The 72,089-nt window shown below is 37.2% G+C and overlaps 3 protein-coding genes across 15 annotated transcripts in view; 2 read left to right on the forward strand and 1 right to left on the reverse strand.

Annotated features, from left to right (window-relative positions):
* Positions 1 to 31,455: 31,455 nt before the first annotated feature.
* Positions 31,456 to 36,773, forward strand: LOC104245735 (putative recombination initiation defects 3). The gene is made up of 11 exons (XM_009801400.2): positions 31,456 to 31,686; positions 32,245 to 32,461; positions 33,347 to 33,491; positions 33,624 to 33,758; positions 33,954 to 34,006; positions 34,088 to 34,282; positions 34,380 to 34,445; positions 34,551 to 34,597; positions 35,201 to 35,345; positions 35,609 to 35,690; positions 36,303 to 36,773. Exons 1-11 carry the CDS (start codon positions 31,622 to 31,624, stop codon positions 36,407 to 36,409), a joined length of 1,257 nt encoding a protein of 418 aa, XP_009799702.1. The 5' UTR covers positions 31,456 to 31,621; the 3' UTR covers positions 36,410 to 36,773.
* Positions 36,774 to 62,465: 25,692 nt separating this feature from the next.
* Positions 62,466 to 69,025, forward strand: LOC104245709 (uncharacterized). 3 transcript variants are annotated; one of them, XM_009801365.2, is made up of 8 exons: positions 62,466 to 63,351; positions 63,483 to 63,712; positions 64,239 to 64,460; positions 64,595 to 64,659; positions 64,815 to 66,438; positions 66,548 to 66,732; positions 67,581 to 67,767; positions 67,860 to 69,025. In XM_009801365.2, the coding sequence occupies exons 3-8, from the start codon at positions 64,310 to 64,312 to the stop codon at positions 68,501 to 68,503; spliced, it is 2,856 nt and encodes a 951-aa protein (XP_009799667.1). In that variant the 5' UTR covers positions 62,466 to 63,351; positions 63,483 to 63,712; positions 64,239 to 64,309; the 3' UTR covers positions 68,504 to 69,025. The 3 variants fall into 3 exon arrangements, with proteins under 3 accessions (XP_009799667.1, XP_070026195.1, XP_009799681.1); XM_070170094.1 differs by lacking the exon at positions 62,466 to 63,351 and having other exon boundaries at positions 63,358 to 63,712; XM_009801379.2 differs by lacking the exons at positions 62,466 to 63,351; positions 63,483 to 63,712 and adding an exon at positions 63,901 to 64,037.
* Positions 69,026 to 69,277: 252 nt separating this feature from the next.
* LOC104245651 (uncharacterized protein PB1E7.01c) overlaps positions 69,278 to 72,089 on the reverse strand; it is a 4,537-nt gene continuing 1,725 nt past the window's right edge. For 3 of the 11 annotated variants that reach the window (XM_070170124.1, XM_070170114.1, XM_070170135.1), the window contains 5 exons: positions 70,879 to 70,957; positions 70,701 to 70,781; positions 70,522 to 70,609; positions 69,986 to 70,065; positions 69,278 to 69,917 (listed from right to left, as the gene is read on the reverse strand). In XM_070170124.1, coding sequence (XP_070026225.1) covers positions 69,659 to 69,917; positions 69,986 to 70,065; positions 70,522 to 70,599 — 417 coding nt within the window. In that variant the 5' untranslated portion in view covers positions 70,600 to 70,609; positions 70,701 to 70,781; positions 70,879 to 70,957 and the 3' untranslated portion in view covers positions 69,278 to 69,658. Of the gene's footprint in view, positions 69,918 to 69,985; positions 70,066 to 70,521; positions 70,610 to 70,700; positions 70,782 to 70,878; positions 71,091 to 72,089 lie in introns of all 11 variants that reach the window. The other 8 variants (XM_070170120.1, XM_009801354.2, XM_070170132.1 and 5 more) reach the window with 4 other exon arrangements.

The following is a 72,089-nucleotide window of genomic DNA, read 5'->3' on the forward strand; positions in this document are numbered from 1 at the left end:
TGATGTCATGGAAAAATTCTTGGTTGACTTCATTAATATTTCTAATAGTCTAGTCAACAATTTGGTCCGTGTTCGAGTTTCCGGTGCCGATTCGAGGTTTCGGTTTGCAATTTCGGTATTTCGGTCCAAGGATTGTGGCTTTGGTTAGCCCAATTGATTTACAATTTTCGGCTTGGTTCATCAATAAAAGGTCCATTTCTCAATTTCCGTTCTTATTTTATTGTGTTATGATAGCTCGATGCGCGTGTTGATTGATTTGTGATTCCACGTTGTTTGAGTAGCATGTCTTAGTTTTCATTTAAATTGTTTTAATTAGTTTTTATTTCGATTGTGATGCATGTAGTCTTGGGTTCTTGAATAAATGTTTTTAATTGGGTAGATAAAAAAAATTGGAGTTGTTTTTTTCGCAAGGAATAAGCATGGGCCATAAGGTGGATTTTGGACCATAGAGAATCCGGCCAAATAATAGATCACGTTGGCTAGCCTATTTGCCCCAATAATATCTTGTTCATAAATTTGGCCTTATAACAATCTCAAAGATTAGGAAAATAATTCGAATGTGTAGCTTGCTTTAGGCGTGCTAGTTAATATTTTACCTCCCTAAACTCGGGTGCGTATTTATGTGATCCAAATCTAATTCTCAACAATGTTAGATAAAATATGTCGGGGACCGCGGGTAAATTTATGTGACGTGGTTCAAGACGTGTTTTAAATAACGTGGAAATCTTCCTAAAAAAATAATTAATAAAAGCGGTTATAAAGATAAAATTGCACCATAGGCTAAAACATGTACTAAAATCAAGTAAATAGGCCAATTTAACAGCTGAGCGACCATGCTAGAACCACGGAACTCGGGAATGCCTAACACCTTCTCCCCGGTTAATAAAATTCCTTACCCGGATTTCTGTGTTCGCGGACTATAATACAAAGTCAATCTTTTCCTCGATTCGGGATTTGAACTGGTGACTTGGGACACCATAAAATTATCCCAAGTGGCAACTCTGAATTTTAATTGAAATAAATCCCGTTTCGATTGTCACTTTAATTGGAAAAAACTCTCTTATACTCCCTTCTCAGAGGGTGTAGTAAAAAGGAGGTGTGACAGCTCTGGCGAACCCTCGCGTTCACGAAGAGTCAGCTGAGGGAGGTGGAAATTTAGCCTTCGCATTCGCGAGGCAGGTTATGCGTTCGCGAAAGGCTGCGAGATTGCATCGCGTTCGCGTGCGTGTAGTCGCGTTCGCATAGAAGGAATTGAGAGTCTAAGCTTTAGTGGAATTAACCCATCGCGTTCGCGATGGATGGAACGCGTACGCGAAGGTTCGTCTGGGTAAATCATCGTGTTCGCAAGGGTCATGTCCCATTGCGTAAGAGGATTTTTGGTCAAAGTTATTTTGTATTTCGCGAACACGAGGTGTTGACCGCGTTCGCGAAGAAGGAAATTAGGTCTGGGTAGAAGGTTTAAAAGGTCGTCTTATCCGCGAGGATTGGGTTAATTCTTCCATTGTTGGTCATTTTTGGTGTTTTTCTGAAGGGGATTGAAGAGGGACTCAAGGGGAATCACTTGGAGGTAAGATTCTTGGACTTAAAACTCGATTATTATGCTAATTCCACCTAGTAAATCATGGGAATTAAGCCTAAAATTGAAGAATTAGGGCTTGAGATTTAGAGATTTAAAATGCGGATTTGAGGGGCCATTTGGACTCCGATTTTAGTGTTCTTGGTATGTATGAACTCGTGGGGAGATAAGGAATCTATTGATGTAAAAATTATTGAATTTCGAGACGTGGGCCCGGGGGTCGGGTTTTGGTAATTTCGGGATTTGTGTCATATTTGATTGTTTTCGCTTGGGCTTCGTTCCCTTAGCATATTTTGACATCCTCGTTCTGATTATGGATAGATTTGATGCGCGTGGAGGTCGATTCGAGGGGCAAAGGCATAGCGAGTTAGAGATTTGACCTGTTCGAGGTGAGTAATGATTGTAAATGATATTCTAAGGGTTTGAAACCCAGGATTTGCACATCGTAGTGCTATATTAAGGTGAGACACTTGCTTAATGACGAGTGTGGGGTCGTGCACTATTGGGGATTGTGACTTGGTCCGTCCCGATTAATGTTTTTACCGCATATTTGCGTGAAATCTATTTGTTATCATCATTATTTGGGCTAAATGCCATATTTGGGCCTTGTGCCAACTATTTGAACCTTTCAGGGATTTTTATTGATATTTTCTCACTGTTTTGACTTTATACTTGAACTCAGTCATGTTATTTTCCACCGTTTTTATACTCAATCATGTTTACTCAGTTTTAATTACTTAAATGATGTTTGGGCTGAGAAATACTGTTTTACTATTACCCGAGTGGCTCGTGAGGATTTTTGACTGAGTAAGGCCGAGAGCCTATGTTGTGAGGAAAGAATTGATACTGATTATGAGGCCGAGAGCCTGAGATATGTACACCACAATGTGGCTTGATTTACATGAGGCCGAGAGCCTAGTTTTGATTCCACAAGATGACTTGTTATTGCGCTTGGTCCATAAGGGGCCCCTCCAGGAGTCTGCACACCCTCAGTGAGCGTGGATACCCATTGTGATGTGAGATTGAGCCCAAGGGGCTAGTATTGTTCTATGTGATTGCCCGAGGGGCTGGTACTGTTCTGAGATGTTGTCTGAGAGGCGGATTTGTTGGTATTGTGCCCGAGGGGCGATCCTTTATGTGTTTACCTTTCATATTTGATTGGCAATTATTGAAAAAGGCTTTTTCATGAAACTAAATTTGAGTTAAAGGATTTTACCTATCTCTCACTGATTTATTGTTTTAAATGGTTTTACTGCTTCATTATAGAATGACTTGTGCCTTACGTATTTTCTCGCTTTCAGTCTTTATTTACATTTGTTACTCACTGAGTTGAAGTACTCACTTTACTCCCTGCACCCTGTGTGTAGATTCAGGTGTAGCTGGTCCCGCTCCCGAGTGCTGATAACTCCAGCTTTAGGTGGATTCGAGGAGTCTTTAGGTAGTTGTTAGCGTTTGCAGCCCGGAGCTCTTCCCTATCTCTTTTGCTTTATATCCTTAGTTCAGTACTAAAATCTGTAGTTAATTTTGGGGTCTTCAGTGTTGTTAGATGCTCGTGACTTGTGACCCCTCAGTTAGGGCTGTGTTGGGTTGTACTTCCGCATTTTATCGATATTACCTGCTACTTAGTATTGTTAAATCATGTTTCAACTATTTCTTAATGCTTAACTGTTAATAATTGGGAAAGGGGAAGTGTCGGCTGGCCTTATCTTCACGAGAGGCGCCATCACGACCAGGTCCGGGTTTAGGGTCGTGACAAGTTAGTATCAAAGCCTAGGTTACATAGGTCTCACGAGTCATGAGCAGGTTTAGTAGAGTCTCGCAGATCGGTACAGAGACATCTGTATTTATCCTCGAGAGGCTGCAGAACCTTTAGGAAAAATTTCACATTCTTGAATCCTTATCGTGCGTCCTTGATTCAGCTTGAAAAGTAACTCTTTGAATTCCTTCCATGTGTTCATATGAGCATATGAGCGCTCGGTATCAATATGCATCGACGGCTTGTGATTCCCTGATCGAGGGGTGAGATGTGATCTCTGTGCGTTGATGTTGGGCCAGTCTGGAGGACTCGAGGCCGGATTTTTGCATATAGCTTGAGCCTTGAGCTGTTGATTTTGTGAGCGCGTGTCTCTGGATCCATATGTTCTGTTGTGTCTCTATTAAAGGAGGTGATGATTGGATAGCTACGTGATGAGTGTGATGTGACTGTGAGATGTATTCATGTGATTTTAAAGCGACGAGAAGGGTCTGTTGGAGGATAGAAGGACCATTAGATGCTCAATTTTTATCTTGATTTGAGATATAGCCCTGAATTATGAGTGTGTGAAGAATCTTTTCATGTTTTCTAGTTGGGAGTGAAGTAAATTTCATATTGCGGTATGAGTTCAGACTCAGGAAGATTAAGTGACTGCGTAATGTTTATGACGGTGGAAGGTATAAAGAAATGCCAATTTGAGGCAAAGCAGGTGGGTTATCTCCTGCGGAGTGTTTTGAGGTTGTGTGATCCCTATGTTATCTATTAGAAGATCTCATTTATAAGTGAAATATATGTGTTGAAATTTAAATTTGGGTCGCTTAAGAGAGTGTGTTTAACTATTACAAGAGTGAATGCGAGACTTGCAGGAGATTTAAAGTACCAGATGGTCTGTGTTTCACAAGCTTATGAAGCATTGAGTTTAATCTCACTATGGTATTATGGCAGCAATAAAGTATATGTGTTATGAGTTATTGTGTATGTTTTGGTCTATGGCTTCGAGCCAAGTGGGGGAGTCCACTACTAATTAGTCGATTGCACGGTTATGTGCTATGTTGGTTCCAGTTTGAGGTGTGCGGGTGAATCAGTTATCGGCTTCAGTGCCAATTCCTTCACTACCACCCGCCCAGCCAGCTAGGGGTGGTGGTCAATCAGCTAGGGGTCGCCCCAGAGGGGGAGGTCGATCAGGTGGTGGTCAAGCCCGTTTCTATGCACTTCCGGGCAGACCCGATGCTATTGCTTCAGATATTGTTATTACAAGTATTGTTTCAGTCTGCCATAGTGATGCATCTATATTATTTGATCCCGGTTCCACCTTTTTTTATGTGTCATCATACTTTGCTTGTTATTTGGGTACGCCCGTGAGTTTCTTACTTCACCTGTTCATGTATCTACCCCGGTAGGCGATACTGTTGTTGTAGACTGTGTGTATCGGTCATGTGTGGTGACTATTGGGGGTCTGGAGACCTGTGTGGATCTTTTATTATTGTGTATGGTGGATTCCAATGTCATTTTGGGCATGGATTGGCTATCTCCATGTCGTGCTATTCTGGACTATCTTGCTAAGACAATTATATTGGCTATACCGAGTGTGCCACAGATTGAGTGGCGAGGTGTGACTGATTATGTTCCCAGTAGAGTGATTTCGTTCTTGAAAGCCCAGCGTATGGTTGGGAAGGGTTGTCTTTCGTATCTAGCATTTGTGAGGGATGTCGGTGCTGAGACTCCTAGTATTGATTCCATTCTAGTTATGAGGGATTTTCCCGATATGTTTCTTGCAAACCTGTCGGGCATGCCACCGAACATGGATATTGATTTTGGTATTGACCTGGTGTTGGGCACTCAGCCCATTTCTATTCTGTCGTATCGTATGACACCAGCGGAGTTGAAGGAGTTGAAGGAGCAGCTTCAGGAACTCCTAGATAAGGGGTTCATTCGGCCTAGTGTGTCACCTTGGGGTGCGCCGGTTTTGTTTGTGAAGAAGAAGGATGACACAATGAGGATGTGCATTGATTATAGGCAATTGAACAAGGTAACCATTAAGAACAAGTATCTTTTGCCTCGCATTGATGATTTATTCGACCAGCTTCAGGGAGCGAGAGTGTTCTCCAAGATTGATCCCCGTTCAGGTTATCACCAGTTGAAGATCAGGGACTCAGATATTTTTAAGACAGCTTTTAGGACCTGATATGGTCATTATAAGTTCTTGGTGTGTCTTTTGGGTTGACCAATGCCCTAGTAGCGTTCATGCATTTGATAAACAGTGTGTTCCGGCCTTATCTTGACTCGTTTGTCATAGTCTACATTGATAATATTCTGGTATATTCACGTAATCAGGAGGAGCACGCAGAACATTTGAGAGTGGTGTTGCAGAGATTGAGGGAGGAGAAGCTTTATGCAAAATTCTCCAAGTGTGAGTTTTGGCTCAGTTCAATGGCTTTCTTGGGGCACGTGTGTCCAACAAAGGTATTCAGGTTGATCCAAAAAAGATAGAGGCGGTTCATAGTTGGCCCAAACCGTCAGCTACAGAGATTCACAATTTTCTTGGTTTGGCGGGTTATTATCGCCATTTTGTTCAGGGATTCTCATATATCGCATTACCCTTGACCAAGTTGACTAAGAAGGGTGCTTTATTTGTATGGTCGGACGAGTGTAAGGAGAGCTTTCAGGAGCTCAACACAGCCTTGACCACGACTCTAGTGTTGGTTTTGCCATCAGCTTCAGGTTCATATATCGTGTATTATGATGCTTCGAGAGTTGGGATTGGTTGTGTATTGATGTAGAAGGGTAGAGTTATTGCTTATGTTTCTCGTTAGTTGAAGCCCCATGAGAAGAACTACCCCATTCATGATCAGGAGTTGGCTGCCATAGTTCACGCATTGAAGATTTGGAGGCATTACCTGTAAGGCGTATTTTGTGAGGTGTTCACTGATCATCGCAGGCTTCAAAATTTGTTCAAATAAAAGGATCTTAATTTGAAGCAGCGGAGATGGTTGGAGTTGCTTAAGGATTATGATATCACTATATTGTACCATCCGGGAAAGGCCAATATGGTGGCCGTTGCTTTGAATCGAAAGGTAGTGAGTATGGGGATTTTGGCATATATTCTAGTTGAGGAGAGACCTCTTGCAGTTGATGTTCAGGCCTTGGCCAATCGGTTCGTGAGGTTAGATATTTCGAAGCCCAGTTAGGTATTGGCTTGTGTGGTTTCTCGGTCTTCCTTATATGATCGCATCAGAGAGCGCCAGTATGATGATCCGCATTTGCTTGTCCTTAAGGACAGAGTTCAGTATGATGATTCTAGAGATGTGACCATTGGTGATGATGAGGTGTTGAGGATACATGGCCAGATTTGTGTGCCCAATGTGGATGGGCTTTGAGAGTTGATTCTGGAGGAGGCCCATAGCTCGCGGTATTCCATTCATCTGGGTGCCGCGAAGATGTATCAGGATCTGAGGCAACACTATTGGTGGCAGAGAATGAAGAAAGACATTATGGGAGTTGTAGCTCGGTGTCTCAATTATCAACAGGTAAAATATGATCATCAGAGATCGGGTGGCTTGCTACAATAGATAGATATTCCCGAGTGGAAGCAGGAAAGGATCACTATGGACTTTGTTGTTGGACTTCCACAGACTTTTAGGAAGTTCGATGCTATTTGGGTGATTGTGGATCGGCTGACCAAGTCCGCACTTCATTCCTGTATGTACTACCTATTCTTCAAAACGGTTGGCAGAGATCTATATCCAAGAGATTGTTTGTTTACATGGTGTCCCAGTTTCCATCATTTCAGATAGGGCACTCAGCTTACTTCGCAGTTTTGGAGGTCTGTGCAGCGAGAGTTAGGTACTCAGGTTGAGTTGAGCACAACTTTTCACCCTCAGACGAACGGGCAGTCCGAGCGCACTATTTAGATATTGGAGGACATATTGCGTGCTTGTGTCATTGATTTCAGAGGGTCATGGAATCAGTTTCTACCGCTTCCAGAGTTTGCTTATAACAACAGCTACTAGTCAAGTATTCAGATGGCTCCATATGAGGCTTTGTATGGGAGGCGGTGTAGGTCTCCAGTTGGTTGGTTCGAGCCCAGTGAGGCTAGGCTATTGGGGACAGACTTGGTGCAGGATGCTTTAGAAAAGGTTAAGGTGATTTAGGAGAGGCTTCGTACAGCACAGTCGAGGCAAATGAGTTATGCTTACAGGAAGGTTCAATATGTGTCCTACATGGTTGGTGAGAAGGTTTTGTTGAAGGTTTCGCCCATGAAGGGTGTTATGAGATTTGGGAAGAAAGGGAAATTGAGTCCGCAGTTCATTGGAACTTTTGAGGTGCTTCAGAGGATTGGGGAGGTGGCTTATGAGCTTGCTTTGCCACCCAGCTTGTCGAGTGTGTATCCGGTATTTCATGTTTCTATGCTCCAAAAGTATATTGGGGACCCGTCTCATGTTCTAGATTTCAGCACAATTCAGTTAGATGATGATTTGACTTATGATGTGGAGCTAATAGCTATTTTGGGTCGTCAGGTTCGAAAGTTGAGGTTAAAGGATATAGCTTCAGTGAAAATGGAGTGGAGAGGTCAGCCTGTGGAGGAGGCTACCTGGGAGACCGAGCGGGAGATGCGGAGCAGATATCCTCACCTATTTGAGTCTTCAGGTATGTTTCTTAACTCGTTCGAGGACGAACGTTTGTTTAAGTTGGGAAGGATGTGACGACCCGACCAGTCATCTCATGAGTTACCGCTCAATTTCCCATATTTCTATTTCTTTAAGCTTTTTTTATCTGTGTTATGTGGTATCGGGTTGGTCGGATCGAATCCGGAATGATTTTGGTAAGGTTTGAGACACTTAGTCTCTTTTGAGGAAGCTTAAGTTGGAAAAAGTCAATCGGATGTTGACTTATATATTAGAAGGCTCGGATGTGAGTTTCAATGGTTTGGATAGCTTCGGGAGGTGATTTATGACTTAGGAGCGTGATCGGAATGAGTTTTGGAGGTTCAGAGTAGATTTAGGCTTGAATTGGCGAAGTTAATATTTTGGCGATTTTCGGTTGGTAGGCGAGATTTTGATATAGGGGTCGGAATGGAATTCCGAGAGTTGCAGTAGCTCCGTTGGGTCATTTGGGATGGGTGCGCAAAATTTCAGATCATTGGAACGTGGTTAGGTTGGGTTTTTTTGATCAAAAGCGGAATTCGGAAGATTTTAGAAAAGTTTGGCTTGAATCCGATGTGTTTTAGGTGATTTAATGTTGTTTGAGGAGTTCTGATGATTGGAATAAGTTTGAATAAGGTATTAGGATGTGTTTGTGCCTTTGGTTGAGGTCCCGGGGGCCTCGGGTGAGTTTCGGGTGGTCAATCGGATCATTTTGAAGTTGAGAAAGTTGCAGAAATTGCAGATTCAGCAGTTGCAGGTATTTACTCTTTGCGTTCGCAAATGGACCCTCGTGTTCGCGAAGAGTCAGCTGAGGGAGGTGGAAATTTAGCCTTCGCATTCGTGAGGCAAGTTACGCGTTCATGAAAGGCTGTGAGATTGTGCATCACGTTCGTGGGCATGTAGTCGCGTTCGCATAGAAGGAATTAAGAGGCTGAGTTTCAGTGGAATTAATTCATCGTGTTCGCAATGGATGGAACGTGTTCGCGAAGGTTCGTCTGGGTAAATCACCGCGTTCGTGAGGGTCGTGTCGCATTCGCGTAAGAGGATTTTTGGTCAAAGTTATTTTGTGCTTTACGAACGCGAGGTGTTGACCGCGTTCGCGAAGAAGGAAATTAGCCTAGGCAGAAGGTTTAAAAGGTCGTCTTGTCCGCGAGGATTGGGTTATTTCTTCCATTGTTGGTCGTTTTTGGAGCTTTTTTGAAGGGGATTTAAGAGGGATTCAAGGGGATTATTTATGCTAATTCCACCTAGTAAATCATGAAAATTAAGCCTAAAATTGAAGAATTAGGGCTTGAGATTTAGAGACTTAAAATGAAAATTTGAGGAGTCATTTGGACTCCGATTTCAGTGTTCTTGGAATGTATAAACTTGTGGGAAGATAAGAAATCTATTGATGTAAAAATTATTGAATTTCGATACGTGGGCCCGGGGGCCGAGTTTTGGTAATTTCGGGATTTGTGTCATATTTTGATTGTTTTCGCTTGGGCTTCGTTCTCTTAGCATATTTTGACATCCTTGTTCTGATTTTGGATAGATTCGACGCGCGTGGAGGCCGATTCGAGGGGCAAAGGCATCGCGAGTTAGATATTTGACCGGTTCAAGGTGAGTAATGATTGTAAATGATGTTCTGAGGGTTTGAAACCCCGGATTTGTACATCGTAGTGCTATATTGAGGTGAGGCACACGCTTGATGACGAGCGTGGGGTCGTGCACTATTGGGGATTGTGACTTGGTTCGTCCCGATTAATGTTTTACCGCATATTTGCCTGAAATCTATTTGTTATCATCATTATTTGGGTTGAATGCCATATTTGGGCCTTGTGCCAATTATTTGAACCCTTCGGGAATTTTTATTGATATTTCCTCACTGTTTTGACTTTATACTTGAACTCAGTCATGTTATTTTCCATCGTTTTCATACTCAGCCATATTTACTCAATTTTAATTACTTAAATGATATTTTAAATGATTTTTGGGCTAACAACACTGTTTTACTATTGCCCGGGTGGCTCGTGAGGATTTTTGACTGAGTAAGGCCGAAGGCCTATGTTGTGAGGAAATATTTGATACTGATTATGAGGCCGAGGGCCTGAGATATGTACGCCACGAGGTGGCTTGATTGATATGAGGCCGAGAGCCTAGTTTTGATTCCACGAGATGACTTGTTATTGCGCTTAGGCTGTAAGGGGCCCCTCCAGGAGTCTGCACACCCCCAGTGAGCGCGGGTACCCATTGTGATGTGAGATTGAGCCCAAGGGGCTGGTATTGTTCTATGTGATTGCCCCATGGGCTGGTACTATTCTGAGATGTTGCCCGAGGGGCGGATTTGTTGATACTGTGCCCGAGGGGCGAGCCTTTATGTGTTTACTTTTCATATTTGACTGTCAATTACCTGCTTAATTATTGAAAAAGGCTTTTTCATGAAACTACATTTGAGTTAAAGGATTTTACCTATCTCTCACCGATTTACTGCTTCATTATAGAATGTTTTGTGCCTTACGTGTTTTCTCGCTTTCAATCCTTATTTACATTTGTTACTCACTAAGTTGGAGTACTCACTTTACTCCCTGCACCCTATGTGCAGATTCAGGCATAGCTGGTCCCGCTCCCGAGTGCTGATCACTCCAGCTTCAGGCGGATTCGAGGAGTCTTTAGGTAGTTGTTGGCGTTCGCAGCCCGGAGCTCCTCCTTATATCTTTTCCTTTATGTTCTTAGTTCAATACTAAACTTTGTATTTACTTTTGGGGTCTTTAGTGTTGTTAGATGATCGTGACTTATGACACCTCGGTTAGGGCTGTGTTGGGTTGTACTTCCGTATTTTATCGATATTACCTGCTACTTAGTATTATTAAATCATATTTCGACTATTTCTTAATGCTTAACTGTTAATAATTGGTAAAAGGGGAAGTGTCTGTTGGCCTTGTATTCACGAGAGGCACCATCACGACCGGGTTTGGGTTTAGGGTCGTGATAGTACAACTGTTCTCGAAATAGAAGAGACAACAAAAAAAACTAAAGCGGAAAAAATGGGGACTTCAGGCTCTGCGAATGCCAGCAAATCTACCTTGGTCTCCCTAGACTGAAGGCATCTGTCTCAAGCTACTCACAAGGTCCGACACCGAAATCTGTACAAAAAGTGCAGCGTGCAGTATCAGTACAACCAACCCTATGTACTGGTAAGTGTCGAGCCTAACCTCGACGAAGTAGTGACGAGGCTAGGACACGACAACCATATAAACCTGTGCAGTTAAATCATATACGAACAGAATAATAATAACAGAAAATAACAGATAAAGATGGGAAGGGAAACATGCTGCGGGGAATATCGAATTCTAACAGTAATCCAATAGAGATGTATAATGAACATCATATTTTTATCAATAAGAATAATGAAACTGTAACACGTGCACAACATCACCCTTCATGCTTTTACTCTCGTCATCACCATAAGAAACAACAGAAACGGCACGACATTACCCTTCGTGCTTTAACTCTCAAATCATAGCACAACATCACCCTTCGTTAACACTCACAATATCGGCACGACATCACCCTTCGTGCATTAGTAATCACTCACAATATCATGTACGGCATCACCCTTCGTGTTTTACACTCTTCCTTACCCAAACAATAGAAACAATACATCCCAGCAAGGGAATTAACAATAGAAACAATAACATTCCGGCAAGGAAATCAGTTGTAACCAATCTCATTGAACAATTAAATTTACGAAGTAATTTTCAACTTGAGCTAATAATCAACAATGATCAAATACTCATCAATATCATAAAACTTGCTCAACATAGAGAAACATCTTTTTAAGAATGAACAGTACGTGATAAAAGACATAAACAGTCATAATATAGTATTCACTTGCATGCTCGACACCAACGTATAGATACTCGTCACCACACCTATACATCATACTCAACACTAACACGTAGCAAATAAGACCATAACACCTATTCCCTTAAGCTAAGGTTAGACCAAACACTTACATTAATTCCACGGACAAAATCAAACATCAATTACCGCTTTGCCTCTCGGTTCCTCTTCCAATCCGCTTGTATCTAGTCATAATTTACTTAATAATATCAATAAATGCTAAATAAACCAATTCTAATGCATGAATATAGATTTTTCAATATTCTCCTCAAAAGTCAAAATTCGACCCTGGGCCCGCTTGGTCAAAACTCAGAGTTCGAACCAAAACCCGATTACCCATTCACCCACGAACTCAAATATGCAATTGGTTTTGAAATTCAACCTCAATTTGAGGTCCAAATCCCCAAAATTTAAAATTCCTAATTTCTACCCAAGAACACCCAATTTCCCATGAAAAACCCTAGATTTTGAAGTGAAATCATGTAAAAAGATGAATTAGATTGAAGACGATGAGTTAGAAATCACTTACCTATGATTTGAAAAAGTTTGGGTCTTTAAAAAATCGCCTAGGGATGTTTAGGGTTTTATTATTTTTTAAAAGTAGTAAAATAATGAAAAGTCCTATATATATATATATATATATATGTGTGTGTGTGTGTGTGTGTGTGTGTGTGTGTGTGTGTGCGTGTGTGTGTGTATGTTGGTGTGTGTGTGTGCGCGCGCGCGTGTGTGTACGCCTCAAGTCCCTGCCACCGCTGTCAGCAAAAAAATGGGTGCTGCAGCGGAATCTAGTCCCTTCCCACCGATGTCAGCGGAATTTCCAGCGCTGCCGCGAAACCTGGTTCAGAGACTTGCGATTCTGCAACTTTTCAGGTCCAGGTATTTTTCTAAGTCTCAAAACACTTCGTGGCCTACCCAAAACTCACACGAGCCCTCGGTGCTTCAAACCAAACATGCACGCAAGTCTAAAAACATCATATGGATTTGCTCGTGCGATCAAATCACAAAAATACCACCTAAAACTACGAATTTAACCTCAAAACTCATGATTTTTCTCAATAACACTTCAAATTCACTGTTTTCTCAAACATATATCTGAATCACATCAAATGAACTCTGATTTCCACCAAATTTCACATATAGTACTTAAACATTATAACAAACCTGTACTAGGCTCAGAACCAAAAATACGGGCCCGATACTAATGAGTTCAAACATTAATTCATTTTCTTTATTTCCTTAAAAAAATCCAACATAACAATTTTCTTCAAAAATTGATTTCTAAAGCTAGGAACCTCGGAGTTCAATTCTGGGCATACGCCCAAGTCCCATATTTTACTGCGGACCTCCTGGGATCGTCAGAATGCGGGTCCGAGTCCGTTCTCTCAAAATATTGACCAAAGTCAACTAAAAATCAAATATTAACTCTAAGAAATTATTAATTCATATATTTCCACATAAAAGCTTTCCGGATTCGTGCCCGGACTGCGCACGCAAATTGGGGTGAACAAAATTAAATGTTTCTAAGGCTAATGAGTCTGGAATGATGTCTTAAATCATAAGATGACCCTTTAGGTCATCACAATCTCCACCTCTAAAACAAATGTTCGTCCTCGAACGGACATAGAAAAGTACCTGAGTCGGTAAAAAAGTGGGGATATCGGCTCTACATATCAGACTCAGACTCCTAGGTAGCTGCATCAACAGGATGACCTCTCCACTGCGCACAAACCGAAGGGAACCAACTGACGAACCTGCCGGTCTAGAATAGCTATCGGCTCCTCCTCATAGGTCAAGTCCAACTGGACAATGCTGAAGTCTAACACGTGTGATGGATCGCCGTGATACTTCCGAAGCATGGACACATGAAACACTGGATGCACTGCTAATAAACTTGGTAGCAACGCAAGTCTATAAGCCACTTCTCCCACTCGATCAAGAATCTTAAAAGGCCCGATGAACCTAGGGCTTAGCTTGCCCTTCTTTCCAAATCTCATCACGTCCTTTATGGGCGACACTCGAAGCAATACTCTCTCTCCGACCATGAATGCCACATTACGAACCTTACGGTCGGCATAACTCTTTTGCCTGGACTGAGCTGTACGAAGCCTATCCTGAATGATCTTAACCTTGTCCAAGGTATCCTGTACTAAATCTGTACCCAACAACCGAGCCTCCCCCGGCTCCAACCACCCAACTGGCGATTGACATCGTCTACCATATAATACCTCATAGGGAGCCATCTGGATGCTCGACTGATAGCTGTTATTGTAGGAAAACTCCATTAATGGCAAGAACTGATTCCAAGAACCTTCAAAGTCAATAACACAGGCGCGGAGCATGTCCTCCAAAATCTGAATAGTATGCTCGGACTGTCCGTCCGTCTAAGGATGAAATGTTGTGCTCAACTCGACCCGTGTACCCAACTCACACTGAACTGCCCTAAAAAATACGAGGTAAACTGCGCGCCCCGATCAGAAATGATAGACACGGGCACACCATGGAGACGAACGATCTCCTGGATATAGATCTCAGCTAACCGCTCTGAAGAATAGGAAACTGCCACAGGAATGAAATGTTTAATCAGCCTATCAACAATAACCTATACCGCATCGAACTTCCTCTGAGTCCGTGGGATTCCAACAACGAAGCCCATAGTGATACGCTCCCACTTCCACTCAGGGATCTCAATCTTCTGAAGCAAACCACCAAGTCTCTAATGCTCTTGACAATTCAAACACCGAGCTATATATGTAACAATATCCTTCTTCATCCTCATTCACCAATAATGTTGCCGCAAATCCTGATACATCTTAGCGGCTCCCAAATGAATAGAATACCAGGAACTATGGTTCTCCTCTAGAATCAACTCACGAAGTCCATCCACATAGGCATATAAACTCGACCATGCATCCTCAAAACTCCATGATCTCCAACTGTAACCTGCTTGGCACCACCGTGTCGCACTGTGTCCCTAAGGACTAGCAAATGAGGATCATCATACTGTCGATCCCTGATACGCTCAAATAGTGAAGACCGAGCGACTGTACAAGCTAAAACATGATTGGGCTCAGAAACATCCAACCTTACGAACTGATTGGCTAAAGCCTGAACATCCAAAGCAAGCAGTCTCTCACCAATTAGAATATATGCAAGGCTACCCATACTAGCCGACTTCCTACTCAAAGCATCAGCCACCACATTGGCCTTCCTCGGATGATACAAGATGGTGATATCATAGTCTTTCAACAGCTCCAACCACCTCCCCTACCTCAAATTTAGCTCATTCTGCTTGAACAAATACTGTAGACTCTTCTGATCTGTGAACACCTCATATGACACACCATATAAATAGTGCCTCCAAATCTTCAGCGCGTGAACAATGGCTGCTAGCTCCAGATCATGAACTAGATAATTCTTTTCATGGATCTTCAACTTCCGTGAAGTATATGCGATAACCTTGCATTCTGCATCAACACCGCACCAAGTCCAATACGAGATGCGTCACAATATACTATATATGGCCCTGAACCTATGGGCAATACCAACACCGGTGTCGTAGTCAAAGTTGTCTTGAGATTTTGAAAGCTCACCTCACACTCGTCCGACCACCTAAACTGGGCACCATTTTGGGTCAACCTAGTCATCGGGGCTGCTATAGATGAAAACCCCTCCACAAACCTACGGTAATAACCCTCCAAACCCAAGAAACTTCGGATCTCTATAGCTGATGTGGGTCTAGGTCAGTCCTTGACTGCCTCTATCTTCTTCCGATCCAACTGGATACCCTCTACTGATACAACGTGACCCAAGAATGTAACTAAACTCAACCATAACTCACATTTCGAAAGCTTAGCATATAACTGGTTGTCCCTCAGATTCTAGAGAACGACTCGAAGATGCTGCTCATGATCCTCTCGGCTGTAGGAGTAGATCAAGATATCATCAATGAAAACAATCACGAAGGAATCCAGGTAGGGCTTGAACACTCGGTTCATCAAATCCATAAATGTTGTTGGGGCATTTGTCAACCCAAATGATATCACTAGGAACTCATAATGCCCATATCGAGTCCGAAAAATTGTCTTAGGGACATCGGATGCCATAATCCTCAATTGATGGTAGCTAGATCTTAAAGCAATCTTGGAAAACACTTTGGCACCCTAAAGCTGATCAAATAAATCATCAATCCTTGGCAATGGATACTTGTTCTTGATGGTGACTTTATTCAATTGCCAATAATCTATACACATCCTCATTGATCCATCCTTCTTCTTAACAAACAATACCGGCACACCCCAGGGCAAGACACTAGGTCTAATAAAGCCCTCATCAAGAAAATCCTGCAACTGCTCCTTCAATTCCTTCAACTTTGGCGGGGCCATGCGATACAATGGTATAGAAATGGGCTGAGTGCCCGGAGCCAAATCAATGCAAAATTCAATATCCCTGTCAAATGGCATCCACGACAGGTCTGCAGGAAATACCTCTAAAAACTCCCAAATAACTGGCACAGAATCCATAGAAGGAAGCTCAGCACTAGAATCACGAACATAAGCCAAACACCCCTTCTCGACCATACACCGAGCCTTCATATAAGAGATAATCCTGCTGGTAGAATGACCAGGAGTCCCTCTCCACTCCAATCGAGGAAACTACCCCGGTAAGGCTAAGGTCACGATCTTGGCGTGACGGTCCAATATGGTATGATAAGGTGACAACCAATCCATCCCCAAAATGACATCAAAATCGACCATATCAAGAAGAAGAAGATCTACACGGGACTCAAGACCCCCAATAATAACTACACACGAGCGATATACGCGATTTACAATAGTAGAATCACCCATGGTATAGACACATATACAGGAGCACTCAAAGAATAACGAGGCACAACCAAATACGTAGCAAAATAAGAGGACATATAGGAGTATGTATACCCTGGATCAAATAGAGCTGAAGCACTTCTACTACAAACTAAAACCGTACATGTGATAATAATATCGAATGCGTCAGCCTCAGGCCTGGATGGGAAAGTATAACACCAAGGCTGTGCCCCACCACTCTGAACTACATCCCTAGGATGGCCTCCTACTGGCTGGCCTCCACCTATAGCGTCCTGACCTCCACCTCTAACACCTCAACCTCCACCTCTAGCTACCTGACCCCTACCTCTAGTTGGCCGAGCGGGCGGTAAAACACATGGTGCCGGAACCATAGCGCGAGAACCCTGATACTGAGAGCTGCTCGATGCTCGAGGGCAAAATCTAGCAATGTGACTCGGATCACCACACGTATAACAAGACCTCGGTTGCTGGGACTGCTGACTCTAGAACTGACCCTGAAGACCAGAGTAACCACCCTGAAAACTTTGGAGCAGAGGTACACTAAGAGGATCTGGTGTGCACTGTAGGGTAGTTGGTCAGAATACTACATATGAGAACCACGACCACCTAGAGCACTGTGAGAATTCTGAAGTGCTGAATGAAATGGCCTGTGAGTATGGCCCCTACCAAAAGAATCTCTACCTCCAGACGAGGCACCACTGAACCTGCCAGAATGACGAGGCCTCTTGTCAAACCCCTGACCACTCCCATGTAATAGAACTATCTCAACTTGCCTGGCCATATTGGATGCATCCTGGAAAGAAATCTCACTCCCTGTCTCCTTAGCCATTTGCAATCTGATAGGCTGATCTAGTCCCTCAATAAACCTCCCCACTCTCTCTCTCTCTCTCTCTCTGTCGGTGGGGAGTATAAGGAGAGCATGAAGAGCCAAGTCAATAACTCTGTTCTCGTACTAAGTGACGATCATAGAACCCTGCTAAAGACGCTCAAACTGCCTCCGGTAGTCCTCCCTCTGAGTGATAGGAAGAAACTTCTCCAGAAATAGCTAAAAGAACTGGTCCCAAGTCAAAGCAGGCGACCCAGCTGGTCCAGCCAAACAATAATCCCTCCACCAATTCTTGGCGGAACCTGACAAACGAAAAGCAGCAAAGTCGACCCCATTGGTCTTCACTATCCCCATGTTCTGTAGAACCTTATGATAGCTTCCCAAATAGTCCTGGGGATCCTATGAATATGTACCGCAATAGGTAGTAGTGAAAAGCTTAGTGATCCTCTATTACCTGTCTGAGCTACAACACCTGGTGAAACTAACCCAACTAGCTGAGCTGCTGGAGTCTGAAATTAGGGAGTCATCTGCTCTAGAGTGCGAGTAGCAGGAGTCTGTGCTCCTTCCCTGGCCTGAGAGACGGCTGGTGCTATAGGAAGTATGCTTGCCTGAGTGATACTCTCCATAAGACCCACTAGACGGACCAGAGCATCTTGGAGTATCGGGGTAGCGATGAACCCCTCTAGAACCTGAGCTTGCTCTGCTGGAACGGTCTGGGCTGGAACCTCATCATCAAACTCTACCTGAGGCTCCGCTGCTGGTGCTGCTGCTCTAGACTGAGTCCTGCCTCGGCCTCTAACACGGCCTCGGCCTCGTCCTCGTCCTCTGCCCCTCGTAGGAGTTGCCACTAGGGGCTCGGGCCGCTGATTAACAGATGAAGAGGCATGTGTTCTCGCCATCTGCGAAAGAGCATAGTAGGAGTTCAATTAGCATTGAGAAGTCAAATCGCATGACAGAGATGAATAGACGTGAAATTATTCCTAAACTCTGTAGCCTCTGGGGATAAGCACAGACGTCTCTGTACCGATCCCTCAGACTCTACCTAGCTTGTTCGTGAATTGTGAAACTTAAGCAACCTAGTTCTCTGATACAAACTTGTCACGACCTGGATTTCTCACCTTCAGAAATCGTGATAGCGCCCTCTCGTGAAAGCTAGGCAAGCCGACAATTACAGTTTTACCACCATTTTTATTATCAAACAGGAACATATATTAGTAAACAAAATAATTAAGAAATGCGGAAATGATATAACAGTGCCACAACTTAAGTACATAACTACCCCATAGATCTGGTGTCACAATCCACGAATGACTAAGATTTACTACAAATATAAATCTGAAAGAAGTACAACTATTCTCGAAATAAGAGCGACAACAGAGTCTAGTATCAGGGTAAGGGGGACTTCATGCTCTGTGAATGCCAGTAGATCTACCTTGGTCTCCCTAGACTGAAGGCAACTACCTCAAGCTACTCACAAGATCCAACATCGAAATCTGCACAAAAAGTACAGAATGCAGTATCAGTACAACCAACCCCATGTACTGGTAAGTGTCGAGCCTAAACTCGACGAAGTAGTGATGAGGCTAGGACACGATAACCATATAAAACTGTGCATTTAAATCATATACGAACAGAACAATAATAACAGGAAATAACATATAAAGATGGGAAGGGGAACATGCTGCGTGGAATATCGAATTTTAATAGTAATCCAACAGAGAAGCATAATGAACACCATATTTGTATCAACAGGAATAATGAAATAGTAACACGTGCACGACATCATCCTTCGTGCTTTTACTCCCGTCCTCACCATAAGAAATAACAAAAATGGCACGGCATCACCCTTCGTGCTTTAACTCTCCAATCATGGCACGACATTACCCTTCGTGCATTAACACTCACAAATCGACATGAAATCACCCTTCGTGAATAACACTCACTCACAATATCATGCATGGCATCACCCTTCGTACTTTACACTCTTCCTCGGCCAAACAATAGAAATAATACATCCCGGCAAGGGAATCAACAATAGAAATAATAACATCCCAGCAAGGGAATCAGCTATAACCATTCTTGTTCAACAATTACATTCACGAAGTAATTCTCAACTTGAGATAATACTCAACAATGATAAAATACTCATCAATACCATAAGACTTGCTCAACATAGAGAAACATCTTTTTAAGCATGAACAGTACGTGATAAAAGACATAACAGTCATAATATAAGATTCACTTGTATGCTCGACACCAACGTATAGATACTCGTCACCACACCTATATGTCACACTCAACACTAACACATAGCAAATAAGACCACAACACCTATTCCCTCAAGCTAATGTTAGACCAAACATTTAACTCAATTCCACGGACAAAATCAAGCCTCAATTACCGCTTTACCTCTCGGTTCCTCTTCCAATCCGCTTGTATCTATTCATAATTTATTTAATAACATCAATAAATGCTGAATAAACTAATTCTAATGCATGAATATAGATTTTCCAATATTTTCCCCAAAAGTCAAAATCCGACCCCGTGTTCGCTTGGTCAAAATTCGAAGTTCGAACCAAAACCCATTACCCAATCACCCATGAACTCAAATATGCAATTGGTTTTGAAATCCGACCTCAATTTGAGGTCCAAATCCTCAAAATTTGACAATCCTAATTTCTACCCAAGAATACCCAATTTCCCATGAAAACCCTAGATTTTGAAGTGAAATCATCTAAAAAGATGAATTAAATTGAAGAAGATGAGTTAGAAATCACTTACTTATGATTTGGAGAAGTTTGGGTCTTTAAAAAATCGCCTTGGGATGTTTAGGATTTTATTATTTTTGAAAAGTAATAAAATAATGAAAAGTCTTGTATATATATGTACGCCTCAGGTCCCTGCCACCTATCAGCGGAAAAATGGGTGTAGCAGCGGAACCTGGTCCCTGCCCACCGCTATCAGCGGAAAAATGGGCGTTGCAGTGGAACCTTGTCCTTGCCCACCGCTGTCAGCAGAATTTCCAGCGCTGCCGCGAAACCTGGTTCAGAGACCTGCGATTCTGCAACTTTTCAGGTCCAGGTATTTTTCTAAGTCTCAAAACACTCTGTGGCCTACCCGAAACTCACCCGAGCCCTCAGGTCTTCAAATCAAACATACACGCAAGTCTAAAAATATCATACAGACTTGCTCGTGCGATCAAATCACAAAAATAATATCAAAAACTACGAATTTAACCTCAAAACTCATGATTTTTCTCAAGAACACTTCAAATTCACTATTTTCTCAAACAGACGTCCGAATCACGTTAAATGAACTCCGATTTCCACCAAATTTCACAGATAGTACTTAAACATTATAACAAACCTGTACCGGGCCCCGGAACTAAAAATACGGGTCTGATACTAATGAGTTCAAACATTAATCCATTTTCTCTATTTCCTTAAAAAAATCCAGCATAACAATTTTCTTCAAAAATTGATTTCTAAGGCTAGGGACCTCGAAGTTCAATTTCGGGCATACACCAAGTCCTATATTTTACTGCGGACCTTCCGGGACCGTCAGAACGCGAGTCCGAGTCCGTTCATTCAAAATATTGAACAAAGTCAACTAAAAATTAAATATTAACTCTCAAAAATTATTAATTCATATATTTCCACATAAAAGCTTTCTGGATTCACGCCCGGACTTCGCACATAAATCGAGGTGAACAAAATTAAATATTTCTAAGGCTAATGAGCCCGGAATGATGTCTTAAATCATAAGATGACCCTTTGGGTCATCACAAGGTCTCTCCTATATTTGCTCGAAGTTTTTATTTTTCTTGTATATTTTTATTATGGTTTGGTTTGTATAGTATCTTTGTTTAATGAAAGGCGCTGATTCGAAAAAATTGAATTATTTATCTTTTTAAATAGTTATTTGTTTATTGAGCTCAACACGAAATCATAAATAGAATAAATTAGTACAGAATTTTCTTCTCCTTTTTAGTAAAACAAAATAAAACCAGAGGTAAATGTTTGAAAGCAAATTTCAATATTCGGAATCTAATAGTAATAATTACGGAGTAATATATAGTATCTCAAGAAATTTCTCGTATAGTACTAAAAGAACTAGTTTGATTAATTTATTTTTATTTTTATACCAAAATATATTTATTTGTCTGATTATTAATAAAGCCCTCCACTTAAAAAAGAAAAAAAAGGGACATGTCGCCTAGTTTCATGATGTGTCACGTGCATGTAAAGGTTATATTTATCCGCAAGAAAGAATTCTTCGTCAAGTAAATTTAGGAAATACAGAAACACTTACATGAACCTGGGTTAGGAAAAGGAAAATCTTGATACTCTTTTCATATATTTCAATTCTAAAAATATCTTCGTGTAAATTTATGAAATACCTATATAATAACTCACTCAAACAAAACCCAAATGGTCAACAAGAGAAGGAAGGAGTAGCATTTATTTTGAGATAAGATATTGATAGATCTTCATAATCATATAATCTAGTTACAACTCAATTTAATGTTTTTTTTTCTTTTTTGGTTGTTTTAAATTTGCGAATAGAAAAGGAGCATAGATTACAGAAGGTCTCTCCTATATTTGCTTGGAGTTTTTATTTTCTTGTATATTTTTATTATGGTTTGGTTTGTATAATATCTTTGTTTAATGAAAGGCGTTGATTCTAGATAAAAAAAAATTATTTATCCTTCTATATAGTTATGTGTTTACATAGCTCAACACAAAATCATAAATAGAATAAATTGGTACTAATTTTTCTTCTCATTTTTTAGTAAAACAAAATAAAATCAGAGGTACATGTTTGAAAGCAAATTTCAATATTCGGAATCTAATAGTAATAATTGAGGAGTAATATATAGTATTTCAAGAAATTACTCGTATAGTACTAAAGACCTAGCTTAATTAATTTATTTCTATTTTGTACAAAAATATATTTATCAGTCTGATCATTAATAAAGCCCTTCATTAAAAAAAAAAAAAGAAGAGGGCACGTCGCTTAGTTTCATGATATGTTACGTGCACGTAAAGGTTATATTTATCCGCAAGAAAGGGTTGCTCGACGAATTTTGGGAATACAAAAACAGTTACATGAACCGGGGTTAGGGCAAGGAAAATTTTGATACTCTTTTCATATATTTCAATTCTGTAAATATCTGCCTCTAAGTTTATGAAAGACCTATGTATTAATTCACTCAAACAAAACTCAAATGGTCAAAAGAGAAGGAAGGGGTGGCATTTATTCTGAGATAAATTATTGGTAGATTCTTATAATAAAATATAATCTAGTTACATCTCAGTTTAATGTTGTAGCCTCAATTATAATATCATCAAGCCTTTAGAGTTGTCTAAGCGTTTTCTATTGTTCAGAATTTAGTAAAAGTCATATTACCCAAAACGAAGTTCATTTTTTTGCTTTTCTATTAAAAGATTATCGAAAAATTGAAATATTGAATAATAATGTATCATATCTGTGAATATAAATTCATCTAACTATGCGATTATACTATTTTACAATTTTCTAGATATTTGAATTTTTCTTGTAGCGATTGTTTTATGTAGTTGCGGTCTATAGTTATTACGATTTACGACATATCATTTGGTTATCATTTTGGTCGAAGTATACGTATATGACATTGCTCATTTGAAGCTTAATATCAAGACGCTTCCCAAGGTCCATGACATATATTATTACATACTCTTTTGCTTGAATTATATAATAATCTCCCTAATTAAAAATTCGAGATATCTAGCTAAACAAATTTTTCATGAAAATTAACGACTGATATATGACTGTTGAATTGCAATATTTTCAACATAATTTTTTTTTTTGTTTCGTTCAATTTTTGGTTTGATTAATTAGCAAGGAGTTGAAACAATATGAATATTTGAAATGTCTTTCGTTTGCTAAAAATAATATAGTACGCGAAATTTTGAAAATGGTAGAGGGAATATACTGTAAATTGTACCAAAGTAGATTATATGTTAATGTAATTTAGACTTAAAGCCAACAAATGAAAGACCCCGTCAATTTTGAGTTTAAGTCCCATGAACACACTATATTATTGCTTTTCTCTTCTTCTTCTTCTTCTTCTTTTTAATGTCCAAACTTGTAGGTGAATGTCGGAAATTTAAAATTTAAAAATAAAATTGTTTCTGACTACTTCCGAAAAAGATCAAACTCACGACCAAAATAATCCTCAGTGATTTAAAATATGACAAAGATAAGAGAAGATTACAAGAAAAATGCTAGGATTTTGCTGGGACGATGTGCCTTCGAAAAGGCTAATTATATAACCTTCATTAATATATAACATAATTTCCTTTTCAAGCCAAAAAGAAAAGTTTCTTGATAATGACTTACAAATTCGAATACAAGAAATTGACGAAGTATAATTGCTATAAAGAAAATTCACACTTTTTCATCCTTTCACAAATGAGAAGCATATAAATCCTTCTTGATAATGTAGCCGTTGATCTTTGACAATGCTTAAGAAAAAACAACTATATATAAAACAAGAAGAAATTATATCTCACAAATTATGGATTCTTATAATCCACTTCCAATACTTGAAAATATCAATGATAATAAATTAATGAGTTTTGAATGAATGTCACGAATACTTTAACTACTAGGATAGAGAATATGACTTCCCATATCTTATATTCTGGAGATAGTTTCATTACAAATAAATATTTAAACCGACCATTTATTCGTATTATTAAAATATATATTCTCAAATCAAGAACCAACCTTTTCTTTAATGTAATTCAAATCAGTCGAAAAGAATGGCCGAGATTGTCAAAAATATAGTAACGAATAATTCATGCTACAAAATTATACCCCAAAATCCTAGCAATTTCAAGGCAATTAGTTCTTTCCCTCGAGCAATGATGTGACCTTTACTTCTGAGTTGAGGTTAAGTTAATATAAAAAATGGCTGACTTTATTAAGGTAAACGCGGAGTTTTTACAAAATCATAAGTGTATATTATATTAGCTAAGAAGAACTACAATTTTCTGATTTATTTGTAATTTATAGCCGATATTTTATCTATTCATGCTAAAAAAATGCTTTTATACATAAATGTACAAGATTTTACATTGACGTGTTCAGAGTATTACTGTGTCCACACTAAATTAATGATAACGATGTTCTATACCATAGAGATATGTTTTGAGTTTAATAAATAACGAAATGCGCATTTATATAACCGATTCGGGGTATTAGCATTTCTATCCCGCGCTAAAAATTATTTATATTTAGTAGCCGAAAAAATATATATAAAATTTGTATATTTTTTGTATATAACATACATAATGTGTGTATATATATATACAAAAAAATATACAAATCTTATACATTTTTTCGACTATTATTTTTACATCAGTTATACAGTGTTATTGTTCTAATATATTTGATATTAAGACATTATTATTATTATTATTATTGTTGTTGTTGTTGTTGTTGTTGTTGTTGTTGTTGTTGTTGTTGTTATTTGGCAAAATACCTTAAAACCCCCCTAAACTTGACACGGATTATTAGTTACAGCCTTAAACTATTCGTGGTCTTAATTACCCCCCTCAACTTGGCCTTTTGAGAGCCATTACCCCCTGGACACTGATGTGGCAAAGAGTGTGGGTGCACTCGCCTGCCACGTGAATTTTTCCTGTATATGTGGCACTTTTTTTAAAAATAAAATATATTTTTACCTTTTTAAGTATGTTATTTAGATAATTTTTTTAGAATATAATTATAATAAAACTTGGATAGAACTACATTATTTAGGCTAAATTTTTTTATTTGGCTAAAAATAATAAAATTTTAGTTAATTATTTTTGAATTTGACCTGAAAATAAAGATTTATACAATTAAAATAAATTGTCAATGCATCTAAAAAGTTAAAAAAAAATACATAGTTTGATTAATTATTTTGGCTATAATTTGTTATATATCTCTAAATTATGGTACTTTAAAAATATATTTTTTTTATAGATTTTACTTGAAAAAGTAAAAATACACAATTAAAATAAATAGTCATTGCATCAAAAGAAGAAATAAAAAGAGTGTAGTTGAAGAAATTATACACCGTTGAAGAAATAAAAATACACAATTGAAGAAAGTGTACACTCTTTTTATTTCTTTTTTGATACAATAACTATTTATTTCAACTGTGTATTTTTACTTTTTCAGATAAAATTTATAAAAAATATATTTTTAGAGCACCATAATTCAGAGCTATATAAAAAATTATAGCCAAAATAATTAATTTCAACAACAACAACAATAACATACCCAGTATTATCCCACACCGTGGAGTATGGGGAGGGTAGTGTGTACGCAAAACTTACCCCTACCTTGTGAGAATAGAGAGGCTGTTTCAAAATAATTAATTTCAAACTATGTATTTTTTATAACTTTTTAGATGCCTTGACTATTTATTTCAATTGTATAAATCTTTATTTTCAAGTCAAATTCAAAAAAAGATTAACTAAAACTTTATTATTTTTAGCCAAATAAAATTTTTTAGCCTAAGTAATGTAGTTCTATCCAAGTTTTATTATAAATTGTATTCGAAAAAAATTATCTAAAAAAGTAACATACCTAAAAAGGTAAAAATATATTTTATTTAACAAAAAAATGCCACATATACAGGAAAAGTTCACGTGGCAGGCGAGTGCACACGCACTCTTTGCCATATTAATGTCCAAGGGGGTAATGACTCTCAAAAGGTCAAGTTATGAGGAATAATTAAGACCACGAATAATTTAAGACTGTAACTAATAATCCGTGTCAAGTTTAGGGGGTTTTTAACGGGTATTTTGCCTTTGTGTTTATACCGCAACTTTTAGACCCCACGATTTCGTTTCGTCAGCCTTTTATTTTTGGAAAATCTACGTGGTATACCCATGGAAAATACTAGTTAACTTCATATACATTTAAAATATTTATTTTACCTTGTATACCTATTTTATAAAACTTTGTTTACTTTTTAAATATTTAATATCATTATATACCATTAAACAAATCCCACATTTTAAGGAACTAAATTATCTCTTGCTCCCTTAAAACACCCCATCGTCCCACGTTTTAAGGAATTGGGATTATACTAACCTTCTAACCAAGAAGTTCATACCCCAATCATTTCTCTACGTCCTTCATTGTATTTTTTTTCTCTTCCATCTAAATCTAAAGAGAAACAAAAATAAGGTGAAAATGTTTTAACTTGAGATATAATATCTAAACTAAAATAAAATACTAGAACATACTATTCAAACCAATACACCACAACATCCTAATAAAAAATACAGTATTCGAATCAAACAAACTACAATATTCTAATTTGGAATACAATATTCAAATCGAACATACCATAATATTCTAATTTGGAATACAATATTTAAATAAAAAATACAATAATATTGTATTCAAATCAAACATACCACAAGATTCTGATTTAAAATACAATATTCAAACTAAATATATCACAATATTCTAATTTGGAATATAGTATCCAAACCAAATATATCTTTATTTTTATTTATTATGTGTATTTTATTTTACTTACAATATTAACATGCTATACATAATACTAGTATACAATGAATATTTTACTGAATAATTGTTTATTGTATAAAAGAAAATAAGGACAACGGTTCTCACAAGAAAAGGCTTTGTTTAAAGGAATTTTATTCTTTAATTTTGGTCTAAAGTTTAAACGGATGGAGTGGATTTGTTTTATATAGATCGATACTTTCCTTTAATTAGGGAGTAAATTTATATGGTAGTTATTGTTCTTTTGACTAAATGGATATGTAAGGTAATTAATTGGTGTGTACTACATGTAATTTCATAATTGAAGTATATTGTGTTAAGGGCTTTTAAAAGTAGGTACACGGTGTAAAGTTCCCTTTATTTTTCGTTAAAGAATTCCTTCATTATCAATACTCAATCTCAACACTAGGCCAATAAAAGATATGAAAATTTTATAAAACTCGAGATTGTAGGACCAAGTGAGTGGATAGAAGGAATATTCCATGAGATCCTCGATGATCTTTTTCTCCCCTCTATAAAACTATAATTAACTTGTCCCGTCAATGCCACCATAAATTTCAATTATCAACGACAAATTCTAACCTTATGAGTGTGTACTTGGATTAGGATATCAATTGATTGCCGCGTTCTTGAGCTTGACTAGTACTAATATGCTCTATCACCAAAGGATACGATGGAGTTGTAGGTATTTCTACATATTTAATTAATGGTTTTGAGTTCTAACACTGAGTATAAAATTATCTTTGATATGAAGCTCTTTACCTCTTAAAGTGGGACTCCTGGGCACGAATCCAATTTCCGAATTAGTCAAGCCCGAAATGTATACCAAGCACCAAACACCAAAAAAAAAATTAAAAAAAAAAATAATTAATAATATAATCGTAGATTTTCTTCAAACTTCAAATCTTATATTTAGTTCTTAGTCGAAGTCAATTAAATAGGGGTATTATTACTTTTAGCCCGCGACATAAACTATTTACGTCTGATAGCCGAAAAGTGTATAAAACTTATATAATTTTTGTATATAATGTATAAAAAATATATAAATTTTACATGTTTTTCGGCTATTATTTTTAAAGCGCCTATACAATGTCATTTTTTCAATTAAATAATGATCAATCACCAGGCCCACTGGCACTGTAAATTAGTTAAAATGGCACGGGCTAGCCAGTTTTCGGACTGATCATTCAAAAATAGTCAGCGTTCGCAAAGTCATTGAAAAATAACCACTATTTTGTTGCAACAGGGATCGGTCCAGCATAATATACTGGAGATCGATGTACCTGTGTATGAACTTCCAGCATATTATGTTGGAACTCCAACACGTGGAAAGTTCCAGCATAATATACTGAAGATTGGAGCACATGTGTATGAACTTCCAGCATATTATATCGGACCAGTATATTATACTGGAACTCCAGTGTATTATGCTGGAGTTTTAGTATACTTATGCTGGAACTCCAGTATATTATGCTGGAATATTTTCTGAATTTTGAACAGTGTTTTCGTTCAGATTTATCTTTACATGAAAAGTAGCTAAATTTTGATTACTTTTGAAACTGTGGCTATTTTTGAATGTCCACTTGTAAATCTGGTTATTTTTGAATTTCTCTATGTAAATTAGTTGCATGATAGTGTATTGCTTTAATACGCATATCCAATTCTTAATCCAAATAGTTCTTTATCACAAACATTACAATAGGAATATGAACCCGTTTGGATGGGCTTATTTTAAGTGACTTTTAAGTCAAAATAGATGTTAAGCCATACGTTAGGAATTCTAGCTTTTGACATGTTTTTGTCATTTTAGCTTAAAAACAAGTACTTAAAAATACTTTTTATTTTATTTTATCCAAACACTACAAAATGGCTTTAAAGCTATTTTAGCTTGAAAGCACTTAAAATAAACCAATTCAAACAAGCTCTATGTTTACTTTTCACGGTTATTTCTAAGTTCTACTAATGACCAAATATATCTACATCTTATTTTGGACTAACAATCTCTTCGTTTTAAAAAAAAGGTAAATTTTTATAAAGCACTATCTTTTAGTAGTAATTAGTTATTTATAGATATCATTTGCTATATTACGGATTGTAGATACGTTTTCTGTTGTTATAAGATGTATTAGATGTATTTAAGTTACTGTATTCATGAATATAGTAGCAAAAATAGGCGTGAATCAGGGAAGTCCAGCTAAACTGTTGTTGTATTCGAGTGTATTCGACTGTATTCATGGCGTGAAACATGGGATTATAGCTAGACAAATTATTGTATTCGACTGTATTCACGGCGTGAAACAGGGGATTACACTGTTTTTAAACGGAAAGTGAATCAATTAACATAATAGACACCTAATATAACTCAATAAACTCAATTATAACACATAAATTTTGTATTTCCAGTTATAAAAAAGATTCTCAACCGAAAAATACCCCAAAAATATAGCAATCTTCCAAAAAATTATATAATACATGCATCTGAATATATAAATTATATTAATTAAAAAAATATATATGAATATATTCATGGCATATAAAAAGAAAATGAATACAATGAAATACATGAAAATACAGCGTGGTACGTTGAAAATACATTGAAATATATGAACAAAAAATCAAGTTGCTCAGCCCAAACTCCGTTGTCTTTGTTCAAGAACAAACCCTAACTCCATATGAATCCATGGAATTAACGTTTAATAATAGATCGCGGTTGAAAACAGGGGAAATTGACTGAAATTCAGTTTGACCGCCGTAGATGAGTTCCATAGTTGAGAATTCAAAATCTAATTCCTCGCCGTTATCTCCGTCGAAGCAAACTGCCTCTTGAAATTCATCGGAGATTTTAGCGGCAATTTCAACCAAGTATCCGAAGCTACTAAAGCTAGGGCACATATAATTATCGTTTATGGCTTCCTGCATGATTTTGTTCTGTGTGATTGAGTAAAGCTGTGTAGGTTCGCTTTTTTGTGTAGTTTTTTTATGATGTGTTGTTCTGTGTAGGGAAAGAGAATTGTTTGTTCTGTGCTGTGCTGGGATCGGAGAAAACATAGGTGATGTGGGTGAGAAGAATGTGGGAAGAGAATGACATGTATCAAAGTAGAGAGAGAAAGAAAATATTGTAACTAAATAGCGTATTTAGTTGCTTTGGGTTAGGAGCAAAATTAGATATTTTGCTATAAACATTAAAAGGTATCTATAGAATATAATATTTTTAAATGATATTTATTTAAAATAAATAAGGTGTTAACCTTTGCTATAGGAGGTAAAAATTCCAAAAAATTAAAATAAAAATCTTTCTCCATGTAATTATTTTACACTGTTAAGTTAGTAATGTCCAACTGCCATACCCTAAAATTTGGAATTTGCGCAAATTTTGAAGCCAGAGCGCTACGCGTATATTTAACTTACTTAATAGGGGTGTGACTAATAATGGACAATAGCTTCAACGTCTATGGCTTATTTTAGTTCAGTTTATATTTTTTTCGAAAAATTAAATGACATTCAACTTGATCTTGGAACGCGAACTCTGATTTTGGAAAACGTTTTTGTTAATTAATTTCTTTCTTTTTTTGTTTATTAATTATATATAATATGCATGTATGTATAAATTTAAACAGCTTCTGTTTTTCGCTTTCTTGAAAAGGTTTCGGGTGAAATTTAAAAAATAGCCAGATTTACAACTGGTCGTTCAAAAATAGTTCAATTTCAAAAGTAATCGAAATTTAGCCATTTTTCATGTAAAGATAAATTTGAGCGAAAATACTGTTTAAAACCCGGAAAATACATCAGTATATTATGCTGGAGTTCCAGCATAACTATACTTGAACTCCAGCATATTATACTGGAGTTCCAAGATAAGTATGCTAGAACTCCAGCATAATATGATGGAGTTCCATCATAAGTACACTAGAACTCCAGCATAATATACTGGAGTTCCAACAAGTATACCGGTCCAGCATAATATACTGGAGTTTGGAGCATCGGTGCTCCAGTCTCCAATATAATATACTGGAGCCAGCAAAGTATACCGTTCCAGCATAATATGCTGGAGTTCATACACATGTGCACCGAACTCTAGTATATTTTGCTTGACCGGTCTCTGTTGCAGCAAAATAGTGGCTATTTTTCATTGACTTGGTAAACGCTGGCTATTTTTGAATGACCAGTCCGAAAACTGGCTATACCGTGCTATTTTTACAAAGATTTCTGAAAAATTGTCTAAACTAAAAGGGCCTAATTACATATTTGGGCTTCATTTATAGGGCCCAAATGATTGCAGAAGTCATAGAATAGGCCCTATTAGCCTATATAAACTGACAGTTTCCCGCTGGATTATCAACGCAGATCACACTTCCTCCAACTGGAGCAAAACCACACAAGAGTAACTTCAAAGCGCTCTGAGAATTCAAATTAATTTTCAAATTCGATCGATATTTTCATCAGTTAGGTTCCATAAATTTCCAAATTGAAGCTATAAATTCTCGAAGATTTCAAAACTTTCCAGTGAGTATCGGCAAAATGAAGTTGAAGATTAACAAAGCCTCCGATCTCAGCTCCATCTCTGTTCTTCCTCCTCATGCAAGGTCAAATTCTATCTCAATTTCATCTCTTTGCATTGTTTAGCAGGAAAATTGCCTAACGCTCTGTGTTTCTGATTTTTCTTCGAATGCTTTACAAATATTTGAATGTTTTGTGTGCGACAGACACGCACAAACACACACATGAATATACAGTATTATATAATGGATCGAGCTTTTTCGAGAAGATTTGAGTAGAAATCGAGCGCGATACCTCTCTTTGTTTGCTTTTTCTTCGAATACATTACAGATATCTGGATGTTTTTGTGTGCTATATATATATATATATATATATATATTATATGTTTGTACGAATAAAGAGAGGTCGAAAATTTAACATAATATTGAGATATTTGTTGTGATGATTGAGAAGAAGGCCAATTGCGATGCCGATTTCTGTTTTGGCCTACGTCTTCATGTTTCAGAGTTTTTTCCGCATACATTACAGATATTTCTATGTTACACACACACACACACACCTATATATGTATAAGTATTAGAGATGGAGAGAGTGAGAGAGAGAATTTCACCATAATATTGAGCCTTGTTTGATGATATGAGAAGGAGGCCAAGTGCGGTACCAAGTGCAGCAGAGTCTTCCGTCTTCGGGAAAAGCCAAGCGTCACAAGTTCGATCACAGCAGCAATCACAACAATCCTTCTCACAGATTCGGTCACAGCAGCAATCACAACAATCCTTCTCACAGGGATTTTCATCTCAGCAACCGATGTACTCTCAGCTATCGCAGAGCTCTCTGGATGAATTTGCCCCTAATGAGCAAGTAATTCCTCCCTCTCGTTCCTATCTCTCAGTTGTACGAATTGTAGTTGTTAATGAGATGTCATTTTCGTATACTTCGGCTGCTAACTAATCGTAACATACCAAGGAACTGATTCATTGCGGAAATGATAATGATTAACTTCTAAAAATTGTATGCAACTTCTAGAGAATGCTTTAGATTGTCTAAAATGTGGTTTGATGCTTCACAAGACTTTAATCTATTTTATCCTGGATAACTGTTGCCTAAGTTAATTTTGAGTGTAATTTGCATTTATGCTTTGTGATTCTTAAAATAGATGAATTTACCTTCCGACTATGATTTACTTTGTTATATGCTGTGTGAGTACATGATACTAACTTTATCTGACATTTTTATTCAAGATGTTTATTTGATTTATTATTATATTAGTGATAGGTGAAGAAAGCATTAGAGTTAAGTTGTAAATTTGAACAGCTCTGAAAGTTGCATAACAAATGACTGATGTCAATATTATGGAACGTCCTTAAATTGAAAGAGTGTCATATAAAGGTATCATTTACCATCCTTAGTGTATTGGACAGTGGATCATCAATTATGTCAACCGACTTGTCTGGCAGAATGTTTCTTATTACTACATGAAAAAACAGGGGATCGTCACACTGCACTATGAAGTGGTTGTAGAGCTTATCAGAGTTCGTATACAACTAGTTAACTGATGGAGTCTTGTCTTTTATGTTGAGCATATGCTTTCTTGGTTTCAATTCTGCCCAGGACACAGAGTTTCACGAAACTTTCCACTTTATACATTGGAAATTTTACTCACCTTATACCAAACAAAATGCTGTTGTGGGAAATTTACATCTCAGAGCGAACAATAAGGTGTTACTATTGATAATTTTAATGCAGAGATTGGGTTCTCAAGAAAGAGAAAATTCAGCAAAGAGGATGAACTGTTTGCCTCAAATCAGCTACACACGAGAAGAGAGTCAAATGCAGCTATCTAAACCTTCAGGCAATTATATGCGCAAGTGGTCAGTTCCTGAAAACAAATGTAAGTCATAATTCCACCTCCACTAAATATATGCTCTCAGCTTCCATTTAAGATCTAAGGAAAATGTAAGTTTGGGGATTAATTTGCAGCTAGAATCATTGGACTAAACATGTTTCTAATTTTGCTGAACAGCCCAGATTACTGAAGAACTTGAACACAAAATTGGAATTGTAGAGACTTCATTAAGCAGGCTAGGAATGATCTTAGATTCTGTTCAGAGTGATATTATGCAAGTTAACCGGGGAACGAAAGAGATATTGATGGAGAGTGAGTATTCACTGCCTTTTCAATTTACCTGATGTGGCTGAATAGTTAGGAGCTCCAAAGAGCCCATATCATTATTTGAAGAGTATGGAAATTTGTCTTGAGATGCCTGCTGGCCCTAGTAAATTTTTACTTGCAAATATATCTGCAGGATGTCAACAAATTCTCACGCATTAGTTTTTCTAAATTTTCTTTCAGTGGAAAGCTTACGGCCGAAGTTAGCAGCTCATGATGAACTGTTGCAATTAATGGTAACTATAGCTTAGCTGTTCTGCTTAAGTCCAGATTTATTTGTATAATATTTCCTAATCCATGTGACATGCAATAACCAGAACAAGGGGAGGGAAGATCTGAAAGCTAGCATGGAAGAGACCTTCAAATCCATGTTTGAAGAGCTGAGGGAGAATAAATATCAAGAGAACATCCGGGATCTTTCATCACTGGTTAGAGCTATGCCCAACAAACTGGAGATGTGCATTTTGCAACTGCAAACGGACTTGAGCAAGAACTTGGCTAAAGAGATTCAGGCATGTTGCATATTGAAATTGACTGTTTAAGTTCATATTTAGGCTACCATCTGTAGTTGGGTTTATGCTGCTTCATCTATATTCCTATTGCTTGCAGACAGCTTCCCTCCGCCCAGATTGTCCCGGACAAAAACATGAAACTGTTCTGGCCGTTCAACCGAAAGTACATTTTCAAGAATTCTATTCTCCGAATTCCTTAAGACCTTTATGAGTATTTAGAGTAATGATAAAAACTATCACAAATCTTAGTGCATTTGAACATTTGTAGGGTATCAATGATTGTTTCCCTCTCCCTGAAGTGAAGTTTCTCAAGAAGTAAGTTTTCAAACTTTCTTCCTTTTATCTTTCTTCCCAGTGGCATCACAAAGCCTTAATTTTGAAATCTCTATGTAGCAACTAATCAGTAGCTCTCCAGTATACAATTTTCATAATCATTTGATGGCTTCTCTTACTATTTGCATCATTTATGTGCAATATGCATAAGCAGTAGTCATTTTGCAATGCTTCTTGAGATGTGTGTATTGACACTTGACTACTTGAGATCACTTGCGGCTGGGATACTGGATACGCTCTCTATCATCAAGAAATAGTTAGGTGGCAGTTAGTTGTGAAGATTTGTCTCATAGTGTCTTTTAATCCATGTAAAACCAGAAGGTATCCCCATTTCTCACATTAGCTATACGAAGAAGAAAGTGAAATCAAAAGGGAAGCACTCCCCTTCATCCCCAAAAGCTTTAATCCAAGCTAGCATTCGTGATAAACTAAATGAATGAAGAAAACTCCTAAGAACTTTGCTATAGCTTCAAAAGAAATCTTAAAGATATTTTGTTTATAAAGTTTTGCTTATCTTTCTAAAATTGTGCGATATTCCTTATTGCTGGGAATTGCAAGTCACCAAGCATGTCTTTTCACTTCTAGTTCAACAATGAATATCAAAGATCAGAAAACAACTATGTCGACGAAGACTGAAACAGGAGGCTGGAAAACAGTGAAACATGACCAAACTTGTGTGAAGCAGAAAATTTCCAGCAGAAGTCACAAACAGAATAAAGCATTTCGACAGGTAATTATCTGATTGCCCATACGCAAACAAATTGCTTGTTGACTTGTGAGCAATAGTGGTTATCATTGTGGCATGAAAACAATCCAAAAGAAATACGGAGTAATAGGTTTTGAAATGCTGTATTTGTGATATGTCGTAGTCCACCATCTCTGAGGCCTTGTTTTGAAGTTAACAAAAATGCTTTGTTTAGCACATCACATATTTGAAAACTTGAGACTGTATCACCTATATTCTCAGAGCTGACAACTGTCTATCCATTTCAGGAAAGGGAATTTGGAGTTACCATTGAATCTGATGAGGATATTGACACAGGCTTTTCCTGCTTGCTTGAAGAAAACGGATCAGGTAATTGCACTTCTTGCCTCATCATTCATTTGAGGATTTCACCATAATGCAATTTGATAAGCAGAGTGATTTCTGCATCCTGTAATTAATCAACGTGTTTATTGACCTAAAACTGTATTGTACAATTGAACTTAACGAATTTAGATAGATCAATTTAGATGTATGTCAAATTATATCCTATATCTCTAGACTCACCACAGACAAGAATGACCTTTGGGTACTTTTAATCAAGCCAAATACCTAAGAATTATAATATGAAAGAAAATAAATAAAGTAACAAGAAAGAACATGTCTAAAAGCTTGAAGCATCTTTATTATACTGCCACACTATTAAGTTTTTCTCAAACCAAAGAGAAACTGATAATCCTCTCTTCCCTTTGTCAGTTGGGGTAAGGAAGGGAATTGAACCTGTTATCAGGCTTTGTGTCCCGAGGGATCTCTCTCTTTCTCTGAAAGCATCACATTTCGAGTCTGTCCTGAAATAAGAATTTTTGAGCATCATAACTTCAGCAAGAAGTTTTTGAAGAAAAAAGAAAGACAAACAATCATTCATGTCTTTCTTAAATGTCGTTTGGTATAGATTTGAGTGCTTAAACTGTCTCTCTCTTAAAGGCGCAGGAATTTGTCCAATAGAGGATGCAAAGGAAGAGAGTGCACGCATATTAAGGAAAGCAAGGAGGCGAAAGAGAAAGCATCTTAACACTATCATTATAGATTGAAGGTACACAGTGACAATTTATAATCTGCTGAATCGAGGTCCTATGATTTGACAAACAGTAAAAATGCATAATTGTTACTTCTATCTTTCCTTAGCAAATATAGGATGTGTTGTTTGCAATTCGATTTTCCATTATTATTATTATTAGGAAATTCCAGACTGAGCATTACATAGCAAGCAAAATCTGTGTTGTTGCTGCAATACACAGACTTGAGGTGATTGTATTATTTTCCAAGGGGATGTCAGCAGACTCAGCACCCATAAAAATATGTAGTGCACCGGGATTACGTAAGTAACTACCAGCAAAAAGAGTACGATGTTTTAATTTTTGAATTAAAGTTGGCTAATTAGATCACTGCATCTTCTGCATACGACATTTCATTTGCTAATAGGAGTAAATATTATGCTGGTAAATTTTCAGCCTGTGATATTCTGCCATGTTAACAGTAAATAATATGGAAAAAATAATCCATCTCAGCCGTGGTAGAGAACTTAGAAAAAACTCAAATCATCACTTTCAGCATAGAATGAAAGCATGTGAAGCAGGGAGGATAAGGAAGGTCGAAGGTTTTTTACTAATTGTCGGACTTGGATGGTCAGCCTTTTTCTTGTTTACATCATGTAATACTCTATTGTCAAGATCCTGAAGCCTAATTAAAGAAGTCATTCTCCCCTGGTGTATCTATTCACATAATTATCTTTATAGCATAAATAACGTGTGGACGTAGTGCAGTTTGCTTATAAGAACTCCATAGATCATCCGTTATGTTCCTTGCCTGTTAATTTTTGGGTGTTATTTTCCTTATTGACAAGGTAAAAGTTTGGCCAAATAAATAAATAAACTAAAAATAAAAATAAGATTAGTAGAAGTAGCAGGCAACTACTTGCCGCATTGCATTGCACTCGTGGTGTGTTTTTCTAAGAAAGAATTAAGAAGCATGCTCGCTCTTCTGCACAAATCCTCTAGAAGGGATGGATGCGTGGATGGGTGGGTTTCTTCTCCTTTTTTAATATGATCCAGGAACAGGGGCCTTGGAGCAACGTTAAAGTTGTCTATGACCTATAAGTCACGGGTTTGAGTCGTGGAAGCAGTCACCAATGCTTGCATTAGAGTAGGTTGTCTACATCACACTTCTTGGAGTGCGACCCTTTCCCGGATCTTGCATAAACACGAGATGCTTTGTGCACCTAGCCCTTTGAATAATGATCCAAAATTCCAATTGGCCGAAGTAAGTTTCGCAGGCTGTCAAAGGAAATTTCCCTTCCTGCAGTCACCTACTAATACTATGTATGCTTCCTTATATTGCTGGGGAACTCCTTACGTTCAAAAAGGTCACTTTCTGCTTTGAAATTTTCTCAGGCACCACTTTTTGATTGAAACAATAGAAGCTTTTAAGCGTCACAATTGTAGCTATGCTAAAAAAAAAAATTAGTGTTATAATATAGTGGAGTTACTTTTAATATGGTTATTATTAGTTAGTTTATTTTACTTTCTCTACTCCCTTTTATCTGACTTGTGACTTAGGCATAACAGGGGACTTTAAGTTAGATTACTTCCCTTTTTGGACGAGACATTAATGTTGACTTTTAAATCATCTTACCGAATTCTTTCCTCGTTAGCCACCAAGTTATACTGGGGAGTCATGACTCTTGCCAACTTATCCTTTATCCCTCTCTAATTATTCTCCAGTCTCCACTTGAATCATTGTAGGTTGAAATATTGGTTTTTTTTTCCAATTGGTCAATCCTAATTATCCATCTTGTGATTGCAGACACATGATGAACGGCTAGGATTTGCTAGTGTTTTACACCTGTTACACATTAAAACCAGACATTTTGATCTTCAACCCAAAGCAGAATTTTCTTAAAACAACAGCAAAAAAAAAATTGTCCAAAATTACTAAACGGAACAGTCACATAAAACAAAAAGTTATACTACTTTTTAAGTACAAATGGCTAAGAATTTTGGTATTTCAGCCATATCTTGTCATCAATGTTTCGGAAAAGAGGACATTCATCCTGTCACGGGCTCGTGGTTACATTCTGCACGTGCACTGAAATTAAAAAAAATTTACGATGGATGGAGGACCTTGAAACTATCGTGGTTAAACAAATGTTTTCTTAAGGACATAATAAGTAGAAAAGGAAACAATTCACGGAACAAACTTTCCATTTTCCCAAAAGGAATCCCTCGTAAATGTTTTGTACACTCTTATTGATACTTGATACTATAATATTTTGGAGTAGCTGGAGTTAGCTCGTAAATAGCGGAGGAAGGGAAAGTAGAAGAGATGGGGGATTTTGGTAGTATCGGAATGCGATGGACGTACATAAATAAAGAGATCTAAAATTTGAAGTTTATAGATTCCTAGAGGAATGTTTCTAAATATCTTACATTACTTATGAATTTTTTTCTCAGAGTTAGATAATAGTGAAGGAAAGAAAAGAGAGAAAAGAAGCACCTTTACAAAAGGTTTTTAGGTCCAGAAGATTGATCCTTTCACTTTTCTAAATTGAATGCTTTTGATCTGTTCTACTGCATCATGCACATGCTTTGCTCCCCGTGTGTAATTTTTTGTGGCGTGGTGAAATGATAAGTTTGGCTAAACTATTCACGTTTTAATCTTCATTTTTTCTAAGAAACGCCTAAGCTTTTTGACAATTACACTAACCTTACCCTTTTTAGATTGTAAAACTCATTTTGGTCTAGAAAGGTGGAAGAAAAGAATAACTTTGTTGGCTCTGTGATTTATCTGCCCATTACGTGGGGTTGGAGAGTGAAGGGTTCCTGTGTTTGTTCTATTCTTATCTTGATAATGATGAGTTATGCAATGTCTCGCTTTAACTATATTAGGGCATTTAATTAGAGATTAAGGTTTTTCCCCCCTTCTTTAGGGATCTTGTATTTGAATTCACCTCATGATCTTATTAATTCAGATTTGTATCCGGTGAATTTACTAGCAGGAAGATAAACATTCCATACCAAGATGTTCTGTATTGTTCGAGTCACAACTCACAACATGTGATTAAAAATGAAAGAAACCTAATATTCATACTACATCATGTATGAGATAAATTTAAGTTTTGTAAATAATATATTGTCTCTTTTCGTCTTCTTGAGTCAAGGGTCTTTCGGAAACAATCTCTCTATCCCTCGGGGTAAGGGTAGGGTCTGCGTACACACTGCCCTCCCCAGACTCTACTAGTGTAATTTCACTGAGTCGTTGTTGTTGTACTATTTTGTCTATTGACTCTATGGATGCTTGCTTTTTTCAATAATGCTATATTTCGTATATTTCTAAGTCCAAGTAGATACTGTAATCATTAATCAATGAAAATTACGGGACGAATGATTATATTAGAAGAATTTGATTCTGGTGTTTACGTTAATTCCCTCGAATCGCAACCACCTTGTCCTACTAGGCACACCCAAGTTTTTGTCTTTTAAAAATGTGATTTGACAATATTATCATCAAAAACCCTATATAGGATAAAGAAACAAAACTCTAGGTTTTTTTTGTTATTGTTTAATTACGTTCCTTAGTCATGTGTCTTTTTCATTTATCAAATAACTCACACTTTGATCACTACTTTAACATTGGATTCCTTTGCTTAGAAAAATGTATAAGTTATTCCTTGGGATATCAAGACCCTCTAAAACGTAAAAATACTTGAACAGTTAAGAAAATTTGTATTGGATAGCCCCAATGATCTAATTCTGATTGGCCTTTTCATAATTTTGAGACGAAAATCAAAGACCAAAAAATAAACAAAATAAAATAAAATTAGGGCACACTTTGTGCGTGGCAGTTGTTAGGCAAAGTTGATTTATTTTATAAGATAACAAATCATCATTCCATTGCATCTTTATACTTCCAACTCATAATATCTAATAAACTATTTTGAACAAGATTACACTTTTGAAATCGTGGGATTGAGAACTAACTGATCACTTTGTAAATTTCAATCTTTAGTAATTGAGGTGGAGGGTTAAAACCATATCAGCAGCGTTTAGCATTCCTTTCCCGTTTCTCTTCCCTCCTCCCCTAATGTAATAAAAAAATCCATACTCAATTTATCTATTTTGACTGTCGTACCACCCGGAGGAATCTCATTTTTCCCAACTAAGTGTGATAAAATGTGACCATGTCCTCCAACTAATCAATTAACTATATCTCAATTCTAACGTAGTTCGAGCAAACTATGTATATCCATTTATTCTTATTCTTTAAGGCCTATTAATTCCACTCTAACACTAGATGTATAACCTGTCCGTTTATGTTCTAAATCTCACACTTATTCACTGATAAACAAGTCCTTAAGCAGAATAAAATTATCGTAAACATTAATTGGACTATTGTCATATAACGACAAGTAAAACATAATCTCAAATAGTTGGAGTCACTTATGTTGTCCATGGTCATGGACCAACCCCACCTCAAAAGTATTTCAACAAAAAGCCCCAAATGCAATGATATCAGATAGGGCCAATACCTTAACAAAATCGACTAAATGAGAATATCCGACAAAATATTAAAGATATGAAAAAATCCAAAACATTTCTCTTGGAAGAATTAGCCACCCACCCACCCACACTAGTTTGGCTACGTCACCAAGTTATTTATGATAGTTCCCCTCAACATAAACTATGGTTTCTTTTCGTGGATAACCATTAAAGAATTGGTTGGGAAATAACACAAAGCCAATCCTTGATAACATCATTTGAACAGCTTCCCAACGAAGAATCTGATGCAACATTACACACAATAAATAATTAGGTTACATAAATTATTAGAGTGCATCATAATAAGGTCAAAAAACGTGAAACTAACCAAAAGTTGGTTGCAGATCTTGACAATATACCCCTCTTATTCTGTATTACTATATATATTCTCCTAATCTGGTAAGCCTCGGGACAATTTAGCTCGTAATCAACCATTAACTAATATTTTATCTGTTTTTATTAGTCCATTAGGCAAATCACAACACTAAATATTTAAGCCGGGAATCATGATTTTAACGAGCTTGTATTGTGATCGTCTAAATGACGCTTAAAAAATATTTAAAATTACTTCTTATAATCGCAAAAATCATATGCACGTTTCTAAATGTCAAACTCTTCCAATTTCAATATATTATCCCAAAAAAACTTAATACTGAATTTTTGACATTTAGATAAAGTGTCTCAATTCACACTGAATTGACCTGTGTATGGTGTCTCTAATATTTTGTATCTTTAATTTGATAGTGGAACATTAGCAAGGAGAGAATATATGAAAGATCCGAACCATTAAGTCAATTGAAACTGGCTTGTTAGATTAGGATTTGGTAAATTGAAGTTGCACCAAATTAATCATTTTTTGTAATAAAGTATTGGTTAGAGATGAAATTGCTCAACCAACTGAAAGAATGTCTTAGAGTAGTTCATGCCTTGAAAATTATAATGGCATTTTTGGATTAACAAGCTACTCCCCGGTCCACAATAATTGACCATTTTACCTTTTTATTTTGGTTCAAAATAAATATCTATTTACATAATCAAGAAAGAATTAATTTTATTTTTTCAAATTTGCCCTTATTTATATATATTCCAATGTGTCAAGGTAATAATTAATTAAGATTAATTTAGTGAATACATCTTTTTTTCTCTAGGAATGATAAAGTTTGGATTCGAAGTAAATCTACAAGAAACTATCTAGGGTTAGAGAAATGCGCAGAAAGCGAAAAGAAGTTTCTAGCTTCTGTCTTAGGAAAACTAAACTAATGAAATGTTCAATTACTAACGTATACTATATGGGCCAAAAACTAACTGACCCAATGACGGAAACAAGTTCATAAATACAGTTGTGAGCTTCTGAGCTCACTACAAAAGAAGTAAAAGAGAATAAAAGAGATCCAATTTAAATAATATTCTCCTTATATAACTTAACACTCCCAGCAAGTTGGAGGGTGAGACAACCCCCAACTTGCGAAGATGGAGATGATGGATAACCCCAACCAAAGGCTTGGTGAACACGTCAACCAACTGAGTAGCACTGGAAGTGTGAAGCAACTAAAGCAGCCCCTCATTCAGCATGGTGCGAACAAAGTGGTAGTCCAACTCAATATGCTTGGTGCGTTCATGGAAGACAGGATTCTTAGCAATGTAAATGGCAGCCTGATTATCACAAAACAAACGAATAAGAGAAGAAAGAAAAATGCCAAGATCAGAAAGAAGTCTACAAACCCAAGTTATCTCAGTAGTGGCCTTGCTCATGGACCTATATTCAGCCTTAGTAGAGGACAACGACACCACAGATTGTTTCTTGGATTTCCAACCCACAAGACTGCCACCCAGCAATATGCAAAACCTACCAACAAATTTCTTACTATCCGGGAAAGCACCCCAATCACTATCACAATAAACACTAAGAGATAGATCAATAGAGCTGTTATAGAATATACCAAAATCAGGAGTACCCTTAAGGTACCAGAGTAACCCGTAAGGCAGCTTGCATGTGAGGAATGCAAGGTTTCTGCATAAACTGGTTGCTGCATTGCAGAACAAATATCAGACCTGGTATGTGTTAAGAAATTGAGCTTACCCACGAGGCACTTGTAAGTCTTTGGGTTAGGTAAGGGATTACCACAACCTACCTTCAATTTCTCAAGCATTTCAAGAGGATGCACCACAAAAGAACAATCAGAAGAGTGAAACTCTGAAAGCAAGTCATGGACAAACTTTTTCTGATGAAGTAACACACCATTCTCAGAATACAAAACCTCAATACCAAAGAAATAATTGAGTTTGCCTAGGTCTTTAATCTTGAATTGATCATGGAGAAAGGCTTTGACAACATCAATTTCACGCAAATCAGTCCCAGTAATGATAATATCATCAACATAGACTACTAAAATTACCAAATCATCATCAGAACCCTTAGTACACATGGAGTAATCATTTAGAGAATGCACATGCCCTCTAGAAGTCAGAGAGTGAGATAATTTGGCATAACATTGCCTTGATGCTTGCCTTAAATCATATAAGGATTTTTTTAGTTTACAAACCAGAGAAGTAGAGGAAGAATGGGATGGAACAACTTGTGTGGAAGAAGAAACATATAGACTAGGTGGAATTTTCATAAACACTTCTTCGTCTAAATCCCCATGTAGAGAAGCATTATTAACATCTAGCTGAAACAAAGGCCAATTTTGTTAACAACTACAACAACTAATGTTTTTACAGGGGACATTTTAACAACATGTGAGAAAGTTTCATGAAAATCTATGCCCTCAACTTGTGTGTCACCCCTCACCACAAGTCTAGCTTTATATCTTTCTATACTCCCATAAGCTTTATATACCCATTTGCAACCAATTAGTTTATTGCCTTTAGGTAACTCAACTATATCCCAAGTTCCATTTGCCTCCAATGCCTCAAACTCTTTTCTCATAGCTTCCTGCCACTCAGGGACAACTGCTGCCTGAGAATAGGTATTTGGCTCAAAAACATGAGGTTCTTTAGAGGTAGCTATAACAGATGAATTTGCAGATCTGGAGCAAGTAGATGGGATTGTGCAGATATAATTCTGCAAGTAAGCCGGAGGATTATGAGGTCTAGAGGATCTCCTTAAAGGAGGAAAATCATATTCAAGGTTGTAAGGAGGAAGGGCAGATTCAGGTTAGGGAGAAAAAGAAGAAGAACCAGGAGAGAAGAATGAAATAACCCCAGACATTGTAGGAGTGTGAGCACGTGATTTTTGCTTCACGAAAACTACTCCAAAAGAAAAAATATATAAAATAAAATTTTCTTGATGTATAATTTTAGGATTTTTTTTGCGTGACATTTTTTGGATAAGTATTTATGTTTTTGGCTATGAATGTTTATAATTAATTGAAATAATGAAATATGTAGGTACATGTGCATTTAGGAATTAATGTTGCATTTTTACAATTAATTAATCATTAGTTTATATAAAAGGATAAAATACAAAAATACATTTAGAAATTAATTAACCATAATTTGGTTAAAGGAAAATCACAAAAAATATAAATATGTGTTTCTTGTCATTGGTTGATTTTATTTAATGTTTAACTTGTGTGTTAATTATTATAGGTTAAATAATATGTGTGAAATTTTATTTTTATTTTTTACGATTTATTTAGGATTTTTTGTTTAATTTTTGTAATTAAAGAAAAAAGGGAAAATGGATAAAGTAGTAAGGAAATTCGGATTGGGCCAGGTGAAATTCAGGCCCAAACTTCATCCCTATCCCAATCCAAACAACTGGTCTCAAAGACGGACGAAACGACGTAGTATGATGATAAAACTATATCGTTTCGTCACCCATCAATATTAACCGTTCAAACACCCAATCCAACGGTCCAAGATCCCTTTCAGTAACCCGTTTCCAACCCGATTCATTTGTATCTGGTTCGAACCGACCCCCAACCAAAGTCAAACGACATCGTTCCTTTTAAGTGAATTGATCTGGGCCATTGATCTCAGAAGATCGAACGACCCAGGATCAATTCCCTCCCCCGTATATAAGCCTAACCCATCACCCCACGCCCCCTAGGCCATACCCCCCATTTCCCCTTCGTCTCTGATATTCAGAGACCAGATGATTCCCCACCGTCAACCACCCACCGGACATCGCCTCACGGCGGTTCCGGTGGTCCAAACAACCCCATCTTAACACCCTCGACTCCTCTTGAACTCCCCATTCCAAATCCATAACCCATATCCTTCGAATCAGGCCCCAACTCTTCGAATCTTAAATCGAAGGTTGGCCTGAAAACCTTATCTTCTCCAATAGCTACCAAATCAACACCACAGTATCCCCTGACCACCCTCACCATGGATCTTACAATCGTTTGTCCCGAATCTTCTTTTGAAGGTTCGAGCCAAACATGAACTTGCCAGATTTGTTTCAGATTCATACTAGGTGACCCCCAGGCCTCCTTCACCCCTAAACCACCCTTGATTCCCTTCAAATCTGCCCAGAAATGATCAAACCCTAAATCCGGAAAAAATGGAACCCTAAAATTTCAAATCATGGAATTTGTCCAATTAAATGAAGGTTTGGGGTCTAATAGACCTTAATCGAAGTATTCTCAAATTAGAATACTTCGATTCAGGTCCGTTCAACCTCAATAAGGTTCAATCCGGTTCAAGATTAGGACATATTTTGGGTTGAAGATTCAGAGGTATTTTCCCTGTTTTTCTTTTGTACTCTATGTATATATTATTGCCTGTTGTAGTAGTCTGTATAATTTTTCTATTGTTTTTCTTTTAAATTAATTCTGCCTCATCTCCACTAAACCTGTTTATTTGGTCAAATTCTAGCATTGTTTCTATTTGTTATAATTGTTATGAGTTATAATGTGTGTAATCGATTCGAATAAGTTCGTCGATTAGTTTTTTATTATAAATCCATGTCCTTGTTAATGCTGATTGAGACAGCTTGTTTACCTATTTTAGATTAATTGTTATCATTTGTTGTAGGTAATCAGTTAATTAATTCTTGTCGATTAATTTGTTTTGTTTGTTAAATCAGCAAGTTCGTCAAATGTTGTTTAGGTTTGATCTGTGGTCACCTAGTTTCAGGGCATTGTCATTAGGATGACAATGAACTTGCATTCATGATTCTTGCATTCATGTGCATATTGATTCAATGTTTCAATTTCAGTTTTAATAATTCTGTTGAGTTCTGGGTGTTGATTTAAATTCAGTTCAGTTTGTTTCAATTGGAATTCGACTTTGTTCATTTAGCAGTCACTAAGTTTGGTTATAGCTGTAATCAAAACAGTTTTGTTAATTGTTAGTTAAATAGATTTCAGAATTAAGTCTTAATGTATTTTAATAGATACCTTTAGGAAATCAGTAATATCAAAGGATTTCGGGGTTAGTTTGGGAATTGAAAGCAAGAAGAGATGGTTGGTTTAAGTGCTCTATCCACTAATTTATTAAAATATTAATGGGGGACAAAAGGAAATGGGGAGTTGATTAAATGAAAAATTCAGATTTAGTGTTATTTGAGTGGAAATTTCTGATTTTAAAAGGGGAAAAGGGGTCCGGGCAGTAGGCTGGATGGAGGGGGAACAATTTGTATAAAAGGGGATGTTAGGAACAAAGGGAGATCAGAAGAGATTTGAGAGAGAGGGGACTGGACTTCGGAAGAAGAAGAAAAATACAGAGAAAAGAGAGAAAAAGAAAGGGAGAAAAATCAGAAAAGTAAAAACAGAATTTTACATTAGAAGTTAGTGTTAAGGCTGATTTTGGAGATTGAGAGTTTCAGTTTGCCTTTCCTAAGTTTTAAAAATCAGAAATATTGTTTCCTTGCATCTGTCCGGGTTTGTTTGGTGATATTGTTTGGTTTGAATCTGAAATTTCCTAAGACTTCTGCTACTGTTCGTCTGGTTTTTACGGGTCTTGCTAGTTTGTTCAAATCTGCTGAATCGTTTGGCATTTTTCTGCTGTTGGGTTTCTGTTGCTGCTTTTGCTGAAATATTACCTCTTTTACCCTCATTTTCAGGTATATATCTGTAGACTCATGTCATGTAAAGCTTCAATATTGCAAATAAATGAAGTTTGGAATTTCAATTATGTCCTCTACTCATTTAAATCTATTAGTTAAGTTTCAGTTTTTTTAGTTAGTTAATGTAGTATTATACTTGACATGGGAGCTATTAGCCAACTGACCTTTTGAAATAGTATAAACTCTGCGGTAATCTTATTTATTTTGAAGTTTAGTGGTAATATTTATTTTCGAATTGTCAAGATAGGGAACACGGCAGAAAGCTGACCAGTAATTGAATTTTGTAATCTTGTTGGCTAAGTATAGGATAGTATGGAAATATCAAGAAATCACATTACTAGTATATCTCGTCAAGCATCCGATTTTTGTTTAAAGCTTGATGATGTAAGTTGTTTCTTGTTCGTATATGGCATGATAATGGTTATGTGTATAACCATAGGTGAGAGGTGAATTGATATAATCCGTTACGTTTAAGGTGTTGGAGTATCCCGAAAGATTCAGACGTGTATTTGCGACATATGTAGTCTAAATTTATATAAAAATAATGTCAACATCATTATAAGGTATAGATTTAGCATTTTAAATAATTTGCATAAGGCTAAGCAATAATTGGTTTGATTTTGTCCGTCTAAAATAAACCGTCATAAGCAAATCCATAGAATAACTGGGACTTTGGACTAAAAACAAGTTGTGTAGAAGAAGATTGGATTTATGAATACTGATTGCGGCATTTTAAGTAAAAGATATACAAAGTAGAGTTTCGCTCCGAGTAGAATAATGGAAATTCTTTGAAAATAACTAGTTTACTTATCAACTAAATTTTTTTCCATTGTTTTACACGTAATTCGTTTGGCAAATTTTTAAACACATACACTTAGTCCTAAGCCTAGGAAAATAATAAATAACTTGTGCATATAATTATCAAGCATTAAAACACATAAATAAGTTGCGAATATTGTATTCACGATAAAATTTGTAATTTTAGTTGCATATTTTTATCTCATTAACTTTTATTGCCATTAAGAATATTATTGTGTAGTTGTGGATACGTTCGTGTGACATGATTACATTTCTAAAGACAACTCGGAGTATGCGTTCGCGCAACTTCGAGCAAACCTTCTCAATAAAAAGGGGATTTTCGGAGGTTATTAAATTAATTTATTTCATATAACCCGAGATGCGCAGTTCACTATTTAATCATACAAAAGTGATGAGTGTTCGTAATTTTATTTTAAGCACGCACAATTTCGGCCGAAATTTCATTTTTTCTAAAAATATAATAATAAAAATAAAAATATGTTATTAACCTCATTGTGTATACGTACGCGTGACATGATTCTTTATATATAAAAAACGAATATACGTACGCGTGATTCATTTCAAGACAATTCTATAATTATAAACAGTCTAACTAAAAGCGGTAATAAATTTAAAATTATGCAATAAGTTCAAAAGATATATTTAGTAAATCAAGATAATTAGGCCAAGTATAGATTGTTAAGCGACCGTGCTAGAACCACGGAATTCGGAAGTGTCTAACACCTTCTCCCGGATTAATAGAATTCCTTACTCAGATTTCTGGTTCGCAGAATGTTAAACGGAGTCATATCTTCCTCGATTCGGGATTAAAACAGGTGACTTGGGACGCCATAAAATTCCCAAGTGGCGACTCTGAAATTAATAAAGAATCCCATTTCGGTTGTCCTTGGATTGGAAAAACTCTCTTTACATATGCCCTCCTCCGGGATGTTGTGTAAAGAAGAGGTGTGACAAGGAGCAGGGGAAATTTTAGGATGAGGAAAGAGATTAAGTTTTTCAAGTTGTACAGGAGAGAAGTAATCATGAGATGAAGTAAAAGTTTGTTTAGCAGTGTAATCAAAACATGCAGAAAATGAAAAATTAGTCATAGTAGAAAAAATAGAATCACATTTAAAAAAAGGAAATATATGTTCATGAAATACAACATCTCTGGAAACAAAACAACTTTTATTCTGCAAGTCATACAACTTATAGGCTTTCTTTCCAAAGGGATATACTAAAAATACACAAGGAATAGCTCTAGGTTGTAGCTTATCTCTATGAGGTTTTGGAATAGTAGAGTAGCACAAGCAACCAAAAGCTCTAAGATTGGAGTAAGTTGGGAGTTTTTTATACAAAACCTCATATGGTCTTTTGTCCTTTAAGATACTAGAAGGAAATCTATTAACCAAATATGTTGTAGTTAGGACACAATCTCCCCAGAATCTAATAGGGAGGCCAGATTGAAAAAGAAGAGTTCTGGCAATCTCCAAGATGACTGTGCTTCCTTTCCACAACTCCATTCTGTTGTGGTATATGAGGACAAGTGTTCTAATGTAAAATTCCTTTTTCAGAAAAGAATTTATACCCAACAGTGTTGGATCCTAGTTCTAGGGCATTGTCACTCCTTACAGTTTGAACCTTCAATTGAAATTGGGTTTCAGTCATAGAAATAAAGGCTTTTTGATGGTCAAAGGTATTGCTCTTGCCTCCCATCAGATGGGTCCAAGTGGCTCTTTAAAAGTCATCAATAATGGTATAAAATATTTAGACCCTGTATATGTAGGTGAATGATAGGGTCCCTAGGTATCAATGTATATTAATTGGAAAGGTTTGATGGTTTGGATACTACTATCAGGAAAGGGTAATCTAGTCTGCCTAGCTAAAGGGCATATTGGGCAAGAAAATGATTGCTTAGAAAATAGCAATAATCCAAGTTTAGGAATATGTTTCATTCTACAAAAAGGAACATGCCCAGTTTATCATGCCAAACCACATCCATTTAATTTATGTCATTCAAATTTACATCAGTAGTCACATGTCTCTCATCAGAAGCAGTGATATTTGCATTTGTAATAGTCTTTACAGTTTTATTTGTTTTAGGTAAAGCACAGACAGAAGAAACAAAAGAAGAATTATCAATATAAGAAGAGATGGATGCGGCTCTGTCAGAAGCAACATGAGGTAGGAGAAGCTTATAGAGATTGTGATCCCGTTTACCAAGAACCAGAGGCATCTTCAGAGAAGGGGCCTATATAGCACAAAGAGTTCTGATAAACAAAATAATTCCATTGTGTTGATCTAGTAGTTTATGAACAGATATGAGATTATATTGGAAAGAAGGAACATAAAGAACATGATGAATTGTGAAATTTGGGAATAAGGTCAAAGATCCCACTAAATGAACTTTCACCTTATAGCCATTAGGAAGAGAAACTAGGCAAGGCACAGGTAGAGTTTGTAAGTTAAATAGTAGGTTCTTATGTGAGGTCATATGATCAGATGCTCCAGAATCTATAATCCAAACAAAACTATCTACTTGTGACAACATACATGGCTTGAGAAAAATACTTTCTGATAACAACTTACCAGCAAAGTTAGCAGAAGCCATAAGAGTGGGAGTAAAGGAGGAATCAGTAGAAACATGAGATTTTTGTAGCAACATCATCAGTTGGGAGAATTAATCTTGTGTGAGACCAGGAACCATTAAAACAGTACCAGATTCAGAAGATTTGACAGACTCAGAACCCATATTAGAAACCACAGTAGCAAGAGGACCAGAAGAATTAACTTCAACATGAGCTGTAGTGTTTTTTACTTCCATAACCCTTTGTAAATTTGAAATTAGGAGGATACCCATGCAGCTTGTAAACACTTATCAATAGTATGACATGGTTTCTTATAATATCTGCACACAGGTAATTTTTGAGCATCAAAATTGACTCTGGAAAGAAACCCTTGTTTGGACACCGTAGCATTGAAAGAAGCAGATGTAGGGAGAAAATGAGGAGAGGTAGAAATCTGCTTCTACTTCTCACTTGACAAAAAATACTATAGATAGTGCTCAGAGAAGGGAATGGTTTAATCATAAAGATGTTACTCCTAGTCTGCACATATGTATCATTGAGACCCATTAAAAACTGATACACCTTTTGGACATCATCATCCTTCTGATAATCAGATTTAAACCTACATTTGTTGCAAGACCTGACTCTACTAATTGACAAAACATCAATTTCATCCCATAATTGATTTATCTTATTGAAATAGGTGTCAATATCAAGAGATCCTTGAGAGATGTGAGCTAATTCCTTTTTAAGCTCAAATACTCTTGCAATATCTTCTTGACCATATCTTTTCTCCAGCTCACTCCAAATATCTTTGGCAAGTTCAGAGTACTCAACACTACGAGCAATGTCTTTAGACAAGGAGTTGGTTAACCATGAGACGACTAAATCGTTACACCTCTACCACTGTCTTGCTAAGGGAGAACTGTCAGGAGGTTTAATTGAGGATCCATTTATGAAATCCAATTTGTTTCTAACAGATAAGGCTACAAGAATAGTTCGTCTCCAACTCTCATACCCTGTGCCATCAAAAGGCACAAGAACTAGTGAAGACCCCACACGTCATATAGATTCACATAGAAAGGATGACATGAGTGAGTATAGTCGTCCTCATGAAACACAGAACGAGAGGACGTAGAACAACCAGTAGCCAACTTAGATGGAGAACTATTGTCATTTGTCATTTTATACACAATGAGCAGAAAATCTACACATACAATAAAAGAGAAAATGATTAGGGTTACCAATTTTATTCGTAACCGGAAGAAACAACGACCTTCTACAGAGGAACGAAGATGAAACCACGTCCCAACCCTAGAATCTCCAAACCCTAAATTGAGAAAAAATCCTCTGAAATTTTGATTCACTTCGGTTGAACAATAACATGAACAATCTCCACCAGAAAAACACGTGAATTTAAAGCGTTATCACCGGAGAAAATCAACGAAAAATTTCAAAGAAAGACAGATCGCCTCGGAAGAGCAAAATTCCGGCGAAAATGCTCGAGGGTAACATCGCTCGATTTGTAATCACCCGGTCTAACTAGTTCTGGGCTCTGATACCATGATAAAGTTTGGATTCGAAGTAAATCTATGAGAAACTATCTAGGGTTAGAGAAATCCGCAGAGAGAGAAAAGAAGTTTCTAGCTTTTATCTTAGGAAAATTGAACCAATGAAATGTTCAATTACAAACGTATACTATATGGGCCAAAAACTAACTGACCCAATGACAGAAACGAGTTCATAAATACAACTGTGGGCTTCTAGGCCCAATACAAAAGAAGTAAAGGAAAATAAAAGAGGCTCAATTTAAGTAACATTCGCCTTATACAACTTAACAAGGAGTTCGTATTTCTTTAATGAGTGTGCTAAAGGTAAAATGGTCACTTATTATGGATCGATGAGAGTATATATTAACAAATACTCACATTATTACTCCCTCCGTCTCATATTAACAGTTATGGTTGCTAAAAATAGTTGTCTCAAATTATTTACTCCCTTCAGTCCAAAATAAGTGATTTTTTGGTTGTTTTCACACATATTAAGAAATTCACCTTTTAACATTAATTAGCAATGAAATTGATCATATTAACCTTTACAATCTCTTCACATAAACACTCCAAACACATACTCCAACATTAATTACTCCAAGGGCAATGTAGGAAAAAAATTCATTCTTGAAATCTGGAAAAATCACTTATTTTGGACAACAAGAAAAAAGCTAAAAAATCACTTATTTGGGACTGGAGGGAGTATAATTTTAGAGGTTCAAAACAAAATTGATTACTTTTTTTCTTTTTTACCTTTAGTAATAATTGTTCTTGAAGATGGAGATAACACATAAAATGAATACATATTCAATGAAGTGAGATTATATCTTAAGACATAAATAAGGATAGAATGGTCTAATTCCTTCCCTAATTAATATTTCTTAAGAGACGTGTAAAAGAGAAACATGACACATAATATGAGACGGAGGGAGTAATAAATAATATCATAGACTTAAGTTGTATACAATGGCGCATAACAAAATTCTACATTAATTATCGGTGCAATTTTATTGATTGAGGTATGTTATTATTTTGTTTTCTAGATTATCATATCAAATGTATTAATTAAAGCGAGTCATTTATAAAAATTTAGTATATAATCCGAGCACAAAACTTAAATGTAGCATCTAATGCTCAACATGTGTGCTTGTATGTGAAAAAAGTTGGGCGTGGAATTATTGAACTGGAAATGGGTACGTTAATAGGAATGAGTGCCTTTTGTTGTGGTCATCTCAAAGTGTGAATCAATTCCACCATTTGCCCCTAACTTTAATTATTTTTGAGTCTCTTCTAGGCCAAGCAACACACAACATTTGATTCTATCTTGGCATATATGGCAGGCAATATATTCACCTAGCCCTTTCTTACCCCCCCCTCTCCCCCTCCCCTCCTTATCTCCGGTAAATACTTATCTGCATTACATATTTATACTGATCCAATAAATATATGTCACACGATAATAAATTAGTAACGTTTGATGTAAACACTCGATGGAAGTAAGTATTTATACTCTGCACCTTTTATGGTGTTAAATGGCATGATGGATTAGAATTTCAAAAAAAATTAAGTAAAAATAAGGATCGCGATTAAATTCATCTAATAACTTTCAAAAAAAAATTATAGTTTAGATAGATGGACAAGCAATCAGTGATTGGTCGTAGGTTCGAATCCTACTTGGGGAGATTTTTTAGTTATCGCTTTTCTGACCTAGCGACGTAATTTCTTAGCAAGAGATGTGACAATTAAGTCAAAAAGGGGAAAGAGATGGAACAATTAAAAACATAGCCCATCTCTAGTTCCCTACATATATATAAAAATAAAAAATAAAAAATAAAAAATAAAAAATAGTTCCCTACATATATGCTAATAAATACTCATTGATTATTTGTGATTTAACCTAAAATGTCGACGTTGGACTTTGTCGATGGTCCCTCCATGGTGTCGGGCAAGGATTTATTAGCTAATTTTCAGTTAAAACGTTAATCCCTACCTAAGACAAGGGAACCACGGCGAAGCTAGGGCGGATAGTGATTCATTTGAATTCTCTTTATTGAAAATTTATATTGTGTATAAAGATCAATGTTTTTGTGTGTATACATATTAGATGTTGAATTCTTTAGCTTCTTCTTGTATTTTTAATTTTTAATTTTTACATGCTTGATTAAAAAAACTATCTCCGCTGCTGAGGAGAATCATATTTCCTTTTTCCTAACAGATTCTCTCTCTCTATATATATTTCTTCTTTAAACATAATGAACACGTAAAGAAGGAAACTTCCACTAAGTAGTTATGCTGTGGGAGTTATTGAATTTGAACACTTAATACAACGAGTTCGATTTTGTCGTCTTGGCAACCGTGTATCTTGTTGATATATATACACTACTTTTTTTCTTTATTCTTTTGGTTAATGAGATAATATACATTACATAATACTACTATATATACTATTAAAACGTAGGATTGCAACTCTACTAGTAATAACTAATATTATGCAATACGATTTTTTGGATATTAAAAAATTCATATCGAAATATATTAACAACTAAGTACAAATTAATTAAGCCTCTAGATTCAGATCTCAACATTCTATTGTTTGAACATGAGCATGAGGGGAACAATCATAATTATTACCACCATTATAAAGTTATAATCTTCTAATTAATTATCCAAATTTGTACAAAGTTAGTCAGAAATATCCAGTCCAAAAAAAAAAGAAGGTGAATTAGAAAAAGGAGAAAGGTGGGGTTAGGGAGAAACAAGAACGAGGGGGTGGGGTGGGAGATAAGCTCTTTGTCTCATATGGGCCTTCAAGATTAGACATTACAAATTTAGATATCACCGTGGAAGTTGGAAGTAGGGTAATCATGATTCATGGGGGTCCAAGTGTTCCAATTAATATTTGTGGGCGCTCTTTTGCAATATTGAATCCTTGCCTTACATCGGTTCTGTTTTCTAAACAAGACTAGAATTGGTTTTGCACTATTTTGATCGGTGGTAGCAAAATGATTAAAAGAAAACAGTTATTCATGTATATTATTCATTAAAAATGGGTTGGATAATGAAATTTTTAAAAATGGGTCAAATATGGATAAGAACTATATTATCCACTTAGAGAATAAATAATCAAGTGGATAACTAATGGATTTAACTTTTACATTTGTAAAGCCTCAAATTGAAGGTTCATCACGTTTGAGAGACATGGAATTCTCCCAAAAGTGATCATGTTCAAGAAGCCATGAATAATATGGTTATCCATATTATCCGTCGATTAACTTACTTTTTATTCGTATTAAATATGGGTTGGATCGGATAATTTCCATTTTTTAAATTATCCATTTTCGATCCGTCCATATCCAACCTGCCTATTTACCACCCCTGATTTTGACATATGGATTAAGACCATCCAAGGATGGGTGGGAATTCTTTCGTTCTTAATTAATATTTTTGGACTCAAATTTAAAAATAAAAAAAAAATCGTAAAAAACATTTTATGTCTCTTTATTATCATAATATTGGTAAGACGCTGAATTAAGCTTCGAATATCGAATGATTGAAAAAATATGTACATAAGTGTATTTTAATTTGTTACAAAAAATAATTATATTTGTTTGATTGAATAATAATGATGATGTCATTTAAGAAGATATAGTGTATTTATTCAACTTAGAACATGACTTCGGACCAATCAACTTTCGAACATGGATTGTTCTGTTTGTCCTCAACCTCGTCTAAGACTCGTTAGTGTTGCTTCAAGAACATGACTTCGGACCAATCAACTTTCGAACATGGATTGTTCTGTTTGTCCTCAACCTCGTCTAAGACGGACTTCTTCAGGGGTTTGCCCGGATCGTACTTAGCCGAGGTGCCCAAGGCGAATCACGATCCCACCACTATGGTTTCTCTTCGCATTGAATTTCCTTGGTCGGATTTTGGCCCATACAGTTAATCCCTCCGCTTGCCGAGATCATCCTTTAGGTCGACCTTGAAAAGCGGACTGCGCCAGCCTGGCTTTGCGAAATCCGAACAAGATGCCAAGTAACGATTATCCTAGTCATGATGGGCGGTACTTAGAAGGTCGCGCCCAATGGTTAGGGGTCAGAGTGATGTCACCCTTGCACGCGTCATGATTGCATGTTTATCCCGAGGTGTTGCCTAGTTTCTCGCATTTCTGTCGCTTTGATTCTTGTGCATTTGGCAGTTACGTTTCTCGACTTTTGTGCCGATACTTTCTTATTTGAAGGGGGAGGACCTCCTTATTCAGAACTTTGTTTCTTCAAACTTTCAAAAGCGATTCATCTCATTTTCTTGCATTTTTCTGTTTTCTGCAACTTCTTGCATCGTTACCGTCGCTTATTATATTTTTTTTTCTTTTGTGACCAAGGATCTTCTTTCACACACAAACACACAAATGGCTGGTGCATGTCTTAACTCCTAGGAATTTTTTAGCCCAAACCCGTTATTAGTGGCCGTACTAGTTCTGAAGTCCCCTATTGACTAGCCCAAGCCCGTGCCGGCGAAGTCCAAAATGGGAGAGTCACGCCTTTCTGAGCTCAGGACCAAGTACAACGTCCCTGCTCATGTCGATTTGATTCACGCCGGGGACGATGTGGTCCACATCAATCGTCCCAGGTATTGTGCATTTTATGCGTACCCATTTCGGGTGGGTTATTCTATTCATCTTCCCCTGCTAGCGGAGGAGTTCTGACATTACTACAACGTATGCCCAGCCTATCTCTCTCCTTACATCTACAGCTTTTTTTTAATATTGATAAAGTATGTTGAGTTGGCCGGCCGCGAACTCTTCATCCATCATTTGCTGCATCTTTTTGCTCCGAGCTTCACCGGGGCACGATGATACATCTCCACCACCGGGGAGCCAAAGGACTGGTGGTAAAGATGGATGATAAGGCTAATCGAAGGATTTGGGTCAATTATTTCTATATCAAGACCGAGCACGTGGTAGCGAACCATACCGGGTTTCTCGAGGCGTGAAACTTCGACCGTAAATATTCTGTTTAATTGGTCATTTGCTTTTTTTCTTAAATTACCTAATCGCTCTTTATGGTGAAGCCGAGAGGGATCCTCCTGTATTGGTCGCCGACATCCGAGACTGGGTGGCTCAAATTTTGCCTCACACTGTAGGGATCCGTGAATGGTCATTTTTCAACAAGAAATTTGGGTGTCCACCTTCTTCAACTGGTAGGTCATTTCGTTTTTCCATTATTTGGGCATTAGTGCCGCCCTTCCTTATTGCTTACGTCGTTTCCCTTATTGTCAGGTCGGAAAGCCCCAAAGAAAACGAAGGCTCCCACCCTCGCATTCCGCCAATCAGGTGCTTTGGTCAAGCCTTCAACTGCTATGACCACGGGCGGGTTTGCACAGCCTGCCACCTCGTCCAAGATTTCAGTTATGCGTAGATCTGTCCATAGGGCGGCTACTCCATTGGCAAGGGTTGTGGACCCATCCTTATTCTATTTGGTAGATGAGCCATCAGACAAGGAAGAAAGTGGTCCCTTAAAGAGGCGGAAAATTGGAACCGGAGGTGGTATCGATATGGGCGAAGGCTCGATGGGTGGTGAGCCCAAGCTCACCGTGTCTATGCATGATACCGACGTTACCTCGGATGTCGGGATTCTGTCTCCCGATGCTGAGATTGTTTCCTCATCAGTGGCTATCACAGTCGTGCCGGCGAGTGATCCTTCAAGCTCCGTGCCAGTTGAGATTCCTTCTTCTACCGATGAGGCAGAGAAGGGTGTGGCTGGCGGTGATTTTGTATCCGATTCCGACGTCGACCCCGAGGAAGAGAGGATGTTCAATTAGGGGCTTACCCGGGTCGATGTGAGGACCGATGAGACTTTTCGTTCGATAGTGATTCCTTTGGACTGTAACTTGCACGGAAAGCGTAGTCCCTGCTCTGGTGCCCCTTTGTTCTAGTGTCGAGCATGGGACTCTTGAGTCGTTCAAGGATGCCGACCTATCGTTGAGTATATCCAAGTTGGCTCTATGGGTGAGTTACTTATTTTGTTTCCCTTTTTTTACTCCTATTGACCCTCCTCTTCTTTTCTTGCTCGCTATCTTTCTTTGTAGACATTTATCTTAGAGATTGAGAGTGCCCGCCAAGCAGATAAGAAAAAGGTGGTCATTATGATGAAGATTGTTACCAAGTACCACCGAATTCGTGGCAGGTACCGTGTGCTGCATACTCGGCTCTGATCCGAGGGGGGATCTTCAATCTCTCAGAGAGGAGTTAAAACAGAAAGATGATGAGCTCGTACGAACCATTGGCCGATGCAGCGAGCTCGAGAAGGCACTCAGGATTAAGGAGGATGAGATTGAAGTGAATAAGGGGGGTCGTGGCTGAGTGCGTCGACCTCCAAGCTCAGGTGGCATCCTTGTGGGTCGAGCATGATTGGAATGTGTCTAGGGCCGATGGTTTGCGTGACGAGTTGGTTGGAAAGGCTGCGGAGATGGAGAGAGCCGAAGGGACTAAAGCGGCAGCGTTAGCGCATGTGGTTGAGTTGGAGGACTCTATTTGTGCCCTTCAACCTGAATGGGCTAGTGATGCTGAAGCTGCCGCACTTAAGGAGGCGAGGTCTACTGAACAAATCGGAGGTCTTGAGAGAGAAGTTTCTGCCTTGAAGGAATAGGTCACCGTTCTTCAGGTCGAATAAGAGAAGCTGTTGGGCCAACCGTCTTCCTCTCGTACTTCTGATTTCCTTGATGCTCCGTGACATCTGTACGAGATATGGATTCATGCCGAGGCTTAGCTGGATATTTACAGGAATTTAATGGGGGGGTGTTCTTGAGGTCGACTTCGAAGAGGCTCGTGCCAAGGCACGCAAAGCTAGGCTTGCTTGCGGCTATGACTCAGCTACTCCGGGGACAAACGAGGATGGAGAGGAATTTGACGGGCTTGCATCTGACCCTTGGTGTGATGAGGAGTATCCTGATGACGAGGGTAATGGTGGAGAAGGCGATACTGGACCGGGCAGGTACGCGGCCGGTTAACTTTTGTACTTGTTCTTGTTGGTCAGGTTCTCCGGTATCCCTTCGATAGCTTTGATTTGGTCGGGATTAACTTCTATTCCTCGTTGCGAGATTAAAAAACCAAGGAATTTTTCCTGAGGTCACTCCAAAGGCACATTTCTCAGGGTTTAGCTTCACGTCGTACGCCTAAGTATGTCGAAGGATTCTCTTAGGTGGTCGATGTGATCCTCTTTTCTTTTCTACTTGACCAACATGTCGTCGTTGTAAACTTCCATTGTTTTGCCGAGTTGGTCTTTGAACATTTTCGTTACCAACCTCTGATACGTTGCCCCTACGTTTTTCAATCCAAACGACATGACTTAGACCCTATAGCAGTACGTCCCCTGAAGGGTGATGAAAGTGGTCTTTTCCTGGTCCTCCTCCTCCATGAGGATTTGGTTGTAGCCCGAGTATGCGTCCAAGAAACTCAGCAGTTCGTGCCCGTTTGTAGCGTCGGTGAGTTGGTTGATATGGGGCAGGGGGAACGTGTCTTTTGGGCAGGCTTTGTTTAGGTCCGTGAAGTCCACGCACATTCTCCACTTACTATTCTTCTTTTTTACACGACTGTATTGGCGATCCATTAAGGCTGTTTGGACTTTCGAATGGAACCGTTTATTAGTAACTTCTCGACCTCTTCACGAACAACGTCGTTTATTACCGAGTTGAACTTTCGTCTAATTTGCTTTACGGGGAGGGGGGTAGAATGGGTCGACATTCAACTTGTGAGTTGCTATCTCTTTTGGGATACCTGGCATATTTGCATGGGAAAAAGCGAACAAATCTTTGTTGTTAGCTATTGCTCCGCCGAGGAGATGCATTTGGCATCATGTCCTCGTTTCCCGCTTCGTTGATGGTGCGGAGGAGGTTGGCAGTGGTGTCGGCTACTGCTTTCCTCTCCGTTACCTGTCATGTCAAATTTGTGCAAACAAGGGAAACACCAGTTTTTGCAAAGTTTTATGCTATTTTCTTCTTAGATCTAGAAGAGACTAAAATTTTAACTAGAAAATTCTCCACAAACGGTGCCAAATTATTTGACCAAAAAGTCTTAAATATTTTTGTTAAACTAATTAAGTAAATAATGATGGGTAAATTTTAGTTAAATGTAATAAGTTATAGATCCAAGATTGATAAGAAATAAAACACTTAAAAATCGTATTTAAAGCTATTTAAAGCAAAAGAGTGGTTTAATGATGTTCTTATGAAAAACGAAGAAATGAAGACAAACAATAAATGAAATGAATGGTATCATTTATTTATAAAAGGAGTAATTCACCCAACTATGCAACAAGGTGGATGATTCTCTTTCTGGCAGTGATGTAGGATAGCCAAACGTGTAAGATGATGTATAGTAGTTACATGGGAGTCAACTTCTCTAGAGGTAACTTCTCAAAAGATGGAATCCCTCTTTTTTTTCTCTTTCTCTTCCTACTTATATGAAACATATCTCTTACCTACTAAAAGTACAAGATGTAGAGGATATCCAATAGAATATTCTTTTAATATTCTATTGCTAAAACTAGCCATTTCTGGCCAATCTAAGTGCGTGACTCTGACCTCGGCTGCTCGGCTCGTTAGCGTTGCTTCAGGAACATGACTTCGGACCAATCGACTTTCGAACATGGCTTGTTCTGTTTGTCCTCGATCTCGTCCAGGACGAACTTGTTCATGGGTTTGCCCGGGTCGTACTTAGCCGAGGTGCCCATCGCGAACCACGATCCCACCACTATGGTTTCTCTTCGCACTGAATTTCCTTGGTCGAATTTTGGCCATACCAATACTATATTGAATTTGACTTTTGAAATTTTAGATATTGGTCATTATGCTATCCATTTTCTCCCTTCTACTTTGCTGAATTTGAGATCATAAAAAGATTGTGAAATGGCCGGTTGGGATTGTTTATACAGCAAGTCTGATTCATTATATAAATCCTAAACATTTGTTGCTTTCCGTTATATAAATCAGTTTTAAAATTTCTTGCTTTATAGTTTGATCATAAAAATGAAAAAACTTTTGTCTCGTATTCATACAGTTTTGGATTATAAAGAAAATTTACTAAGGTCCACTTAGGTGTTTAATTACCTAAAAATCTAATATGTTCATGGCCTCCACTTACGAGAGGTAAATCAGTTTGAATTCTAAGTTACTCATTCAACATAATTATCATTATCATCATTGCCATATCCAAATCAACTTGATTTAACAACCTTTTTCTTCTCTTTTCCTAGCAAAATGATAATAAAGGTTGAAAATTAAATAGTATTCTTATCTTTGTTCAATGCAAATTTCTTTTCCTACTAACGTTTCGTACTTTACTTGTTTCTAATGCAAAGTGAAATCAATAAGTTCTTTTAATTTTATTTTTAGATCAATCAATGCTTCACCAACCTGTCACATAAGTCTTTTATGTAGTAATAATTAATTTTGTCATAAAAATAGTTTGGTGGATTCTCCATAATAAATTAATGATATATAGAGTCAGTAACAACTCTAGATAAATAAGTATTTACTAAATATATGATAATATTAAATTATGAGAATCTACTATAATTAACTTCATGTAATTATTGTGGAGAATCCACCAAACTTATGATAAAATTAATTTACTAAATATACGATAGTATTATATTGTGAGAATCTACTATAATTAATTTCATGTAATTCACGAAATCCGATACTAAGTGTTACCCGTATTCTTGATCTTGCCTGGCATGAAATAATATGCAGGATAAATTCAGCTACATTATTTTTAGCAAAGAAATTAGAAATTAACGCGTTCTCGTGGAAAGAAAAAACATCAAATCCAAAATCACAAAAATTAATGCATAAAGTAGCTTAAAATGTTCATAAATCGATTTCAATACCTAAATAATATGCAGGATAATTTCAGCTAAATTTATTTTTAGCAAAGAAGTTAGATATTAGCGTGTTCTCGTGGAAAGAAAAAACATCAAATACAAAATCACAAAAAATTAATGCATAAAGTAGCTTAAAATGTTCATAAATTGGTTTCAATACCTAAATAAAATGCAGGATAAATTCAGCTAAATTATTTTTAGCAAAGAAGTTAGATATTAACACTTTCGCGTGGAAAGAAAAAAAACATCAAATCCAAAATTACAAAAATTAATGGATAAAGCAGCTTAAAATGTTCATAAATCGGTTTCAATACCTAATTAAATAAACTCAGTACAAAAATATTAAGTATAGCCGTACAATTAGATTTTAAGATCCAAAATGAACTAAAATCGAGTTTACTGGTGAGGAAAAAAAAAACTTCGATTAAATGTTTATAATCTAAAATAGTAACATAGTTTAGTTTTAAAAAAAAAGTATCAAATTCAAATCCAAGTGGAAATTAATTAAATACATAACACCTGGATCAGATTATTTATTTTGTCTGCTTAAAAAAGAAAATGTAAATGTCAGTCTTGTCCTTGTAATTTTCACATAATTCCACACATATCACCTTTCCCTATCATCCACAGCTACTAGTATACAGTACATTAAAACTAGAAGTCAATTTTCTACCAAAAAAAGTGTAATAACGCTCACAGTTATTTCTCTATTTCTTTTTCTCCCCTCTCTATTTCAACGCGTATGAATCCGATGCTCATACGTTTTTGTCTGATTTAACACATAACTCACAATCAAAATCAAAATCAAAATGCAAAAAAAAAACACCAATTTTTGCATAGTGGTGTGAGACAGATGTGGGGGGTGGTGTCAGTGATGATATCTATATGTTGATGAACGTGGAGTTGAAAATCTGATTTAGGAAAAAGATTGATGAAAAATAAGACCAAGAAAAGAAACAAAAAAAAATACAAGTGGCAAAAGAACTTTTCCTATAGTGGGAAGCTCCATTTGTATTGGTCCCACCATTAGAATCCCAGGTGTCAAGAACTCTTCTTCTTCTTCATCAGCTTAAGTGTCCACCACCCTAAATGCCTAAACCCCTTTCTCTTTCTTTCTCTCTCTCTCTCTCTCACACACACACAGTAGCATCTTTACTTTCCAGTTCCGAGTTTGCTTTTTTTTTTTTCTCCAACTTCTTTGGTCTTTAATGGCTGCCCCACGGACCACAGCTAATTTTCTTTGTGTAAATACGTGGGTCGGTGTTTTAGTCATCTGGGGTTCTTTCTTTTTATCTTTTTGGTCGGTATAGATACTCTTATAGCCAAAAGAAATAAAGTAAAAAAGAAGAGTTCTGAGTATTGAATTATTGTTAGGTGCTATACTTCCTCTTTCCTTGACCCTCTCTGAGTTGATAAAATCCCTTTCAATATAGTTTTTTTTAATATATCTAGTGCTATAAGAAGAAAAAAAAAGATATTTTATTCTGTTCAACGTGCCAAAGGAGAAGAAATTGTCATTCTGACTGATCCCTGTTTGGTTTACTCTTAATTGCATGATTCATGAGGCAAAAAGTTTCAATCTTGGTGAAATCCTCTTTGTGGGGGTGCCTCTTAATTGATTAAAAAGGTGAATTTTTTTCTCTCATTCATAAAAAAAGGAATTTTGGGTTTTCAAGTTTCTGCCGACAAAAAAGTACAAAGAAGTGATCTTTGAGGTTCTTTATGATTTGCTGATGCCGCATTCTGTGTCTGAAACAGTTTTCTCAATAGTTGAAGGGCCATTTTGCTGGCAAAGTTGTTGGTTGGAGAAAAGTTGAAGTTTTTGCTCTCTGTGTGTGAAATGAAGTGCTGAAGTTTTTGTAGTGGAGCCAAATTGCTTTCCATGTAGTATTGTTTTTTGGGGGAGATTGCACTGCCCTTATTGGAAGTAGTGTTAAAGATTGTTCTTGAAAAGGGAAAAAGCAAATTTTTGATTCGTTGCCAACTAGGTAAGTCTACAGTTCCTTTAGCTTTACTCTGTTGGGAAACTTGTGGAGTTGAAGAGGGAATTGTCTTTTGGTTTTTATGTACACTTTGCTACATATTTGTTGCCTTCTTCTTTAGTTGGTTCTCAAGGTTCCAAAATTTTGGTAAAAGTTTTCTATTGGTTCCTTTTATCAACCACTTTTCACTACTGCAATTGATATGATCTTGGAAGTATCTCCGCTTTCGCCGTAGTGATATTCCATATTTTGTATATTAGTAGAATTTTCATGATCCTTCCGTTCTGTTTGTTGCAAACTTTTTATTGCTTTTATTGGAAGAGATCTGAAGGTGAGTCCATTTAGAAAATGCAACATAGCCTAGTCCATTGGAAATAATAATTTGATTTTTCTAACTAGGATATTTATTGGCTATTTAGCTGCATTCATTTGCTATGGAGTCTATGTTGTTTCAATTCCTTTTCCTTGATTCAGAATCTTAAGGAGTTTCCAATTATATGTCCTTAATCTAAGTTCTTTTCTTCTTGACCAGACTTGAGCAGAGAGGATATCGTAGTATCGAGAATTGAATAGAGTGCACTGAAATTTAATAAGTTCCCAAACATGGCAAAGAGATCACAGCGACCCGCTCTGAGATATGAGAAGGATCGAGCGGGTTGCATTTGGGGTTTGATTAGCATCTTTGATTTTCGTCATGGTCGAACCACTAGAAAGTTACTCTCAGATAGAAAGCGAGGAAGCAAACCAGCTGTTGGTAAGATATCTATAATCCTCACTCTTAGAGATGAATCTGTCTCTGTTCTTTGTTTGCAGCTTTCTACCGTCTGATGTCAATTCTCTCATCCCCTCCCCTCGTCCAACAAAATCACGTTGTTTTGTCTTCTGCAGATTCTGCTTGTTCAAGCTCTATGCAGGAATTACCAGATCCCACTGACAATAGACTGAATATTGAGGTATGTTATGAGGCAACATTGTGACTGTATATTGAAAATATAATTCTTTTGGAACAAAAGGCTTTGAAGACGCTTTAGCATTTACGCTTATTTCTAACAGTTTTTTGTTTGTACATATGCTGGCATGATAAAATGTATGGTATTGATGATTTTAGGATAATGAAGAAAGTGAGGTAGCAGTACCTGATCCTAAAACAAGTGTAAAGGAGCTGATGGAAGAAGAAATGGTGAATGAGCAAAGCCTGAAAAATCAGGGTAATGGCTCTGAAATAGATGCAGAGGAGTTTAATTCACAAAAATCATGGCGTGCAAGAAAGAACAGCAGGCGAACACGCAGATCGAGTAATACACACTTTCATGATTTAGATGATAACGGAAATTTGAGGTCTGAAGCACCTTATCTTGAAGATTCTGGAGGGAAGGCCCTCGATGATCTGGACATTGTAATGGAAGAACTCCGCCAGATTCATCAGAAAAGTCGTAAGTTTGTGAAGGTCCGCCAAGATTTACATAATGATCATAACAAGCAGTCAGATCAGACTCAGCCAGTTGTTGAAGAAAAGTTAAATGCAGCGATTGAGGTGTTTATAAATCAGAGATCAAGAAACAATAAACAACTGGGAGATGATAACAAGACTCTCCAATCAAAAGAGTTTATGGATGCTCTGCAAACACTAAGCTCAAATAAGGAATTTATCTTGACACTCCTACAAGATCCAAATTCAAGGCTGTTAAAGCAAATTGGAAGTTTGGAGGATGCTCAGTTTGAGGAAAAGCAGAAACCTAACTTGATTCCAGAATCTAATATGTCAAAGGAAAACCGAGTTCATGCAAAAACAGATGACGTCATAAACCACAAACAACGCAAATTTTTCAGGAGGAGGAGCAAGTCTCAAGAAATTTACCCCCCAATGGAAGATGAGACACCCCGACCTTCAAGTAAAATCATTATTTTGAAGCCTGGACCAGTGGGCTTGCAATCACCTAGTGCTCAAACCAATGTTAACACTCCAGTGCACTCGCAATACGCCGAGAAACGTACAATGCAGGGTGAGAGAAACACATCCCAGTTCTCATTCACAGAAATTAAAAGAAAACTCAAGCATGCAATGGGAAAGGATCGTCATGGGATCTCTCAGGAAGGAACCATCCGCAGATTTCCATCTGAGCAGCTGAAGTGGAGTAACAGTGAAAGAGGGATCTCTGGCGAAAATTTAGGATGGAGTTCTCCTAATAGAGACCATTTTTATACTGAAAAATTTGCTAAATCTCCTCTGGGCATCAAGAGAGGGGATAAGATAGTCAAGTCGAAAGGTGTTGAAGCAGTCTCACCGACTGAGGCATCTGATTTTCCTAGGCCAGGAATGCCCAACATCTACATCGAGGCAAAGAAGCACCTTGTGGAGATGCTAGACAATGAAGATGAGACAACAACGTTGAGTAGTGGACAGTTGCCTAAATCCTTGGGGAGGATACTTTCATTTCCCGAGTACAACAGTTCACCTAGCTGCAGTCCGAGAGAAAACAGCAAGGATAGTATGCTACATTCCCAAATGAGGGAGCCTATTACTGACCCTATACATGGAACCAATGATGACAGACTTCAGCATGTACGAGATGACCATGTTACGGGTCCAAGTCCATCCACCCAAGATTTGGAGATAGAATCTAGCTGTTCTGACAAGTATCCTAGTGAGTACACCAATGTAGAGGTTCCATGTGAAAATGGGAACACAGTGGATGAAGACGTGGCTTCAACTGGTCATACAAGTCCTAAAGGTGTTCTTCTCTTGATCATCTCTTGAATTTAGGGACCTTTCATTTGTCAGTCCGATGTTCGCCAATTTCTAAATCTATTATCGTGTAATCAGTCTCCGAATCATTGCAGGAGATCTAATTGAAGAAACTATTAAAACCAAAGGCCTGGAAGAAGGTGAAGTGTTGAGTGTTATTTCTGAATTTGGTAGCTCTCCAATTGACAGAGACATCCAAATTGATGGTGACGCTACCAATGCAGTGGATGATGGAAATTCTGCCCAGGGATTTGAATTGTCATTTGACTGCTTACAAGAAGTAAGTAGCGACTGCTAAGTACTTCTGTTGCCTACTTTTTGGTATTACTAGTTTGCATCCCTGTGCATTGCACATTGTAATAACAGAAAATGTAAAATACATGTTTTATTTTATCAAAACATTAACAAAGTAAATCTCAAAAAAAAAAAGAATTCTTTTTAACAAAGTATAGATATTCAAATAAGCTACTTATTGGAATATCACCGGAAAAATGAATTCTTAGAGCTTTCTTATCATACAATTTTGTTTCATTCATTCTCTAATCTTCAATTAAAATCTTATAATTTTACAAAAGGAAAAGGTCGTAATATCTAATTGTATTTTTTCATGATAAGTCTTGTTTAAAAAAAAAATCCATGTCAGTATCCGCAACATATTTCTTTATATGATAAAAATTTGTAGTCACAAATAAAATTTTAAAAAGAGATTAAATGTTCTTGTTGGTTTCTTACCTTTCTTTGCTTTCTGTGTAATTAGTTTTTTTTTGGGTAATGTTTCTGTCTTCACGTACCTTCGAATGAACTTACCAAATTTTTTCAGATTATATGTTGTCTCCCATTTTACAATTTATCACACTGCCTGCTTTAATAACATTACTTAACATTTTTATGTATAAATATATCTTGCTATAAAGTTAATTTGAACTTGTAATGAAATTCGTTCTATTTTTCAAGTTTTTTTTTTTTTTGGTGAAGGTTATGATAAGCTCATCGAACACTAGAGTTTTTCCAATTGTTTAACAGAATTTTATTACCTGATAAAAAAAAGCTCATCTAACACTAGTTTGAAAGAATGAGCCCTTTCCTTTGGTGCTACAGTATCTATAATCTTCTTCTGCTTTACTTCAGGATCCATCTAGGAAGGATCAAACTCTATCTTCTCCACCAGTTTCACCTGCATGCTTTTCAAGCCCTAGGAAAGCTGAAGATCCTAACTGTGTAGTTGATAGAATGGAGCGACCTAGTCCCGTCTCAGTGCTTGAGCCATTATTTGTGGAGGATGATGTCAGTCCTTCCAGCACTATATGCCGACCAGGTTAAACCTTTTTACTATAGAATTTGCTTAAACCGTGAATCATTTTCTTTTATGCACACCTAACTGAAATGTAGCTGTTCACATGTGTACAGTTGATCCAGAAATTCAACCACGGAAAATCCATTTTGAAGAACCAGTGACTTCCATCAGTGAACAAGTGTGTCCAACAGTTTGTTTTGAAAATGAAGAATCCGCTTTTGAATACGTGGAAGCAGTTCTTCTAGGTTCAGGATTAAATTGGGATGATCTTCTCTTGAGGTGGCTTTCGTCTGACCAGGTTCTTGACCCATCGTTATTTGACGAGGTAGAGTTATTTTCAAGCCGATCTTCTCATGATCAAAAGCTCCTTTTTGATTGTGCAAATGAAGTTCTTAAGGCAGTCTGTGACCGCTATTTTGGCTGTCACCCCGGAGTGTCACTTGGTAAACATAACATTCGACCTGTTCCAAAAGGGATGGACCTGATAAATGAAGTATGGGAAGGAGTAGAATGGTATCTTCTCCAGTATTCAACTCCTCATTCTTTGGACCAGCTTGTCAAAAAAGACATGGAAAGATCAGGGACATGGATGGATCTCCGGTTGGATCTTGGACATATCGGTGTTGAGATGGAGGAGATTATTCTGGAAGAGTTGGTGGAGGACACAGTTTTGAGCATATCTAGTGATACATTGGAGTGCGAAGAAGATGCTCTCTTCCCAGCCAAGAATGAAATTGACAGTAGCGTGGACCAGTGACCGACCTGTCTCTCTGTAGGGACTAAGAGAAGACTTCCCTAGACTCTAGATAACGACGTAGACCATGCAGCTGTTGCGAGACACTACTTACTTTTATGACAGATTACAGACTTCCATGCAAAAGCTAGCAAATAAAGAGTGTGGACTCAAGGGATCACGGAACTCCTCTTTGATTTAACTGCTTTTTAAGATATCAAAAGTTAGTTCCTCTCTGGAGAAAATCTCATGATATGATTGAGCTTCAACCCAGTCGTGACCTGGTAATGACCGGGGTTCTAATAGATGTAGAATGTGTGGTTTCTGGTTTTGTTAATGTGTGTTGAACCTACATATTGAGTTTCTTCTTTTTCTTTTTGCGTGGCAGATTGGTTGTTGAGGTTTTGGGCGTTTGACACAGGTCATTCCTTTTTGGTCCATCTTTTAAATTTCTCTTGTAAGTACAAAGTGGTTGTAACTGAAAATAACATTGAAGTAGGAGAAAAAAGAAGAAGAAATAATACCTTGACATGGTTGTTTGTATCACTCTACGATAGCCTAAGTATGCTTGAAGCTACTGCTGTCAATTTGTCTCATTTGGGCAAGTCATATCTTGGTATCTCGAACCCAAAAAATTACACTTTCTGGGTTGGTCTTTAACTTTTGACCCCGTTTGTCCCATGGCAGAACTAATGTGTTGCCACTAAGGCAAGCGAGGGGCAACACTTGTTAAACTTAGAGTTTTGCCCATGGCGCAAGCGAAGACAAAATTTTGTTTCATTCTTTTAACATGGAAAATATGAAGATCACTATGGACATTTCTCAGGATTATTGTAATATAGCACATGACAAGAGAATATGAATTTCATACAAGCAAGTGTTTGCAGCTAGATAGAATATGCTTTAGCGTGAGATGGTAAAAAACATGTTTCCTGGGTGCCACCCTCCTATTCCAACATCCACAAGCAAGTGTTTGCAGCTAGAATTTGTTACTCTCACAAACAGAACTGAAACTCTAAGTCAGCTACTCAGAACTCAAAACTTTTCTCTTAACTGGAGACTGAGACCTCAGGAGAACTGCAGCTTCCAAAATGGCAACAAGAAGATGAAGGCTTAGAATAATATACTAAAGGAAAACTATAGCACATCTCGAAGTATTCATTGCTAGATAATGCAAAGTCACTTCTTCTTCTTTGCTTGCAGAGACGAGGGCAAAGCCGCAGGCCTCTTCTTGGTAAACGCTTTTGTTTTGCTTTCTAATTCCTCGTCATCGCTTTCTTCATCAACTTTCCCGTCTTTGGCAGAAATTGTTGATGCTTCAGAGCTCTTCAATTTTTTTCTTTTCTCAGCATCCAATTTAGCACGTAATTTTCTTTCTGCGGGGTCATTTGAGAGTACAGTTTGAGATTGACGTGGAACTGCAGCACCAATTCCAAGCCTACGAGGACCTAAGAAATTAACCCTAGGAATTTCAACAAAATATAGTCATGTCGAAGAAGATTTTACCTAGGTGGACGACTCTCTAGAACCACATTATTTGGTTTAGCATCATCTGAAGAGCCCATATTGTTAACCCATTGCTCAGCCTGCAAATGAATCACATATTCAAACCATAGCAACAGTCTATATTAACTAAAACATGTATAACAGTACAATCAGTCAAGGTACCTAGACGACTTCAAGAATGTTGCTCCAGTTATTTACATAGGGAAAAGAAAATATGTTGTGGGAAAATAGTGGAGTAACATGATATGAGTACCAAGTTAACTTTAGGCTATGAAATCATGAATTACTAGCCCCCTTTTTTCAGAAGAACTTTAAGATAAACATCGTTGCCTCACGACCTGATAAAAGTCATTGTATCTCCTACTTTAGACCAGTTAAACCAGAACCTTATGTATGCTACACACCAAAACTTCCTATCTTTAGTGCCTATGCATGTTACACTTGAAGAGTTACCGTCCAAAAAGTTAAAACTATACATATAGCCAATCACACACATCTGACTTCCATCTTAGATAGTCTAAGAAAGGAACACTTACCAATTTGAATGCCCTGTTCAACACAACCAATTGAGAACGTGAAGTTTTCTTTGATGCCTCTTCCGAACTGATTGTCATTTTAAACCACCTAATCATCAACCATAATTGCACAGCATTACAACAACTAATTTAAAACCGAGTACTTCTACCTAAACAGGAAGAGGAGAAGGAAATGATACCAGGTAAGATACAACAGTGGAGGCCCTATAAGTTACTTTGCAGTGGGTTCTAGACCACAACCAAAAAAAACTCTTCTTCACCTGTAAAAATATGATGACATTCTCAATGAGGAATCAAGAATACTCCCAGCAAAACTGTCATCACAAAAGAAATTCATATACGGCAAACATTGAACACCTGCCCCTTTCATCTCCTCTCCTTCTTAGCGTTGAGTTTAATTCTATGCAAAATTTGGGTTTTCTTTGATATATCTGAACTGTCATGCAGCCAAATCCTTAGATCAGAAGTGTTCCCCTAGTTTTATTTGAATCCCAATACAAACGCTTTCTTTGAATCTTGTTTTAGGTGCATCAAAAAGTATGTATCTCCAGACTCTGAGAAGGCAAATGCTGCAGATTTCTATGGTTTATAAAAGAAACAAGAAAGCACAAGAAAGGGACCTTTCTGATAACCATTATTTAGCAAACGAGAGGAAAGAGCCACAAACAAGAAGGGTGATCCATTTGCCACAGCATGTGAATACCTTTTTTCTTTGATAAGGTAACTCAACTTTATTCATAGCATCCAGTAGAAGTATAGGAACCCTTTTACATTGATAGAACTAAAGATGTATGGAGCTGAGTAGCAGCTGTATGGACACTAGGGTTTGTCGGACGTGGACATGAAGACATAAAATTTAAAATATAGGGGAATAATACAAGTGGTGCGCAATATCATGTCAAAATTGTAATGCCTAAAAATAAAGAGAATCCGCTAGAAGTGAACTATTATCAAATGGGTGATATCTTGTTCCGATTATACATCACGAGCTTATAAAAGATCAAGCCTTCATATCCAGATATAAAAATAAGAAGAGAAAAAAAGTGAACACTCTCAGAGACTTAACTCAAAAAATAAAACGATCTGGAATCACCAATACAAAAATCCACTTGCATTCCTAGTAGTTGATAAGATATTAAGAAGTAATGACAATCATTAAGTCTAACATACTCAGGAAGCCTAAAACTAGGGGGTCGTGGTGCAGTGGTTATCACATCAGTCTAAGTTTCCACCCTTGTTGATGAAATTTATTACCCTATCAAAGGAAAAAAAAACCTTAAACTAAGGGATAAGTGAGTAATTAGATCAGTCACCTATGTCATATTCCAAACTAGTTCATTATATGAACTCTCTGTACCCCATTCCGCTTTGTTAAGGCCCTGGTGGGCACTTTCCAATGAGAAAGTTATTCAAATGATAGACTACTTTTTACACCGGCTGTGTACCCTTGCACCACTCTCTTATCCGAGCTTGGGATGGATACTTTATGAAGCTCACACAGGGAGATTTCGGGTAATATACTTAAAAAAGAACAGGTAAAAGAAGAAGTGTGATAGCCGATACACCTA

The sequence above is a fragment of the Nicotiana sylvestris genome, chromosome 1 (assembly GCF_000393655.2).
Source record: "Nicotiana sylvestris chromosome 1, ASM39365v2, whole genome shotgun sequence".
In the NCBI taxonomy this organism is placed as follows: domain Eukaryota; kingdom Viridiplantae; phylum Streptophyta; class Magnoliopsida; order Solanales; family Solanaceae; genus Nicotiana; species Nicotiana sylvestris.

Coding starts and splice junctions, on each gene's coding strand:
- LOC104245709 (XM_009801365.2), top strand. CDS start 64,310: ATGGCAAAGAGATCACAGCGACCCGCTCTGAGATATGAGAAGGATCGA. Junction 66,439..66,547: donor TGGTCATACAAGTCCTAAAG/GTGTTCTTCTCT, acceptor GAATCATTGCAG/GAGATCTAATTGAAGAAACT. Junction 66,733..67,580: donor CATTTGACTGCTTACAAGAA/GTAAGTAGCGAC, acceptor GCTTTACTTCAG/GATCCATCTAGGAAGGATCA.
- LOC104245735 (XM_009801400.2), top strand. CDS start 31,622: ATGAAGTTGAAGATTAACAAAGCCTCCGATCTCAGCTCCATCTCTGTT. Junction 33,492..33,623: donor GTCAGTTCCTGAAAACAAAT/GTAAGTCATAAT, acceptor TTTGCTGAACAG/CCCAGATTACTGAAGAACTT. Junction 35,691..36,302: donor GCTTGAAGAAAACGGATCAG/GTAATTGCACTT, acceptor TCTCTCTTAAAG/GCGCAGGAATTTGTCCAATA.